The 60,948-nt window shown below is 45.9% G+C and overlaps 3 protein-coding genes across 6 annotated transcripts in view; 2 read left to right on the forward strand and 1 right to left on the reverse strand.

Moving 5' to 3' along the window:
- The window catches only part of LOC120842232, an 11,265-nt gene extending 8,742 nt beyond the window's left edge, over positions 1-2,523 (forward strand). The window contains exon 3 of the mRNA XM_040213260.3: positions 2,227-2,523. Coding sequence (XP_040069194.1) covers positions 2,227-2,368 — 142 coding nt within the window. The 3' untranslated portion in view covers positions 2,369-2,523. The remainder of the gene's footprint in view (positions 1-2,226) is intronic.
- A 16,261-nt stretch (positions 2,524-18,784) lies between these two features.
- On the reverse strand, positions 18,785-38,712 carry LOC120842231 (protein shisa-5). 2 transcript variants are annotated; one of them, XM_040501959.1, is made up of 5 exons: positions 38,480-38,674; positions 36,047-36,194; positions 31,822-31,911; positions 27,461-27,597; positions 18,785-21,594 (listed from the first exon to the last, which is right to left on the reverse strand). In XM_040501959.1, the coding sequence occupies exons 1-5, from the start codon at positions 38,538-38,540 to the stop codon at positions 21,329-21,331; spliced, it is 702 nt and encodes a 233-aa protein (XP_040357893.1). In that variant the 5' UTR covers positions 38,541-38,674; the 3' UTR covers positions 18,785-21,328. The 2 variants fall into 2 exon arrangements, with proteins under 2 accessions (XP_040357893.1, XP_040069193.1); XM_040213259.2 differs by lacking the exon at positions 31,822-31,911 and having other exon boundaries at positions 38,480-38,712.
- Positions 38,713-39,930: 1,218 nt separating this feature from the next.
- On the forward strand, positions 39,931-59,363 carry LOC120842230 (PRA1 family protein 3). 3 transcript variants are annotated; one of them, XM_042291828.1, is made up of 6 exons: positions 39,931-40,155; positions 41,096-41,241; positions 49,671-49,742; positions 51,378-51,513; positions 57,785-57,873; positions 59,195-59,363. In XM_042291828.1, the coding sequence occupies exons 1-6, from the start codon at positions 39,974-39,976 to the stop codon at positions 59,218-59,220; spliced, it is 651 nt and encodes a 216-aa protein (XP_042147762.1). In that variant the 5' UTR covers positions 39,931-39,973; the 3' UTR covers positions 59,221-59,363. The 3 variants fall into 3 exon arrangements, with proteins under 3 accessions (XP_042147762.1, XP_040357892.1, XP_042147761.1); XM_040501958.2 differs by lacking the exon at positions 57,785-57,873 and having other exon boundaries at positions 39,951-40,155; XM_042291827.1 differs by lacking the exons at positions 39,931-40,155; positions 41,096-41,241; positions 49,671-49,742; positions 51,378-51,513; positions 59,195-59,363 and adding an exon at positions 53,946-55,427 and having other exon boundaries at positions 57,785-57,876.
- Positions 59,364-60,948: the final 1,585 nt, after the last annotated feature.

The following is a 60,948-nucleotide window of genomic DNA, read 5'->3' on the forward strand; positions in this document are numbered from 1 at the left end:
CACAGGACACTGTTATTCACGTTTTTTTCGGCTAGTAAAGAAAAAAATATATATATATATAAAGTGTTTTTACGAAAGATTTCAAAAATCCCTAAAAATATGCTGTTCGAGATAAAAGGAAAGGCAGTGTCTATTTCGACGTTCACGTTCAAAATAATTTTAAGTATAAGTATTATTTTCACGTCCGTGATGACACTTTCTGAATACGTGAAGTCGACTGAATTTTTTACCTTTTAAACATTAAGAAATTAAAAAAAAAAGGATCTCAATGTAGTACTGCACACAACCCACACCCTTTCAAAAGTAGCAGACGTATTTGCGCTGCGCATCAAGGCTCTGGTGTGCTAAACATTACAGAATTCGACGCCGCTGCTTTGCGTGATTTATTTCACGCCTTTCGTAAAGACAGGAGCTGAATCTCGTGTCATCAAATCTGCAGTTGATTGGACGACATTTGCTGCCACAGAAATTCGTGTATCTCGTACAACCACGGCGCAGACTGCGCCGTGGTTGTACGCGTCAAAATCTTTGTTGTTCGTTCGCATCGGTCAAGAAACATCAAGAAGACAATGTTTGCAGTCACAACAATCTAGTTAATATCCCGATCTTTTCGTAGTTCACCCGCTCGTTATACACGAACCAAAAGTTAAATCTAAACTGAACAAAAAACTCAGGAAACCCGGCTAAAAACAGGGCGGGAGCCAGATCAAAAGCGAGACTGCAACCATACGACGAAGCGCTCGCACGCTGCTGGAGGCGTGGAGTCACAAAAAGTGTGCCGAACTCTCAGTGTTACCCACTGTACACACTTACATTTGTTACGTGCACTAGAAGGATATTCAGCTCGTCTTTGCTGTGGATTCAATATTTTAAGTGAGGCGCGTGCCGAAACGACCAGCGAGAGCTCAGAACAACGCCACCGGCGTGTCACGTCTGAAAGGATTAACTGTCGAGCCAGTCGTGCACACACACGCATAATAAGACATTTCTAGTGCCAAGTAGGACCGAAACGTCTCAGGCATAGAACACAGCGACACATGACTCCGTCAACACGTCAACGCAACAGCAACAACACCATCAGGCACTGTACAGAACGCAATGGTTACCACTGCGACGGCTGCATTTGACGGGGGACGGGGGGACGTTGAAACAACAAAGTCACTATTTTTACATTTTATGGAAGTGACGTCACAGATGTTAAAATAGTTGTATAAATATTTTGACTGTGGACGTTGAAATAGTCACTATCAAAAGAAACTCATTGCGCGAACAAACTACCAGCCTTGGCGGTTCAATGATTCCAAAAACATACAAATTAGCCAGATAATTAACTAAAAATTACTCATTCCTTTTAATTAGTAGAAGTATACATATGGTTAGAATTAGGAGCTTGCTAAGCGTCATCGAAAACCACTAAATCAACTTGTTTTAGAAGGGCAACATTATACGGCGTACCGTAAAAACTCTCCGTTTGGACGTGTTTCTAGGTTTCGGTTTCTGATCGGAGCGCATCTCTGCGCCCGCGGTCCTGCTCCCCAGTGACTGAGACGCTCCAACACACGTACGCCCTACTTCCCTCCATGCTGCGAGAGATGCGAGGGGGTAGCTTCGCGCCGCGACCACCGGGGAGCAGGACCGCGGGCGCAAATATGCGCTCCGATAAAAAACCGAAACCTAGAAACGCGTCCAAACTAAGCGTGTTTTTTTGTTTTGTTTTGTTTTTGTTTTTAGTACGTTGTAAAATGTTGCCTTTGCCTTGTTTATTTCTATAAAAAGAAAAGTTGATTTAGTGTTTTCGATGATTTTTAGCAATTTTTGTCACTGAAACCATTTTTTTCTCCAATTAAAAAAATGGTAAATTTTAGGAAATTATTGTTGCTAATTGTATGTTTCGGCAATTCTTGACGTCCGCCAAGACTGGTAGGTTGTTCCTGCAAAGGGTTTCTTTTTATCTCGAACAGCATATTTTTAAGGATATTTTAAAGCATTCGCAGAAACACCTTGTACTTATTATTATCATTATTATTATTATTATTAGTAGTAGTAGTAGTAGTATAGTGGGATATTGCTATGCCACTTATTTAATATAATGGGTTGATGATTTACTAGCTCCGGTACCCGAAAGCTTAAAAATCGTCTTGTATTTATAAAAAAAAAAATATATATATTGTTTTATGGCCCCTCGAACCTACTGTGTCTTGACTTCTGCTCTTCGCACTCTTGCAGGGCTCTGGGTATCCCGAAAGAAGCTCTGCTGCCGCCTTTCTTCCCGAAGGACCTACTGCCACCATCGGTGCTCGCGGACAACGGAGGATTCCCGAATAAGAAGAATCAGAAGCCCGTCTTCCCCGAGTACCGGCCCACCTAGGCACACCGACAACCCTCAGTCATACACCATTCCTCATTTAATCTCGCGCCATCAAAATAACGACCAAAAAAAAAAGAAAAATATTTAAAAAAACGTTTCGCGATTTGCCTTGTTCGATACGTCTCTCTGCTCAGTCAATAAATGTTTTGAACATCTATTTGTCTTTGTTGGTTCACCTTATGCGTGTGAATGTCAAGTGATTATATACTACCTATACTGCGCCCACCCTCTCACCCTGCGATGATGGGGGCTTTTAGCAAACTGCTAGCGTGTTCAGCGTACCGCACTACCGGAGCCTTGGATGCATGCTTATAAGCGCGAGCCCCGCGGTCACGGCATCACCCGGGCTCGCGCGTAAAAGCATGCTTCAAAGGCTCCGGTAGTGCGGTACGCGGAACACGATAACGGTTTGCTAAAAGTCCCTAATAGAGTGTTTTCGCAGATCGTTTCTTCCTTTCCGCAACATTCTCCGCAACCCGCTACGAAATTCGAAGCTCTGCAGTCAAGGCCAGCGGCGCGCATTCAGCAGCGGCTCCGTTGCAGAGAGCGTAGCGGAGTAGGGGAAACGATCAAGGAAAACTCCCTAATAGGGAGTTTTCGTAAACCGCGTTTCCCCCTCCACTAAGCCCTCCTCAACAAAGAAGTCGCTACTGCGCCTGCGCGCCAATGTAGCGGGTTGTGAAGAGCGGTGCTTGACGGCGAAAACGATCTACGAAAACTCCCTAATGTAGAGAACACAGATGGGCAAAGAAAAATGGGGCCACACCAGCCGAAATAGCATCAAAATGGGAGGAATTTCAGCAAAGAAATCTGGAGGCTGCAGCATTGATACAGGCCAAAATTGGGAAGGCAGGGGTCCAGTGGATGATAGAGATAAACCAGAAGGATAAAAATGGCGGCAAAAATGTTCTGGGAACACATCAGTGCACAGGGAAAAAAGTCTGAGGAGTACCAGCAGACACTAACCACACAGGAAGGGACAGAGGTACAGGGAGAAGAGGCAAGAAAATACATTGGAGCAGCATTTTTCAAGTTAGAACCAGATCTGGCCGTAGAAACTGCCGTCTACACAACACAAGAGGATGATCATAGTGCAGAAGGGGAAATGACCACAGGGGAATGGGAAAAAGCAGAAGGAAAGTTTCCGGCTGGAACTGCGACACGTCCAGACCAATAAGACTAATAAAAGTTCTAGGCAAAAAAAAAAAAGCAAATTGAAACTGAGGCAGGTGATTGACCAGATAATTATGGGAGGGGAGGTACCCAGTGATTCGAAATTGAGCAGGATGAGATTGGTATATAAGGGCAAGGGAGACAAAGACACTATCAAAGCATACCGACCAATCACAGCAACTTCAGTAATATACGAGTACAGACTAGTTATGCAAATAGTAAAAAGAAGAATGGAAGAATGGGCATTAGAAAAAACAGATTCTGGGGGAGCTTCAAAACGGTTTCAGGGGGACAGACAACTAAATGATAACTTATTCGTAATTTCACTCAGTGCATAGAAATAGCAATGACAAGTCAAAGGCCATTATGGGTAGCATTTTTGGACATCAAAGGGGACTATGACAATGTGAATCAGGAAAAACTCTGGGACCAACAGAAGTGATATGGGCTAGGGGGAACCATGGTTAAATTTCTAGACCTGGTATATACGGAGAATATGGTGGTTAACATGGGAAGCCGAAACTACAAGACCAGCAGCAATAAAAAGAGGACTTTGACGACAGGGTCGCCGATAGTCTCCCCTGCTCTTTATGATATACCTCAGTGAGATGGGAAAAAATAATAGAGCAGTGCAACCTAGGTTTTAACCTCACTTGCATAAAGGAAGGACATAAAGTAAATTTGCCAGAATTAATATATGCAGACGACATTGTCCTCTTATAAGAAAGCAGGGAGACAATACAGGAACTAATTAGGATTTGCAGCAGGGAAGGGGACAGTTTAGGCCTAAACTTCAGTAACGACAAGTCGGGTATAGGCAACCTGCAATGCTATTTGGTTTGGCACCATCTAGCGACTGAAGCTAGAAATATTGGTGTTGTGTTCGTGCCGAGAACAGCCACACCACCGAATAATAACTGGGTTTTATTCGGTGACGGCCATCAGCGACCGCTTGTCCTTTGTTGCCGGATGGTACGGAGCACTGGTGATGTGCTTGGATGGTCGACGATGACGAGGATGGGATCTCGATCCTGGCTAGTCGCTACAAAGCGAGGGGCTGTTCGGCGCCATAAGGACCACATCAGCAACCGGGCTAACCAACAACCAAACCAGCCGGTAGCGGAAGCGTGTCTAGAGGACACGAGTAGAAAGTCAGCTCAAGGCCAAGCGCCCCAGTGGACTATTCCAATCAACTGTGAACCACCAAAAGAAAACGTCGAGCACAATACGCCAGTACCAGTCTCTAGCACACAACTCGACAAAGCATCATCCAGACCGGTACGCATGAGAAGGTTGCCTGAACGATATGGTGACTGTCTCTAAAGGGGGAGAAGTGTCATAATCGATAGCGATAACTAGTGCACCGACGACGACGACGAGCACGACGTGCGTGCACGAGCAGAGAGCGCGTGGAGGTACTTTTGAGCGGCAGCAGGACAAGCGGTCGCTGATGGCCGTCACCGAATAAAACCCAGTTATTATTCGGTGGTGTGGCTGTTGTCGGCACGAACACAACAATTGGGTACCCCTGGGAGTGGCGGTTGCATTGTTCAAACGTGAACTTTTACTCTGGAGGCGCCGCTTAGCCTAGCGTCTGAAGCAAGAAATACTGGGTATCCCAGGAAGCCGTGACCGCGTAACATGACAATACAGCGGAAGCTATGGCCCTGGCGGGCCAATGGGAACGTGACTGCGTATCGCCGGAGCGCGCCTCTATTCCGAAGAAGTATCAGGCTTTTCGCTGCGTCATGCTCCAATATGTGTGGGTTGCGCTCGTATACGTCGCGCATTTCGAAGCCTTCGGCACGCAATGTGGGCGTTCACCCTTTGCCAAGTTACACCGAGGCAGGGTGTAACCGTGGGCTCTCACTCTGCTGGCGCCGCCTGGCTGTTGTCGGCTGGCTATACTAGTTTTCAAAGACGAGAAGGGGGAACCCCTGGAGATACAGGACACAGTGATAGAACACGTAGAAAAGTACAAATATCTGGGTGAATGGTTAAATGAGGGGAAAAAGTATGTAAAAGAGCATAAAGATATTGTAAGGAAACGAGATTCAGCTATTATGAAACAAAGGGCACTCTGGAACTATAATATATAGACGCTTTGCAGCAACTGTGCATGGGCGCTGCCATAACTGACCTTCAGTTTTTGTTTCCCCTTATTTCGTTTATTTCACTTCACCATTACCATAGCAGGCCAGGTTATTGCCACATTAGATTCAACTGTGTCCTTTTCTAAAGCATCGGCTTTTGTAGAGGATCGTCAACTACCGTTTCAGTTGCTCGGCATCTCGGTAAGACAAGAGAAGGTCAGCAATGGCGGCTGTAATTTGGCGCGTGTGTAAAGCGTCTATATGAAGTCGCTAGGAATGTATGGAAGGGAGTCATGGTGCCAGTCAGGCACGTAGCCAGGGGGGTGGCCCATGGGGCCCGGGCCCCCAACCCCCCTGAAATCTTCAATTTTGCTGGGGACTCCTCTCCTCTTTCCCCCTCATACAACATTTTGTCATTATACAGTCTTTGTATAGGCTTTCTAGTAGTTTCATGGTCTCGGTTTCAAATCCAATATGTTCCAATTTCCTCCGCAGTTTGTCATGGGGGACGGCATCATAGGCTTTTTTAAGATCCAGGAATGTCAAGAACAATTTAGTCTTCTCGTGATTTTTCAATTCTATGGCCTGGCTCAGAGTAAATAGGTTGTCGCTAGTTCGTCTGTTGGGTCTGAATCTATTCTGTGCCTTGCTTAGGATGTTTGTCTTTTTGCATACATCTTGCAGTCTTCTGTTAAGTATGCTCGTAAACAGTTTGTAGGCGTTGCTTAGAATTGTTATTGGCCTATACGAGTTTAGGTCCATACGGTCTTTACCTTTTCTTTTGTAAATCAGTTGGATATTTGCCTCTTTCCAGGGCTGTGGTATTACTTTGTTTTCTAATATGTCGTTATAGGAGTCTTAGGTTCTCTAGTGCTTTTGCTTTTAGTGCTTTGAGGAATTCGTTGGTAATGTTGTCCCTGCCTACTGCTTTCTGTTTTTTTTTTTTTTTTTTTTTATTTCCATTTTTGTTATAGGTTCGGTCATAGTTTCCTTCTGGCTTGCCACTTGATTGGGCTTGTCCCTTGGATCTCCTGCTGGTCGTCGCAGTTTATTTAGCTGGTTCCTGAAGTGCTCAGTCAGCCATGCCTCAAATGCCTCTCGTGTCGTGAGAAGTTGTCCTTGCTTCTCCAACATGTGTTCCTGTGTAGAATTCTTTGTCGGTTTCATAGTGCCAATATTTCTTGCTCCACGTTTTCTTGTCTCCCTGGATCTCCATCTCCGTGTGTTTGTGACAACATTCGATTTTTGTTGCCACCAATGTATTTACCCTGTCTCTTTTCTCCTCGTAGCACTCTCAAACGCGATCAATTAGGCTGTGCGGATCTCCTCTCCTCTGGGCCGTGCACCTATGCTGCCGGCTGCATTCTCGTCTTATCCTAATTTCTGTCTTTACCTCCCCATCATACCATGGCCTCCTGTTTTCTCGGTGGAGCAGGCAGCCGCCCGTTACAAAGGATATAGCCATTACCATCCATCCATCCAACCACGCAGTAATGATGCACGACCGCACGCCGGCACGATCCTCATCCAGATCGAAACGGTCAGGCGTGGTGATGGAACCCTCGCTTGTTAACATAGGTTCCTCCTTTTCGCTGTGTATGTACCGATAAGCTCCGAAATGTGACCCCTGAGCCGTTTATAGACCACCGTGTTATAGACCAACTGAACTGCCTGGCTTCACGCCGCTGCGCTGGCGCTGCTGTCGGCACTGCGCGTGAGCAGAGGCCTCGCCTATGGAGAATGTGGTTTTTTCGCACGCGCATTGCCCACACCCATTGTGGCCAAACGCCGGTGCAACTTTTCCAGCAATTTTGAGGTTGCTGGCGGGTTGTTCCCTAGCTTTTTCTAGATTGACACGAATTGCTGAGGTCGGGTCAGGCTCAAAACGGACGAGCAACTCGAACAACTCGGAGACGTTTGAAGCGGCAGAAACCAATCAGGGACACGATGTTTTCACGTGAAATCCCTGTGGTGGTGATTATGACAGCTAAAGACTTGGTTCTGGTTTGAAATGGATCGTTTTTAGGAATAAACTTTTTCGGAAAAATGAGTGTAGTATTCTCAACGCCATTCAAAGATATAATAACACAATTTTAGCGCGTAGCTGTGCGTCTAAATAGTGCAAGAGCAATCAAATTTAATATTGATGATGTCAAGTCGTAGCAATTCGGTTGCTTCATGTAAACCGGGCGGCCCGTGTTGCTGGTGTTGCGACGTTAAGTTGCTGGGCGAAATAGCCCCGTCTGAAGCGGGCCTCAGGTAAAGCAGAGAACCAGTAGATTAAACCGTCCTTGATAAAAAAAAAATTTAAAAAAAAAGAAATAAAGTTTTAGGGAAATAAGTTTTTGTTTAGAGTTTTACTTTGTGCTGACTCGGAACACAGCCCGCACGACCGAACTGTCCACGAGGCTGCCACTTTTCTCGAGAACCGCATATCCCTTACCTCGTTTCCTCCTCATATCGGTACCGGGACAATTTCCAAATCTTTGGGTGACGTGCGTACGTTCCCTGGAAGTCAGAGGATCCGGCGGCCATGTTTTCTAGTTGTTGTTGTTTTTTTTCTTGCAAAAGAAAAATTAAAAAAAAAAAAGTGTTTTTGGGAATATCGGGGTATTACATTAAAACATCGCGTCCCTGATTGGCTGCTGCCGCTTCAAACGTCTCCGAGTTGTCCGAGTTGCTCGTCTGTTTCGAGCCGGACGCGATCCGAGCAATAGACCGATTTCACCAGCCAGTTTGACTACACCACCGCTGCCGCAATGCATCGAGGGAGCTTCAGTCTTTCTGCACGTGCGACAACCTCGCTGGAGCTCTGCGCGTGTGGAGCCTAAGGCGGCACGAGCCGTCTTGTGCACTGCTGCCTGCCTCCTGCGAACTAAAGTTATGGCGGCGTCACGCATGCGCCAAGCGCTTGGTGATATCGGTCTATTCTAGAGTCACTAAATAAAGCTACAATTTCAGAGTACCGAAACTCCCAAACTAAGCGTCTGAAGCGCGTCAGGCGCCGCCATCTTGGGTCCACACGCAGATGGAGGAGTGACTGTAGCTGAGCCAAGCCGAGCTGTAGCCGTCGCCTGCGCCAGCTGCCGTATCCGCAACTGTGGCAGCGAATCAAGGTCGTGTTGTTCGTATCTCGACGTAAGAAGGAAAAAGTGCATGCTTAGCGAAGGACTCCAGCGAGCGCGCGCAGTAAACAGTAAAACCGCAGCAGGCACGCTTCTCTGGACCCAGGATGATGGCGTTGAAAAAACGCGATGATGATGATAGCGACTCACGTGACTGCTGCTGTCCAATGATGCCGCAGCGAACGAGAATATTGTTGGATGGAGCGGCTGTATTGTCGGCAAAACGCCAAAGAAAAGGAATGCGGTACTCTGAAAGCGTAGCGTATTTAGTGACTCTAGTCTATTCGTGTCAGCGCCAGGATCTAGGGAAAGCTAGGGAACAACTCGTCAGCAACACCGAAATTGCTGGGAAAGTTGCCCCGTCTGAAGCGGGCCATACTGAGGATCGCAAACCTCAAAAACAACAAAAATTAAAAAAAAAAACGCTAAAAATTTAATGATCGCTCTGGGAACTCGATACGTCATTCAAAACGTCGTGCAAAACTTTTGGCTTTTTTTTTTTTTTTTTGCTTAGATTTTTTATGAGCAGCGACCTAATCGGAGGAACATAGAAATCCTCTCGCGATACCGCAAATCCAAATTTCAGTAGATCGTTCCGATACCTCCGATAAACCCGATAACGATGCCATGCATGCGCAAAGGTGGCGACGGAGTATCGGGTATCGTTATCGGAATTGTCGGAATGATCTAATAAAACACTGAATTTTGAGTTTTCGTAGCGGAGAGCGTAGCTGCCCTCCGCTACGCAACGAAGGCGCCTCCACTACGCATGCGCGCCGCCAGCCTTGCCCGCAGAGTCCCGCGTCCCGTAGCGGGTTGCGAAGAGTATTGCAGAACTCCGGAAATTATCTACGAAAGAATTGTCAATGACGTGCGTTGCTTGTCAGGACATCAAAGACTAACAAATATTCTTGCATCGCAGTCGCGGTTCGATTTTGAAACTTTTGCTGTGAATTCATACCATTGAGTCCTGCATTTCTTTTATTTCTTCCTTCTTTTTTCTAAAATATTTTATAAGTGCGCCTCAGTGTTTTGTTGTCTTCAAGCACCCGACGGCGCTACAGCGAAACAAGGCACAGAATCGCGGCGTCCACTACGCGGGTGCCGCTTCTCCGCAGTGAAGCAATGCCCGAGGAGAAGCGCACTCAAGGGGGCTAACAGACTCGTCCAAAAGCGGACCGTTAAAAGTTTTCGAGGGAAAGGAGGGCAGGGGAGGAGGAAGCAGACGGAATACTGGAGAAGAGAAGAGGAAGCCACCTCCTCTCGTCAGCATTCCGTCTGCTTCCTCCTCCCCAGCCAGAAAACTTTTCTTAAACTGTCACTGTTACAAGTGGTTACAAGAAGTGCCAGCCAGTGTACGATACAAAGGTGGAATCGAATCGTGCGTTACTGGAATCGAAAGTGCCGTAGCGACTAGGCAGCGGCCCCGGGCGCGTGTTTGAAAAGCTTGTGGGCTAAGGTGGCAGGCCAACTTCGGCGCCCTCGTTGGCACGTTTTCATGGACCTCGCATCGCCTGGCTAACGAGAGAAAGAGAGAGACAGAGATAAAGGGGGTGGGGTTCAGAATGCCGAAATTGATCTGTTGACTTTCTCTATAAGCTTTTTTTTTTTTTTAATACGCAACCGGGGCCTGGGTTATCAGTTTCGGTAATAAAAAAAGTGAAAGCCGCTTACAACTCCCTGTAACGCCGAATTAGAGCGCAGCTCTTGAGGAGGAGGAGGGAAGGGCACTGGGGGGGGTTCAACTAACCAGGGGGGTCACGTGACCTTGGGGGTCACGTGACCCCCAAATGCCGATGATGTCATCACTGACTTCACTGATGACGTCATCAGTGACGATGACGATGCGGGTACCGATGACGTCATTAGTGACGTCACTGATGACTTCACCAGTGACGATGACGATGTGGATGCCGGTGACGACATCAGTGACGTCACTGATGACGTCATCAGTGATGATTACGATGACGATGCGGATGTCGGTAACGTCATCAGTGATGATGACGATGCGGATGCCGGTGACGTCATCAGTGATGATGACGATGACGATGCGGATGCTGGTGACGTCATCAGTGACGATGACGATGACGATGTGGATGCCGGTGACGACATCAGTGACGTCACTGATGACGTCATCAGTGATGACGATGACGATGTGGATGCCGGTGACGTCATCAGTGATGATGACGTCATCAGTGATGATGACGATGACGATGTAGATGCCGGTGACGTCATCAGTGACGATGACGTCATTGGGGGGTCACGCGACATCGGCGGGGGTCACGTGACCTCAGGGGAGTCACGTGACTTCGGGGGGTCACGTGACCTTGGGGGGGGTCACGTGCCCCCCACGAGGTCACGGGACCCCGGTGGGGGGCTCGCGCGGTGCATTATGGGACATTTCCCATGATGCACCGGGGTCACGTGACCTCGGGGGGGTCACGAGCCCCCCCCCCCCCCCCGAGGTCACGTGACCCCGGTGGGGGGCTCGCGCGGTGCATTAGGGACATTTCCCATGATGCACCGCGCGGTTACGCCGACGCCGACGCCGACGCCGACGCCGACGGCGACGGCGACGCCAACGGCGACGCCGACGGCGACGCCGACGCATCTCAAGCCGGAAACGGGCCCCTAAGAGCTGCGCTCTAAAACAGAGATTAACTTTCACGGAATGTCGGCGCAAGTCCCTCATATGTTGTTGAGATGCATAGGAACACAGCAGGGTAAGCACGGAAGTAACATACTCGAGGACGATGACCACCGCAAACGTCATGCGTCGCAAAGTCCTCCTGTTGGACTATCGTCGGGAGTAGGCTACGTACTAGAACCTACGAGCTAGGATGCAGAAATATTCCGAAAGCCAGGAGCCGTGGTAGGGAAAGGGCAAAATATGCTAACTTCACATTAAAAAAAAACAAAAAAAAACAGCGACTTTTATTTTTAAGGTTCTAAAATGAAAGAAATGCAGTACGTAAGCAGCGATCGCTTAAATTTGTTTAGAAGAGACAGGATATAAAGAACTTTGCTTATTATTTTTCTCTCTGAACTTAGCGGAGTACTCGACGTGCCCTGACGTCATGCGACGTTACATTCATTTCTCCGCTAAATTTGGCGGAGAAACTGACGTCACGGTGTCGAGTCGAGGTGTGTCACGTGATACCCGTAACCCTTGCGTGACGTGACGTGAATTTCCCAGATAAATTTAGTGGGGAAATGAACGGACGGACAAATTTGGGAGATAAGAGGGTGATGTAACCATGTTTAAAAAAAAAAATCTTTACACCTTTCGCTTTGCGGGATGTCCCATCGTATACACAGCCAATGTGCGTTACACTAATGGTGTCTCCTGAATCAAAACATACTGAAGTAAGAAAAGACAACGCGAAAACAAAGATAGAAAGAAGAATGGGACAAAGCGCTAACTCGCAACTAAGGTGTTTTTTTTTTTTTTTTTCATCTTTTTCGAAAATGACTTTATTTGCCTTAGAGTAAACATGAAGAGAGAAGCCTATGGAGCATGCTAAGGCGTTTCTTCCATGCACCTTGGAAGTTGTCCACAAGACCCCCCTTCTCGTGCGGCCGTAGCTACATCGGACAAACGGTACTGCTACGAGCGATAGGCTCCGTGAGCACAGCTTCCCTTTAATAGCCGCAGTCGGGAGGAGACCTTCCGATCCACTGTAGAGAATGCCTGCGCCAACCGTGCTTCCGGACGCAACCATCTTGAAAAAGGCACAAGGACGAAAGTGGTACTCGAGGCGTATATACGTCTACATCGGAGGGACAGACGGCATCAGTGAAGCACCAGTGATGTTGTCGAGCGAGGAAATAAATAGATTTCCTGAAGTTGGACAATGGGGCCCTGGCATGTCAAAAGCTGAGCAGCTATAGCTATCTGGGTGCTGGGTGGTGAATGCATGCACGTGCGAGTTTGTGGAATACGGTGGTATCTCGCGAGTTAACGCTCTGCCCTCTCCCGTTAATCTTCCCATCTTTCTTTGCTCTTTTTTTACTTCAGTATCGTGGGCGTCCGGGGGGGCATCTGCAAGGGAGGGGGCGCCTGCCACCCTTTGGGATTCCGGGGATATTGACGACGAGATGTCTCGGGCGTACTGTTAGGCCACGCTCCCACAGCTAATACGAAAGACAGTCTGCAGACGCCGTCTGAGGCCTCTTTGTATGACGTACCTGCCAAATATTGCCCATACAAAAACAGCGTGCAGACATGTGCGAAGCATAAACATGCTTTGAAAACGCTTGAGGCGCGTCCGCAGATACTTCTGTCATTATGTCTGTAGCAAATACCGTGTTTTTAATCCGTTAGCATTATAACAGTCGTTTTGACGAAAACCCTGAGGTGTTTTTCGTTTGTAAGCGCCGGGGAGAGAGGTAAAGGAGGGGGAGAGGGTGACGCGTGCGACACTCCCATTTGCCCGAAGCGCTGACGTCGGCAGGCGTCAACCTCTCCCTCTCCCCCCGGCGCTGACAAACTGACAGACACCGCCGGGTTTCCGTCCAAACGATCTCTTTCGTTTTCGTCAAAGTCACGCACACAGTCGGCGCGGAGGCAGAGAAGAGGAAGCGCCGCGCAACACCTCCTAGATAACAAAGCCGTAGTGATGAATGAGATGGCGTCATCAGAGAAGGCAAACGCTGGACACAGATTGGAAACGAGCAGGGTTGTAAAGTACCTAGGTACAAGTAATAATTAAATCGGTATCTAGGTACTTGTGTTGTACCTGAGGTACAAACCTAGGTACTTTCATTTCTCAGTATCTGTATCTGTATCTTAGGTACATTTTCCAGTAACTAGTAACTAAGTGAAGTTACTTTTTACAGGTACTTTTATATTCACTTCGTCAAAATCGTAGAAACTACAATATGACATATAACTGAAAATAAATTATAATTACAGTCGTAAAGCAATATAACATCACGTAGTGTTTCCACGCAATAAATCGAACTCAAATTTTGAACTTTACAAAACTGAAAATGTTTGTGAAGAAAAAAAAAAAAAAACTGGGAGGACGATTATTTTTCGCCTTTAAGAGTTGACCGCGATAGGGTTATCGGGCCCCGTTCGCATGGCCTTCTCAATTGCTTCTCATGCTCTTGAGTCACACAACGACCCAGTCCTTATGATACAACACTCCCGGCGCGATCGAGGAGCTTTTGCCAGTGCTTTGATGCCATTTTACCCCGCAAGGTTTATTTATGTGTTTTACAGCACGCGCTAACAACACTCAATGCGATAATGCCTTTACCCTGACACAGACAGGCATCGAGGCACTCTAATGACGGCAGGATCGCAGTGCCATTCCCAAGCCCTCCGTTGCCTAGTCGGTAGCATGTCTGGCTCGCAACCGAAGGGTCGTGGGTGCGATCCTGCGTAAATTCTTCAAATTTTTCTTTAAAGGCAAATGAATTAGTTTATCAAGGAGGATCATTTGAAACATGCGGCGACCATTAATTCGTATGTCTTTAACCACCTTCATTCCATGCGTGACGTCACGTTTCACATGAGCGTTGTGGGTTGTTTGAAATTCCCGCGCGAAGTCATGTGGCTGTGACGTCACGACCCTATCGACCATTCAGGAATTTCCCGTCACGCCACCGACGCCACCGACATCCGACGGATTTTCTGTGACACGAGCTCCTAAACGCGCTCGCGTTAAAATATTCTCTTCCTTCCTAAAAACATTGACACCAATAAAGCACGTTTATGAAACTTGTTTTTGTGTACATCCCAGTATAAAACGGGTTTACTTCCAATAATAATGTCACAAATTTGAGAAAAATACTTGACGTGAAAATAAAGAAGTACCTTTGAAATAACTGTACCTGTACCTAGGTACATTTTTAAGCGAGTAGCTAGATACGCACCTAGGTACATTTTCGTATGAGTAACTGTAACTGTATCTTAGGTACATTTTTAAAGTAACTTTTACAACCCTGGAAACGAGTGCTGCGTGGCGCGCAGCTTCGAGTCAAGTTTGAGCCGAACGTTGGCGCAATCGTCGTGTCCAGCATGTGTCCAGTGTTGCACTTCTCTGATGACGCCATCTGAGCACCAGACTCGTATACGTTACTAAAAAAAAGTAGGGAACCCATGGCTAAATTGTAACTAATTACAGTTACAATTACACCTGCAGAAAAGTAAGTGACCGTTACTTTCAATGTTAGGTAAGGCTCAGGTAAGACAAAAAACACAAGTGTTATGGAAGCGGTTATTGTTGCCGCCACTCACACTTTTCTGACCTCGAGAAACATCTGGCTCTCAAAAGTCCCATCGGACATCCTTCCTCCTTTCTATGTGAAGATGTCGTCCGCCGAGCTGAACAACTTTTTAATCGACCTTTTTCCAAATAGGTGCTGTCACCTGGACGCGTGACTGCAGTGGGTTCGAGATTGAGCGGCTAGAAAGCAATCCGCTCGCAAAGTCTCTCCTACCCGTTCGTCGCCCAAATTGTCACCCAGATCCTGTCGGCCCATTGAGACGCTGTGATCTATAGGTACGGCTCTCCCAAACTTCACTTTTCTCTCCAGTGTGAATTGTTTTCGTCAATGAAGTTGATACAAAGAAGTCATTTCTTTCTGAATTAAACAGAAGGAAAAAAACAAAAAAAGACTTAGGTACATTTATGCATTTCTTATGAGTTGTGAATGCGAAAGCATCCACAAAGTTCTTCCGCTCTCTTCTTTCGTCTGCGGCGTACTTGCGTCGACGGTCGAGCGAGCGCGTTGTCCTCGGCGCGCTGACCATGGGCGTGGAGCGGTGGAGCCGCTGCCTCGCGGACACGCAGCACCATGGCGTGGCGGCCGTTGAAACTGACGCGCGGCGGCCGATCGGAGCCTCGTCGGCGCGCGCCAGCCAATGGGACCAAAGTCGAAATCCATCAGCTTTACTCCTCTCCTTTGGGATCGGAGAAACTAGGTGCCGTTTGGCTAGATTTTTCGCGTGGTTTCATAGCTGGAAGCTGGCTTCACTTGGAGAAAGGATTTAAGGTGCCGTTTGGCGCGGCTTCAAAGCTGATGACGTCGGCTCGCTCCATGGAATTCGCATTAAAAAATGAAGAGGTAAAACAAAATCCGCATACTAAAGCGCTGGATATCCTGACTTATAGGCTCCTTGCATTGACGTCACATCGCACACATTTGCACACCAAGTAAAAGGAGGAGAGGGAAGCTGCTTTTGTAAGAATTTTGAGTGACGGGTTAATCTTCTATAATCTTCTGGGAGGAGAATAGCGACGCCTGTGCAAATCCGGAAGGCACAAAGGAGGGTCCTGATAAGAGAGGAGCTCCTTCTCCCCCTCTTCTCTGGAGGGTATCGGAAATGACGTCATGTGCAAGGAGCCTATAGGCTCCTTGCACTGACGTCATATCGCACACTTTTGAACACCAACTAAGAGGAGGAGAGGGAAGCTGCTTTTGTAAGAATTTTGAGTGACAGGCTAATCTTCTATAATCTTCTGGGGGGAGAATAGCGACGCCTGTACAAATCCGGGAGGTACAAAGGAGGGTCCTGATAAGAGGGGAGCTCCTTCTTTCCCTCTTCTTTGGAGGGCAACGGAAATGACGTCCTGTGCAAGGAGCCTATACAAGTACCGCCATCGTTTGATCGTACCGCGGGCGTTCCTATTAGATGCCGGCGACGCGTCGCCATTTGTGGCTCATGGCGCATCCCACACATCCAGACGCGCACTCTCCTATTGGTCTGATGAGGCTGCCGGTGACGCGCCGCCGTTTGCGAGCACGTTTCTATTGGTACTGCAGATGCCGGCGCCACGCCGCAGCGACAAACTAGATTGGCTGGCGGCGACGCTCCACCATTTTTGGCTAAAGTGTGTCTCAGCATGCACCAGCTTCCAGCGCTTTACTGCACACAAATCCGTTACACCAGCTCGTGTGCACCCTTGTCCGTTTTCTTTTTCTTCGTTAAAAAGAAGCTTTGATCTCGGTAGTTTGTCTGATACTGTTTGCACGGAGAGTCCCTTCATTGGTGGGCAAGCAAGCTGACGAGTTACAATAGGTGAGCGGCGTTTGGCAACTCTTAGTTACTTAGAAAATTTTGTTTCACTGTTGACAAATGACAATGAGCTGCAAGCCTGTGGAAGCCTAATTCTGAAACCTCCAGACTGCAGTTTTCAGAACCATGCTTAGATGCAGGCTTGCAGATCATCGTCGTCGTTTGTCAAGAGCAAAACAAAATTTCCTAAGTAACCGGAAGTTGCCAAACGCCGCTCACCTATTTGAAAACCACCAAAAAGCAACAAAAAAAAAACGATCTCTTAGGTGGCATGGAGAAAGGCTTTGAGCATCTGAAGAATGCGACATGTTGCATCGAGCAAGTGCCGATGACAGTGATTAAGGTAGATAAGGTAAAAAATTCCAAGAAAAAACAATTTGCTCCATTATTTACAATTCCCGCTTTTTTCTTTGCGAAAAAGTAACTGATTACGATCATTCTCTTACATAAAAAAGTAAGAAAATTACTTCAAAAATTACGTAATTATCTCCCTACAAAATTACTGATAAATGTAAGGGATGACAAGTAATTTTGTTACTTGTAACGGATTACGTGTAAGTCTGTTCAACACTACGGGTTTCCATCCGTCTCACTAAAACTGTGCAGTGCAGCCAAAACTAGAAGGAAAGAGTGTATCCCGACCTAAAGTCCTTTGAAACTTCTTTTACAAGTAACGACAACCACTAAAATGACAAGACACATTCCGCTGGAACGAAATGGCGGCATTCAGTTCAAACCTCCGCTGTGCGCCGCCATTCGCTTCCTAAAACCTCCACCGTCACGCAGTCGGTGCTTCAAAGAATGTCGCTACTTGTAGGAAGCTCTTATCTAGGGACCTTATCCCCACCTGTTCAAGAAGAGGGAAAGGAGGAACAGGGGAATCTCAGCCCTTTTCACGTTCCTCCTTTTGAACAGGTTGGCATACGCTCTCTCCCCCGTAGCTTTGGCTGTACTGCACGGTTTTAGTAATGTTGCGCCGAGGCGCAGAGGAATGCGGGCGTGCTCAGTTACCGCTCTGCCGTCGCCGGTTGTTCTTCGCTCTGGGTTCCCGTAGTAGCGGTACGCGAGCTGTGATGTCTGTGTAGTTAGTACGATGAATGCGGTTCCCTCCACGAGTGATATGGATATGGTTCCACGTGCGATATGGATGACCGTATCCAGGGGCGTCGACCCCACATTGGATGACCTCACTGGCAGAGTAAAGGGGTAAAAAAGTTGTGGGAAGATCCATTGGTGGTTTCTTAGGGCATCCGTTAGCATGACCCTTGGGAAACGCCACACGTCCCCCTTTGGGAAACGCTAACACTGACCCCTTACCGAGGCCAAAAAGAGGTAGCAAAAAGAGGAAGGAAAAGCAAAAAGTGAAGGGGTCAGTGTTAGCGTTTCCCAAAGGGTCTGTGTGGCATTTCCAAGAGTCATGCCAATGCATTCCCTAAAAATCCACCAATGGATCTTGTAATCTTTTTGTATGCATATATGAACACTGTTGGGGGGGGGGGGGGGGGACTGTGGCTTCATGGCTTCTACTCGCGACGGCTTGACTAGGACTATCAAATGTGAACGACAAGCTTGATGGTATGTGTAACAAGCACGGCGGAAGCTTGAAGCCATAGTGTTCATAAATCTAACACCGTCAAAGTTGGCAATCTGTGCTACTCTTATTTCTGTCGATAAAGCAGAATGCGACAAAACACTCTGATCCTATTGTGTGCATGTTTACACAGCCTGAAGTTATCTGCCTCAACTGGCCACTTGTCTCTCAGCTGTATATGAGTGATTTAGCCAGTGCAGTACAACCGCTAGCCCGGGGGTCTTTAGCATGCACCATGCAGTACTAGTGATACCACACCTATATTTTTGGGCTTTCTAATGTACAGTAAAAAGATGACATTCTGACGCTCTGCTAACTACCACAGACCTCCCTCCCCATGTGCGACCTTTTCTTGAGTTTTTGGCGGGAACCATGCCCAACACCCAGATTTCAGAGCCCAACAAGTCTGACATGTACAGATGTTTATTAAAGCAGTCAAACAGTTTTGCGACTCGTCGTGTGACGGAATAACTAAAACCGAAATGCGATGTACTGGGACGTGCTGAGAACCACAGCCGGTTTCTTAGGTGGGACGTACATCAAACTCAACTGCCGACAAGCCTTGGTAGTCGCGAAAGCATTCGCACCACACTTGAGAACCTTGAGCGACAGCAATGGCACAGGAAATTTGTTTGTTCTGGTTGGTTGGAATTTCATTGACAAAGGTTGTACTTCAGGCAAAGAGGCGGAAAAATTGATGTCGGAACTGCGCAGCCAACTGCCCCTGTACACGAAAGCCCACATAGTAATGAAAGCCTTCTAAACATGAAGGCCAAACAAATACAAGGTTATTCCAAGCTGTGCGGCAATCTATGCAACAGTATGGGTTCTTAACATAGGAACATTCGTCGCTTGTTAAAAAAAAAAAAAGAAAATGTACCGCGACTGTTGAAAGACTGACAAAAACCCAGTGGGACACTTCTGTGACTAGCGGAAATAATGTGGGCATAAGGACGGGAGACGGGAATAACAAGAATCCATACAAAACGTCAACATCACGGAAACGAAATGGGTGAAACATGCACGCAAATCACTCATTTTCCCGTCTTCAATCAGCATTGCCTTGTACAAGGAAAGGAGTCCACTAGGAAAGGAGGAAACCATAATGTAGTTAGTGTGACCCAGACATAGTTACTACCAAATACACATGCCAAATGGAAATGTTTTTGTGTTCCAAACTTGACATGCATGAAGGGGAAGTGTATAAATAATAGTTAGATTTGACAACCGCAGCAAGCTACAGATGACTGAAGTGCTAGGAAGTGCATGAGCACTGACATATAGTTTTGCAAGTCCTTTCGAACCTGAGCATGAAATCCTTGCCCCATGCAATTTCTTTGTGGCCATGGGCAGCATGCATGCAGACAGAGAATCCTCCCGTAAAGACAAAAAAAAAACCAGTAAATTCTAAACTTTTACATAACTCATACATGTGACGAATGCACTACACCTGGGATGGCACCTTTTCTGTATACTGACAAGACCAGTCTGCATGTCTTCCGGAAGGTATGAATTGTGCAGGGGATAATAATTTAAAAAGGTTTGCATGCCAGGCTAAGTTGTAAAAGCCTTTGCAAAGATCTGAGCTGATTCGGTTCCTTTTTAACTGTTTCCCCGACCCTCACGGCTGTTTTACTTATTATTATTTGGGAGTCGTATTCTCACTTTGGCATATGGAGCATGCTGTCTATGAGGCAGAACAGGCACAATTTTCTTAGAGCAGGAACTAGGGAGGCTAAACACATCTGTGCAAAAAGACACACATTCTTTTTTTTCTTCTTTTTTCATAAATACACTGGAGTTGAGACCAAGGGACGAGGGAGGGGCATTAAGTAGGGATCAGATGCAAGCGCATTATCACTCACCACCCGAGATTTCCACAAACAGCCCTCGAGTCTAACCGAAACGAAAAACGCAACCAAGATTCAAGTTTGCCAACTCCCAACCTTCACCCCCTCCCTGAGTTAGTACAATGCCCACAACACACTTCCAAATGCACACGAAAAAAATTAGAAAGAATGCCAGCAGAATGGTTGACATTGTTATGCTGGTGTAAATGTGCAAGACATGTGACAACTTACACGAATTTGCATTGTTTGGCAAAGCTATTTTCTCACAAAATCACAAGTGAGGGTGTCTGTAGGTCACCAACCCACAGCATACTTGTCTTTTTCCATGACCATGCAGATTCACACCAAAAAGAGTCGGGCAACCAGGAGAGAATAAAACGAGACAAGCGACAAAGACATCATCATAGAAACAAACAAAGTATGAAAACGAAAAAGTTGAAAGCAACTCCAATCCAAAGCCCACTCCACGCTTCGTCCGACAAGCAATTCGTTGACAAAAGATGGCACAAACTTTCTAAATGCGGGGGCCAAAAAGCAAGACCTATACACTGGCATGTTGGAAGGTTTGTAATGACACAGCCAGACACTGGAAACGATGAGACACAATGACTTCTCTTGCTTTCCCACACCCAATACATGTCCTTCGCATTCGGCGACAACACAACACCACGTACAGATGGTGCAAGCGCCGTTAAAAGCAGTGAGAGCTGGGGTGTCCAAAAGAAATGCCCCCTTGTCCCCATGCCACTGGTGGCTACCCGCACCGAGTCATCCGAACCATGGCAGAGTCCTCCACCCTCCTTCCAAAATACCATCTCCCAAGATGCTCTTCAAAAAAAAAAAAAGAAAAAAAGAAAAAAGCACCGTTATTTACGGGAACGAAGCCCATCCATCAATTCATAAATGTAATCCGTAAATATGACGGAATTGGTCAGCAACAAGAAAGAGGAAACCCTTGAGCGGAACGACGACAAATGTGTCGTCCGCGGTGCGACCAATGGCACGCAAACCTTTCCCGGAAACATCTATCCTCATGGTAGCGGGGGTACGCGAAAGCACCTTCCCAAACAGTCTCTCCCTTTCACTCAGTGGCGCTCTCTCATTTGGCGGGGTAGCCGGGGTTGTAGGGCGGTTGCTGCATGGGTGGGGGCTGCTGCACGGGCATGGCCGTGTCCGTGTAGGGCGGCGGGTTGCCGTAGGGGGATGCGTAGTAGCCGAATCCGGGGGCGCCCGGCGCTCCCGCGGGAGCCGGGGGCTGTACAGGGTAGCTGACCATCTGCTGCACAGGGTAGGCTTGCTGGGGGTAGGCCCCCGAGGATACCACGGGCTGCGTGCTGGGTGCCGTCGTAGCACCCGTGGGTCCTCCTGCGCACGAGGACGGGAACGGTCACTTTTGAAGGGTCCATAGGGCGACTATAGCTATGGTCCATAGGGGGACCATTGCAAAGAGACTAAAAAAAGAGGGAAGGGCTTTACAGTCAATGTTAAAAGCGGAAAACATGACAACATGAGACACAAGATATACGGCAACGTTTCATTCATACAGACACCTCCATTCCCCCCGAAAAGTGTCCGTAATTCGGGTTGTTCATAACGAGAGAAAAATGCGCCTATCATCCCCGGAAATGTTGCCTAGCGGGGTAGCTACATTAACAGGGTCCTCATAAAAAAGACACCACGGAAGGCACATTTATGCAGTGCAAGTGGTATGGGTACCAATGATAACTGAAAACCTTCACAATTGATGGAGGTCAATCTTGGCTAAAACTTTTTATAGGCGGTATGTAAGTCACAGACAGCTTATTGCCCAGAATTATACTTTGTTCACTCGTAAGCTGGCAGTATGGTCAAAGCTACCTGCTTGTTGGGTGAGTCGTACGCCTATCTTGCACCATATGATCACGCTCCCGCACACACTCACAAGGAGAGAGCATCCCAGACACGCTCGACCGCACGCCAATGCAACGGCCGTGCATCTCGTTACTCTTAACCCTTTGACTATCGTCGCCGTACGTGTACCGCGGCGATTACGCGTTCAAAAGTGCCCACCAAAACGCAAAACCGCACATGCTTTTTGCTATGTCTTTGGTGAACTACAAATGTTGTATTCACACAGTGTTTTGCTTTGCTGGGGCTAATTATAGTTTTGAAATAAGACACTCCGCACATGCCATATGATACATACAAGTGATCTGCACGAGGAGGTGGTTGCTTCACATGTCGGCCTGCTCTGACAGTTGTGGCATTACACCCTATGCATTTTTGGCGCCGCCTATCAGCACCTTAATGGGAATGCCAGGCTGCGAGCCTCAAAGATGGCTGCCTCTTCATCCGAGTTTCGACCCAACTCTGGACAAGAAGTTTCAAAATTGCGGTGACCGTTAATTTAAAAAAAAAAAAAATTTCTCGCAAGCTAACTTTTGACAAGGTCTGTTATGGATCACACTATACAATCATTAAGCATTCGTTGTATCTCTTACTTTCAAACTAACAAAAAGTATTTTTAAACAAAATATGAGCTAAAAGGACACATTCCGCAAATTTCAGAGTTCATTATCCAAACGTGCAGCTTCACGATTCCACCGTACAAGTCGCCAGTGTTCAGCAGGGGTGCATGGGTCAGCACTGACATAACCCTGGCGAGATCGGGACACATTTCGTATCAAACAAAAACCCAAAAGAAGGAATTCCTTTAAGAGATTTGTGCAGATCAGCGAATTTGAGACTCCAAATGTGAGTGCTGCATCAGAGGAGCTTAGATTGACGAGGAACGCTTTGAGTAAATTAATGCGTCACAGCAGTCTAGATGCATCCCATTCCACGGGGCCTCCTATTGAGTCCCAAAACAAGGGTGGCGTGCTGCCATCTTTGAGGCAGTTTGAATCATGTGCTTCCGACCTTCCCGATAGATGGCGCCACAATTATGAATAATGTCTATTGGAGCGCCAACTGTTCCAACTTTTAACGCTCGTCAGAATTGAATTCAGATGATGAGAGCTTACAATCCGATGGAGAAGCTGCGTAAAGTATCTGCGATTCGGAATCTAAAAACGTATGCAATGTCGCGGAAGTGGACGTGCCGAAATGAAACCGGATGGAAGAAAGGTGACAACTTTTTGCCTTCAATATTTCTATTTGGAGCTTCTGAACCGCTTGTGTGCACAGTATGCGCTCCCGCTTGCGCATGTGCATCGACTTGTGCATCCACCCTTTCTGTATACCAGGGGTTCCCAACCATTCATGTTTCGCGGACCCCTTGTGGATCGACCAAGATGATAGAGGACCCCGTTCGTGATTAGGGGAAGTGAAAACTATAGGTTAATTATGATAATTATCAAATAAATTGATATAACTAATGGCTAGTGTGAAGTAGACTTCTCTCATTGACATAAAACTCACCCGAATATGGGAACGTTCCTTCTCAATTTTGAAAAAAGACAACTTCTATTGCCCAGCTTGACTGATGAGGCAGGGCTTTGCAGACCCCTAGAATGCCTTCGCAGACACCAAAAGGTCCGCGGACCCCCATTTGAGAACCACTGCTTTATACTATTCCTCTGGAAACAAAACCCAACCACTGGGAAACATCTTTTGGGGAAAAAGACTACCGTCAAAAAGTCAAGGACTACTTTCTAGATTTAAGAACAAAGCTGCTGAAATAAAAAAAAATTGGGAACTAAAAAAGTGGCCTTCAGCAAGGATGAACACAGCTCGAACTCCTGACAACTGAGCCACATGACCAAAAATGGGTGACTAGGATGTCGAGAGTTTGGCATTCAAAGCTAAGGAATGGAGGTTTTCAGAAGGTAAATAAAAAGCTGTAAATAAAAAAATCAGACTGGAAACAAAAGAAGTTGATAGAAGTGGCATTTGACCTTTTGTAGCAGCTTCTGTGGCAGGCAAAACATTGGTTTGGAGCAATCGCTGATCCTTTTGGAGTAGATGCCAACATCTGTTAGCACATAATTTGAAAATGAAAAAGTGATTGCATCCCTAAATAAGTTCATCTCTGACAATGACTGAGGGTTGCTCTTTGATACTGGAGCATATTACTTTTCACCTTTTGAAATAAGAGATAGGGTGCCAAAGGAACACAGAGCATTCTTTTTAGATATAAGGCACAGTCAGAGAAGGTTCCATTATCACGGTCAGAGAAGGTTGATATGATATGACATAATATATATTTTAGCACAGGGGAGCCCGACTCTCCTGTTTTCCTGCTTTTCATTTACACTGGGTACAAAAAAATTTATGAAAAATGAATCATAGTGCAAGACTTCACTTGGGATAGAGCTTTTCTCCCCTTACACTTTTACAGCTGCTAGTTCATTTAGCCCGTATATACAAGTTCAGGAAAATGCCTGCAAAAACCAGCTCGTCTATCAACAAAAATGCGTCCCCCAAGTTTTAAATACCTACCAAACTTGAGAGTTTAATATTATGAACTGCCAAAACTACCTCTTCCAAATATTATTAAAACCTACACTACTGCAAGTGACACTGCTTCTTAGCAGCGATCGAACCAAAGTGAAGTAAAAGTTGACTGTCCATTTGATCGACAGCTGCCAGGGAACAACCTTGACTACCATATATTCAAATATAGACCCACGTTTTTTTAACTTGGCACAGATTTTTAGAATTGGAAATCAACCTACCTCCCAGACAAAAAAAAATGAAAGCCGTGTACAACTCCCTGTAATGCCGAATTAGAGCACAGTTCTTAAGAAGGAGGATGGAAGGGTACTGAGGGATAGGATGGAAGGGCACTGAGGAATAGGTGACTCCCTGAGGTCACATGACCTCAGGGGGGGGGGGGGGGGGGGGGGGGGGGTCGCTTGACATCGGGGGTTCACGTGACCTCAGGGGGTAACCCTCGTGACCCTTGCGAGGGTAACCCTAGTAACCCTCGTGAGGGTAACCCTCGTGAGGGCAACCCTTTTGAGGGCAACCCTTTTGAGGGTAACCCTTTTGAGGGTAACCCTTTTGAGGGTAACTAACCCTCGTAACCCTCACGAGGGTTACGCTGACGGCGACGCCGCTCAAGCCGGAAACGGGCGCCTAGGAGCTGCGCTCTAAAGTGAAAGACATTTGCAAACCTCTGTAATGTGAAATTAGAGCGCAGCTCTCAAAAAGGAGGGGAGGGTACAAAGGAGAGGGTATGCCCCTCCTCCTCCTCCATACCCTCTCCTCCTCCCCACTTCCCCTGCTCCTCGTCCTCTGCTTCTTTCCTCCTCCTCCATACCTGCCCCTCCTCCTCCACCTGCATACCCTCCCTTCTGCATATCCTCCCATCCTCCTCCTCCTCCCTACCCTCCCCTTCTCCCAGTTTCCCCGCTAAATTTAACTGAAAAATTGACGCCAACAGCGCCAACAGCAAAAAATTGACCTCAACAGCAATTCAATTCCCCGCTAAATTTAGCGGGGAAATGAATTGCTGTTGAAATCACGTGACGTAAATTTTCCCACTAAATTTAGAGGGGAATTGAATAGCTGTTGACCGTCATGCGACGTCAATTTTCCCGATAAATCTAGCGGAGAAACTGAATTTGTTCATAGGTGACGTGACACCAAGTCATGCAACGTCATTTTCCCCGCTAAATTTAGCGGGGAAACTGAATTGGTGTTGAGGTCACGTGATGTCAATTTTGTCGCTAAATTTAGCGCTGTTACGCCTACGACAATGCCGCGAAACACGGAGACAGGTGCCAAAGAACTGCGCTCTAAAAAAATGTTGACCTGGAATAGTACTGAGCATAACTACTGAGCCTATCGCGCAAACCTCGGCGCTCACCCATGTCAGCCACTGCGCCTAACACTCCTGTGCAAAGCAGTGAAGCTCGACATGTGCACTGTTGAGAGGCAGCACGGAGGCATGCGGCAGACGAGCCAAGTGATCTCATCAGGAGTACAAGACCCTGACACTGTCTCATCAGAATAGATGCCATCCTACAATTGGACGTTTTCTCGCAACTTTCAGATTCTCACATTACCGACATCATCTAAAAATTCAGACAATGTCGGCGATCAATCCACCAGTGCATCAATCAACCAGCACGGTTGATGCGCAATATTAATACTTAGCTTCACCTTAATTTAAGGCGCAGTCGCTGCTATGAGCCAATGGGACCGACCAGCGTCAAGGCACAACATCATGGAACTCGTCCTTCCTGTACATGGTCTTTTGTCGACGAAAGAAATCAAGTCCAGCGAATGTCCCGTGACTTGCGCTTTTAGTATGCGTTTGTGGTTGTATCTGTTCTAGCTTTTGACTGTACTCTGACCTAAGATAAAATAAACTATACAACAACTATAGATGCTGTGAAATACACGTGTACCATTTTCCTGGTCTCCTACTTCTTTAAATATTAAAATCGACCAATAATATATTTTTTTTTGCTTTGCCCATTTTGGCACAGGTGTGGCACAATTCTTAGCGAAAACGGCATTTTGGTGCAAGAGGTAGCAGACTTTCAGTCACGGCAGAATTTGGCGCAAATGGCACAGCACTTCTATCACTGCAGGAGGCATAAATTATAATATCATTCCTCTATCCTTTGGAAATTGAAACCCATTACCTCCTTATCTGTTCTGCTGCCTAATTGCCGTGGCCAACAGAGCGATCTAGATCCTAGGTGGGTCCTTGCTTCGTCCGGCGGGACACTATAGGACCAGTGTAGGAGTCTCTTCATGGCCCCCAGCGCTCCCTCCGCGACTGTCAACTTTACAAGCGTCGCACCCGTTCAGCATCGGCGAAGGTTGTGGCGAGCGATCGGGACAAAAGACTGTTCACCACAGAGACGATAGGGAGAGTACCGACAAAGAGGGAATAGTTTGTCAACTTCCCATAGATGGTGCCACGAAAACTAGTGTACTTCCCATGACTTTGCTCCGTGGTTGCCACGTCTGCCAGATGCAGCTGCAGATTGGGAAATAGTAATCCGTTTTTTCCTCCACGATTACACAGTGGAATTGCAGTATTTCGGGGAAAGTAGCGCGTTTTCTTTCACTTGTGCCGAGACAATTCTATATAAAAATTGTACGCTGCAAGTTCTTTCAATGTTAAAATCATTGCACTGGTCCTTTAAGGAGCAGCATTCCAATATAAATTGCACATCCGTGCAGCGAAATAAAAACCTTCTTAATGAAAAGCCGTCGGGTAGCCCAGTGTAGGAAGGAATTCTCCGACTTCAATTGGTGCTACCAAGCGTCAATCTCGGCAGCTGCGACTCACCGTAGAGCACTTGCCCTCGCTGCTGTCTCCTCCTGGCCAGCAGGCAACAGCTACAGCAGAAGCAGGACACAATCACCACCACGACTAGGGTGATGATGATCACTATGATCACTCCAACGACCACGCCAACCGACTTGCTGCAAAAGGGGAGAGAGAGGAACGTTGGAACAACTGTCGATGGTCGTGTTTCAGGACCGTGGTCGCCATTCCCCATCCTCCATTTTTCGACAACAATGGTTTCACTTGTCAAAACCAGTTTCAAATACTACTGTCACAACTAAGTACTGCCTTCGGCATTCTCTTAACGTGGCACAAAGTAGGCACGTCCAGTTTTAGAAGATTTCTGTAGAACAAATTTAGAAGGCACTACTGATCCATATCAAATAAATGAAGTACCAAATTGGAGACAAAGGTTGCACTTTTTGATGGCGTCATTTAGAATCTGAAAGACCATGTACCCTCTCCTCTGTCTGCCCCACTAATTATCGAGAATGCCCGGAACATCCCAATAATAATGCTGCATCGAGAGGGATTTCTAAAATCGATATCCTTTCTATTCTTGTCAGGTACTAAAAAAATTACAACTGAATTTAGAGCTAATAAAAATAAATTGCTTTAATTTTCGTGTGTGTGTGTGTGTGCAGGGGGAGAGGGGGGGGGGGCTTTTTATAGGGTTAGAATTGGTTTTTCACTCACAAGGTCAAAAAGTTAAAGAACTGTAAAACTATTCCAGATTCACCAGTGAAACTCCTCATTACTACTACTGAGGTCAGGTACTTTATTATAAAAAAAAAAACGCAAAAAATTAAATTAAAAAATATTGCAATTTCTAAGATACATGTTCACAAGTGCCTTGTATGCAGGCATTAAACTAAGCTACTGTACAGCATAAAAAGTTAAATAAATCAGATATTCACTCACATATAATCAATATTTATGTGAAATCAATAAAAGTAATATGCACAAACAAGGCATAGAGACTTTTCACAAACAAGATGCTAGAAATGGAAACAAGTTCCAACACCAAAATGATGTTGAATCAAACAGAAACTAACCAACTGAGCAAAGACATTTGACACAAGCTAAGCATAAGCAAAGTTGCAGCAAAAAAAAAGTAAAATAGAGCACATATCAATAAAAAACATTTTTTCTGCATGATAGACCGTATGTAGAAGCAAATAGAAACAAAATAAAGATGCAATATTTGAGGAAAACTACCATTCAACAATGGCCACTCACTATGGCTACCTGTAGGCTGACAAAGGAACAAACATTCAGAACAGCGACAATTCCAAAAAACACAAAAAAGTTAAATATTCACAAACTTTCAAAAAGGTCAACAAGCACACAATAATACCAAACTGCAGCAAGAAAAAGTCCATTCCTCACAAACAAAGCCCCTTAGAAAAGGAAAAAGAAAGCATAGCAAAATAACCAAATATGGAAGCGAAAAATCTTTCAGAAGACAAGACCAGGTGCAACAGTTGTAGAAACGTGAAAAACAAAGAACAATGATGCGGGAACTTCATGATACGCCGACAAAAAAAAAAAAAGGAACTTCCGATGCCGGAAAGGACAGAGGCTATGGCAAAATCTAAAACACCCGGAATCATTGCGGCATCGATCTGTACTTTGAGCTACCAAAGATTAATCATGTTTGTGGACTCTGTTCTCCGATAAAGATAAACACCAAACAGCAGCTGATGCCAGAAAATCTGCAGTTGCGTCCAGCCGATTCAATGGGCTATAAACCAACTGTCTTCTTAACATAACAGTTTCAGTTCAAAACTAATAAGCATACACAGTACACTTCCAAAATGATTCGCCTCACCACAAAATTTACTATCCAAACGACCTAAAGAAAATGCATTTTATCTTTAAACGAACTTATGTATGTGAAGTTGAATTCCATTTCTTTTGACTCGCTCAGGTGTGCATGGCACAGTGAATTAAGAAGGTGCCATGAAGTAAATGAGCCCAGATGCATTGTTTTATCGCCCAATCATGCGGGTGTCGACGTGAGTCTCATTGCCTGTTCTTCCGCACTTCTACGAGTTTATTTCTGCAGTTTCCTACAAACTTCTGTTACTAAGCTTCATCTATTTTCAATAAGGCTTGCTATTGCTAATCACTCATGCGAACATTGCCAGGGGGCCTTGGTGCCCTGCCTCTTAGCTCAGATCCGATCCAGGTTGGCAGCCTTGTATGCAAAACCGAGAGGACTGAGGCATGCGATGCATAACAAAAGAAACATAGAAGAAAAGAAAAAGGTCAAATACATGTGTGAACAAGTTATTCAATAACTGAAGGAAAAAGCCTTGGCAGTAATAGAAGCGGTCATATTCATCCTGCGAGAAAGCTGACGGCATATGTTAGGGTTGGGTGATTCAGGGGCATAATCCAATTTCACCCAAGCTATACTATACCAGTTTTCACCTCAAGAAAAAAAGCAAGTTTTGCGCATTGTTCAATATGCGGCGCGAAGTAGTTCTTACGTGATTTGCTCGTCGAAGAAAACAATGCTTTTGGCGTTTGGAACATGTGCGTCTTGGTAAGATAACATATATCTAATCTAAAATTCACCTACATATATCTTAATTATCCAAGTAAAGGAGGAAATTAGTAATGCTCCGTGAAGAGTCGGACTTTCCTTAATACGGTTCGTGAGGGGAATACGGGTTTAGAGATGAGAATAGTTTTGTTGCATTTGTCACCTGGATCAGCCATTAAGGGGCCAGAAATTGACACAAATTATAAAATTTTGTCCCTCCTCCCAAATAAGAACTAAAACTATCTCGATCTGCATGAACAGTCGAATAGAAAGTATGAATCAAAGATTGCTGTGCTACTTTCATCTTTTGTAGCATAAAAAAGTGAAAGAGTAACTAAAATGGTGGAGTTAAAGTGTTGCATTGCTTTACCATCCACCGCCAACTTCTTATTAAAAGGTCTCCAAAAAGTACTGTAGAGAAGCAGCTTTGAAGAGCCAAGAGTTTTTGCACAACATTCACTCAGTGTTCAAGAAATGCAAACCTCACGCTGAAGTTAGACGAGCAAGAAGCTTCTTTAACCTTTGAATGTTGCGTGCAACTCCTAGGTAGTCTGTAACTGCATTTTTTAGAAAGCAAGCAACAATGACTTCCCACAACACTTGGGGACTTTGTGGCGGACAACTGCGATATCTGCTCCACAGCCGGAGTTAAACACCCTCTGCAACATGGTCCGCACTTGCACAGCGGGAGAAGGCTTTGACTCATATGAACCTATTCAATTCCAACTACAGGGTGTCCCCAAAAACATTTACAGGGCCTTTGTTTATTTATGCATAGTTGAAAGCTCATTTTTTGCCCGAAAATAGTGCTAGAGGTCCGAACCAGATTTTAAAGTTTCAGCACAAACTGATATTTATTTGAAAGTTATAAGCGATTTTCTAAAATTCCGATGGGAAAATGGTGGCCGATGGAGCTCTCAAATATGTGGAGCTCTCAACGCAGAAAAGGAAAACGAGCAAAATGGGCCCCATTTTCCCATTGAAATTTTCAGAAAATCACTTATAACTTATGAACAAAACATTGGTTCGAGCTGAACTTTGGCATCTGGTTCTGGCCTCTAGTGCTACCTTTGGGCGGAGAATGAGCATTCGGCGATGCATAGTTTATTTTTACGGTGGAAAAAACCTGTAAATTTTTTCGGGAATAGATTAGATGGAACAGCGCGGAACATAGGACAGAAAGAACAGGACAACACGAGCACACTGCTCAAGTTTATTTTTTCGGGAACACCTCGTACTATTTTATATTTGTACCTGTGGTTATTAATTCGAAACAAAAGTGAAATAACTGTTTTACGAAAGTACTATAAGCAACGGTGGGTTGTCTGCTTTACACGGCGTCTGACGCCCTTACTGCTGTGGAGGAGCAATATTGCCAACGCAGTACAACTCCTAACCTGGGGCCGTCAACCTGGATTACGCGGTAGCGACAACGCGAATGCACGCAGGCACAACGCCTCATTCATATTGGAACCGGTGGGAGCAGTATTCGAGCTTCTTCTACCCCGATTCAAACGAGAGTTAAAACCGGCAAACGTACAACCTCTACGCACGTTCGACCGCACTCCCATTCACCCGTTCCTTGCAACAGCTCGAGGGATTCCTTCTTCTGGGAAGGCGACATTACAGTCCCGAGGGTGAAACTCATCAGAATGAACAAACTAACGAGAAAAGGGGAGGGGGAATAGCAATGTGCACGCAGTCAGGCTGACCACCAGCAACAAAAACAAATGCTGCAGCCAGGCAGGCGACACGGTGCGGAAGAGCCAGCGGGCAGGTGGGGACAGGCAGTGGCCACAGCTCGAGTCACCTGTTGGTCCGCGGGATGTGAACCGCCTTACGCAGCTTCTTTCGATCCTCATTCAATCCCCAGTGTTTGTTTTTGTGGCCGTGCTTGTAGCTTGGTCACCGGAAAGCACCGAGACAATGAGAGAACCGCAGAGAGGGCGTTGAAGCAGACAAAAGACGACAGAGAGACCAGCTCTTTCCCTTGTCCAGATTAACAAGCCAAAGTGCTACACACTTCAAGCCGCACAAACGGCCCGTAGGTGGCTTCAAATTCAACGGGCGAGTTACGTAAAAGACGCACCAAGCTGTCACTGGTGTCCTGAACGGTTTGCTTTAATTGGAAGTGTTGCCACATCGTAGCATTGCTTCTCCTTTTAAATAGAAATGTATCCATCTTTAATCATAGCTGTCTAGCCTACTTCTTTTCATTACCAAGTTCAATCGAGATTAGTATTAGTAAAAATAGAGCAAATTGGCAAATACATTTTTAAGGTCTGTGGCAATGCGTAAACATTCCCTCCCGTTTGGTTGCACATTTCTTTCCCAAATACCCACTATGATATGATGTGACTGAAATTAAATATCTCCGGCATCTCAACTTTTAGTGTGCAATTTGTAGTTGAAAATTGGGACTGAATGTCTCTGCTTGCTGAAAGCACAGACGAGGTACAATACACCCAACACAGAGTGGACAATGAACCAAGCAATGTAGACTATGGGCAATGAGGACAGGATATGCAGCAAGAAAGTTCCAAAATTCAGGCACAATTGAGCCCTGCTGAGGATATGACTGAAGACACGGTAGACGAACAATCCAGTTAATAACCGAGTCCACACGGGGCCTAAGAAACAAAATGCAAGTTTCATAAATAGAGGAGCTTGAAGTGATTGCAAACAAAGAGCACAAGGCAGGGACAGTGTCAACGAACTGCTTCAGTGGCATAACCAGCATTGCCACATCGGAAAATAGTCGCGACACAAGATTCATTGGAATTTCACCAAATTTCAACAGGCACTAGAGTTAACATAAAAGACTCCTGAAGCATTCTATTTTAATTACATATTTTAGGAAGTGAAATTAACCCAATCAGTTTCAGGTATATTAATTAGCCCAGTGCTCAAAGAAACAAAGCTAAAGTGAAACAAAATGGACCAACAAACCGAAACTGTCATCGTGCTCGTTGCAATGTCACCACGAGAAGAAAAAAAACAAGTTTTTGTGCACCGTTCATGCTCTGTGCACATGAGTTTTTACAAGAATCGGTTCTCGGAAGGAAAAGGCAATATTTCTTGCAGTTGAAACATGCATGTTCTGATAAAATGAAAACTAACTTATCTTAAAAGCACGCACAAAATATTGTCCTCATCATGCTTTTCAGAAAGGTGTACTCCCTGGAAGGCTGCTTTTCTGTAAACTATTTTTTTCTAATCTGCCCTCTTCAATCTGTGGCTCTCAGGCTCTATCTACAGCTCTACTTCAACCCAGCAGCAGCCTGTGGCCCCAAACATTTGCTACTTTGATGCAGATGCGGCAGAAGAAGCACTTTCAGTTACTTTGGGTCAAGAGGCATTATTCCCCACATTTCATCAGATATTGTCTTGTGTGGTGGTTCACTAACCAGGACAGCAAGGAATTTCCCCACATTTCCAAAATCTGGTAGTAAATTTCATTATTTGGCAACACCGGGCATAACCCCACACTTGATACCACTCCACCTACTGAACCACAGGTTGTCACACCTACAGGACTCGAAGCAGAAAGAGCTTGGACTGGGTGCTCAGAGAGCAAATCATTTTATGGGTAGATGCAAGTCGAAAAATGGTGGCAATATTTTGCAAAAAATTTGATCTGGAGTTTTATGATGTTTTATTGTTTTTTAATCTTTATATTTGGTGTATAAAATAATTAGTGCCGGTTTTGATCACGAAATTAGTCAAATACGCATTTGAAGACCTCCAGGCAACCCAAACGGCATGATTTTGGGCCATTTTTCTGTGTGGTTCTTCAGAATTGCGACATCATCCGCCATCACACGTTGGCAAGTAGGCCTAGCCGTCTCCTCTCCATTGCTATCTGCTGTAGCTTCAATTTCTCATGGAAATTTATTAACATAATATTTTCCGCACCGCGAAAGAGTATAGCTACACATGTATGGTAACATTCAAACGCGTTTTCCTTTTTATGTAATTTTGGGGCATCTTCACAGTTGGTGCACGAGAATCTGTTCTTAATATTGTCCTATCACAACCAAACTTGGCATGCATATACTTTAGAATATGCAGAATGTAACTACTTAGATTTAATTAGAATTTTTTTTTTTTATTTATGAAAAATTTAAGGAACGTTTGTTAGCCCTTGAAATGGTGTTTTTGCTATTTTAATTAGGTTAAAATGAAAGAAGCATCACACACATTATTTTTACTGTTCATTGCACTCACTGGTTTAAAATTAGAGAATTTGTTTATTCTACTAGCCTTTTTTAAGTGTGTCGCCATCCCTCACGTGTGCACAAGAACATGACTTTTTCTGCATGTACATTGCCTTGAGAACATAAAAAACAAGCTATATCAAATATAATACCAGATTTATAAAGATTAAGCATAACAAACTGTAAAAATTTTATTTCAATTTGTAAATAATAAAGAAAAATTCCCCTGGCACATGAGTGGTATAACTTTTCATAGCTGTCTTGAGTTGACCTTCATCTCACCGCATATAAACATTCAAATATAAAAGCTGAAACAAAAAATAAAAATAATAATAAGCAGCGGGTGGCTGCTGCAGACTGCAGCAGTCCTGGCCATAAAAAACAAACTTCACGAATTTTGTCCCACCATAAAAACTGAGGTATCAGAAAAAGAAAACCAAACCCTAACTGCATCATTTGGCATGTTGGGCAGCGTGACATTAAACCTTAAAATAATTGAACATCTAACCATACTTTATGTTATTCTCTATATCCATACGCTTGTCCTTATGTCTCACAGTATCTCTAACATAAAGGCATGTTCATTTTCAAACATTTCATCACATATATGTAACCAGTTCATGGAACAATTTGTGCAAATTGGCAGCTTTGTTGCACTTGAATTGCATTCTGTCCAGAAATCATACTAGCTTGCAATCGGATTGCCAGAACTCCGGCAACAACCAGAGAAGAGGGGAGGATGAAATCCCCTCTCACCGGGACTCTCTTTTGTGTGTCCAAGACGTGCCGATTCGTCTAAAGATTATAGAAGATTAACCAGTAATCCACACTTTCCACACTAATACGTCCGAAATTAGAATATGCATCAGCCATTTGGGATCCCGAACCTGCTTACATCATAAACGACATTGAATCACTGCAAAATCGTGCCGCTCGCTTCATATTTTCAGATTATTCTCATCATTCCAGCGTCACAGCACTAAAACGCCGAGCAGAGCTACCCGAACTACTCCATCGTCGCAAACTTTCACGCCTATCTCTTTTTCATAAACTTTACCACCACGCGTCACTTCACGGTGATTTCTTCGAGCCACCTGCCGTTATTTTTCCACGCCGCGATCACCCCTACAAAGTTAAACGCGTAACCTGTAAGTCATCTGCTTTTTCCCGGTCACTCATTCCACGTACCACAATCGATTGGAATAATCTACCATCGCACATTGCCTCAGAAAAAGACACCACGAAGTTTCAAGAACAAATTCAAAATACTGATGCCATCTAACTTTTGCTGTTTTACATTGTTGTTTCCTTTTTTCCGGAACGTGCAGAGCAAATGTGTACTATTTTGTTTTAGCTTGACTTAGCTTTATTGCAGTGTGATGAGTGAGTGTATGTTTTTTATTCGTTTTTGAGTGTATCCTTTATTTTCTTTTTATTATTAAGTGTATTGATTGTTTTCTAGTATTCTCATATGCTGTTCACTGTGCACTAGTTCCTATTGGAACGATTTGTGTACCCCCCCTATGTAATACCCTCTCACGAGGGCCTTTAGGGGTAATATGAATAAATAAATAAATAAATAAACTCAAAATTTTACAAAAGCATCTTCCTCCTTTCACTCTTCCGTAGTGGCGCGAAATGCATAATGTGACGTCGGTACAAAGCATGTATACAAAAGCCGAGTCTAATGCAGAGCACCGACGAAGAGTTGTCAGGTACCAGTTTCATTTGAAGATATCTCGGACAGGACTGCATAAAATATTCCACCTTCACCCAATGCACACACACACACAAAAGAAAAAAATGGGGCATACTTACATGGCTTCAGAATAGTCCTCAAGGTCGCAGCAGAATCTGAGCTTCTTTGAGCCGCAGCAGTACTTTGCCGAGCGTTTGTCCAACGGTCCAGGACATGTGAAGTACTGGGTGATGTCATACACTTCCCTCGTGCATGTTGCCGCAAGCGCTACAATGTGCACACAAAACGCTTTGTCACAACTCTGAATGAACACTAGCAACTGATGAACCGACGGGTAGTGGTGGGAAACCGAATTTGGAGCGTTCACGTTCCCAACAAGCCGACGCCTTTGAGGAGAACAAAAACAAGACTATATTTAAGCCACCCTGAAGCACAGCTGGAACCAACACCAACCTAATAAAAAAACCTCAATTAAATTTGAAAAACAAAAATATATATATACGCAGACAATGAATGGGGACAACCATTCTTCGTTTGTCGTTTACATTGTTTCGAATTTGTCCCTTTTATTTTTTATTTCTTCGAATTTCAGTAATCATGTTTACAGTTCCCTAGAGCTCATAGCAAAATAAACCTCCACCAGCTGGAACTGGTAGGACATATTGTGAATTCCTTCCACAAGATAAAAAAGAAAAATTTGCAAAGGCAGCTAAAGTTGGTAAGATAAACTCGAAAAAGGACTTCCTTTGAGCCTTAGACAGGCTACTGATGTTTCACTAAGGGACTCGGCACCTTCGGGGCTGAAATGTCGCCAAGTCTCTAACCAAAACGTCGTCACTCGCTCCCTCTGAGGAGGCTCCACCAATTCCCATCGATGAAAGATAGCTGCCGTAAATAGAATGTTGATCTTAGTGATGCCAAGGTCAACTTGAAAAGCTGCTGTAGCCTAAGGCAAGGCTAGCTGAGCATGCGTAAACTGGACAAATGTTTGCCTCTCAATTAAATGAAGCATTAAACAGAGCTGGCAGTAGGAAATCGAATGATCCTTCTGTTCCTCTTGAGATTACATGAACGTAACAATGACATGACCAGCTAGAGCTGCAAATGGACGGATGCCGGGCTTCCTTTCTTTTTTCGTAATTTGCTACTTCCGAGTCTCTACAACGGCCGTGTTGTGGCAGCCCCTCTCTTCTGGATCCATTATTTAGCACAAGTGAAAAAAGGTTACCAAGGTATCATCCTGTCTGTGCTTGTTTGAGACATGACTTATCAATGACATTAGACAGACAGCATACGGGTGATCATCTGTTTCAGGCGAAAAAGGAGCTGACGAAGAAAGGAGAATTTAAACGTTGTCTGTGCATTCTGTGTGAAAAGTAGCCTTTTGTGTCCCGAAGTGCACCAGCTGATGAATTTGCAATGATTGTGCTTTCCCCCCCCCCCCTTAAAGGGGCATTAAAGTGGATTTTTAGATTATTTTTATGACGCTAACTGAATCTACACACCCTAAGCATCCTATAAAACCCAAAACTACCATCACAATCTGAGATATCTAAAAAAAAAAAGGGGGGGGGGGGGGCGTGTCGCGGTGTTCGGTCGCGTCTTAAAAGGGGGAGAATGTCAGGCATGAATGTAAATTTTATTTTCTATTATACTTACGGGAGACGCCATAAACATAATATATCAAAATTCACATAAGTGACCCTTCAAACGTCTCCTGCCTACGAATCCGACTGACAGTGCAACACTCGGCCAATGACAACTTCATTCCGAAGCATTCGAATGGCCGTACGTACGAAATGCGATTAACAGCTGATAGCCGTCATTAGCCCGCTCAGGGACCCCCGAATGCACATATTTATCCGATCAATAAATGCCGAGCGTGCTAGTTCGACGCCGCCACAAGCGTTTGCTCGCCTCCCTAAAGCAGAAAACAGGGCGTTGTTGCGGACTGCCGTTTACCCGCCGTGACTGACAATCGCGTTACTGGGGTGTCACGTAACATACCACCACCAGTGTCAGATAAGGATGACAGTCGTCGATAAGCACTGCCGTTATTTTTGTTGATTCTTTTTTAGTCCTCGTGCGCGCGAAATATCGAGATTGTCGAAAGGCCTAACGTCGCTCCGCAGCGTCTCAGATTTCGAGAACGCGCCCGAAGACACAGCCGCCGCCGCCGCAGTCAAAGTTTGTGACTTCGCAACAAAAAAACAGGGGGAAGCAAAACATGCCGGGCAAATATCTTAATTTGACGTAAACCCCCCTCCGGTCGAATGCTTCAAACGTCTGTGGCACCAAAGGGCAAAGGAATCGCCCACTTCTCGACGCAAAACGCGCGAGACACGGCGCGTCCGCTTCTATTACACCGCTTTTTCGTTCGTAAAACGAGCTATGGCTGCGTTCCATTGTCGAGGTATGAATGAAAAGGAATCGTCCATCCGCCCGTCAAAATCTGTTTCCATGCGACGGGCCAGAGAGCCGAGCCGCAACAAGTTCGTGGCTCTTTCGACAAAAGCGGCGTGTTTACAAAACAATGGCATTTTCTTCTTTACCTTCCTCGACAACCGATGACAGGTAGACCGTGGCCACGCTGACGAGCACGAGCAGGTTCATTGTTTGGTCCGTCTAATCACCCGATGTGCCTCGAGATCGGAAACGGACGGAGGCACAACAACCCCCAGAAGCCCGTCGTCGATTCCGCAGTAGTTGACTCACCGCTCACAGGGGCGACCGGTGGCGGCAGCCAACGAATGGAAGGAGAGATAGTGGAGATAGCGTGGGAAGTGTTGTGTGGAATGGGAGCGTCGTGACGTCACTCTGACGTCAGAGTTGGGCCAGATTAGTTTGCGGCGATCGCTGCAACAAGCAACAACCTGTTCAATGCATTGGGTTTCAACGGTTTCGGTCGCTGAGGCAATGCCAGCAATGCCTTGGAGATCCGGGTTTTGCGTTATGTGTGGGGTAGCGTAGAGTGGCCGGGACAGTCCCTTTTAGGGGGTCATTTTTGCCGTTCCGCCATTTGGTATCAGTAAAACTAAATGTTCCGTTTTTGTGGGAACTTGCTCGCAAAATAAGTACCAAGCAAGTGTAAGAAAACAATAAATGCTTGCTTCTGACAGTGTATTAGAATGATTTTGAGCAGTGGCGTACCAAGTTGTTTTTGAGTGTGTGTGTGTGTGGGGGGGGGGGGGGAGGGGGGGGGGGGCGGCAAACCAGACCTCTCCCCAGGGCCCGGTGCCCTTGGTATCCCTTGGGCGCTGCCGGACAGTGTTTGCCATGCCCAGTGGTGGCTGTTTCGGAGGGGGGGGGGGGGGGGGGGGGGTTGTACGCCCCCCCCCCCCCCCGCCGTTTTCAGAGTACCGGTTGGTACGCCCATGATTTTGAGATTTTTCTGTGGCTCCACTTGCCAGTAAGTTTTGTTCGCACAGACGTGTGTACGGGGAACTTTCCTATATTACCAAATTCGGTATGCTTAGGTTTTGCTGAATGGGTAAGAAAGGTGCTTGTTCATTCAGTTACTCGATGAAAAGCCCCGGAAAAGTGTGCATTTTCACGGCTCCCAATCTCCTCCTTTTCCTTGATGTCCCGAGCTTTAGAACGCTAAGTTGAACGTTCGTACAGCAATTGTACAGCTCTCCTACCTACTCGTTCGAATGCGAGTGATTAGAGAGTAGGTATATTGCTGAATTACCCAAGCATCAAGGAGAATGCAAGGATTGGTGTTCACGCGCCACACGCGCACGCCTTCCCCGTATAAAAGATTCGAAGTTAAATAACCAAAATAAAGCGTAGGGGAACACGCGTGCAAGATACAATTTGTTTTAGGTATTTGCTTTACAAAAGTTACTACTGCTGACGCCAGCACGTGCGGCGCGTGGAACACCAATCCCTGTTGATTGCTGTGGTTTCCAACCTCGTCATTACAGTGTACTCGTCATATTCGCCACTCGACATTTTCGCTCACGAGACTAATAACAAATTTGCTAATAACGAAACTGAAACGAGGGGGGCGCCTCCGGCGACGCTGGCGACGCACGCAAAACAAGATGGCGAACGAAGTGGAAGTCGCGCCTCTGCGAAGTCTGGACGATTTTATTCTTGAATCGGCAAGGTTTCAGCTGCCAAACGTAAAAGACGTCGAGAGATGGGGAAATCGAGTCGTCAACAATCTGCTCTACTACCAGTCCAACTATTTCGTCCTGGCCATCTTGGTGTTCCTCGGTGTTGGGTGAGTCGCTCCGAGTCTCCACCCTAAATTTAGACGGGTAAACACTTTGCGCCAGGTTTGCCGTCGTCTGTCGATGACCTGGATGTGCAACGCCTTGGTTGCGATAAATAAAAACAAACAAACAATAACCATGAAAACCAAACTTAGCCCAACAATAATAAAATTGCGGACTGTGTCCTGCGGATATGGGCTTCGAGCTCTACGCGTCAACTGACTTTTTGACGCTCTTGGCAGTAGCAGTAATATGTAAACCCAAACGTCTCGTTAGCACTCACTCGAGCCACGGCGCACACGAGAAGCCTCTTTTGTAAAAGAGCTCCGTGTAAGATGTGTGTATAATTATAGGTCGGATGTCACGTATTACGATAAAGAAAAGCGAAGTGGTTAGGGCGCCTTCGTGTGCGAGTTGCTTAGGGTGATGACATCTGACCATTTTGTTTCGAACGCTAATTTTTCCATTTTTTTTCCGGAGCGCGTGAAACAGCGTCTCTTCCACGCGCTCTTGGCGTTGACTGTACTACAGCAGCATTTTGTTTCCGGCGATTTCTTTTTATTTTCCCCGTAAGCGCGTTCTGTCGACGTCGGGTACCACAACGAACGTCATCATCCCAAACAAAGATATTGAGACACCCTAGGTTGAATAGAAACGTAACTATCTTAAGCGCCGACGTGGCTAGAGTCACTGACGGGATGAGAACGGCAGGGCGTGTCTCTCGGATGCCGGGCCTCTAGCACGCTCTCCTTGCCTTCCGTCGTGCTTTGGCTGCGTGTGCACGATCGAGGCTCACGAGACACCGAAGCCTTATCAAAGGTAGGAAGCTCATGCTGGAGGCGGGGCCACTGAAAGACTGCTGTCGTTCTTATTCTGTCGGAGTCTGTAGAAGATTTCCCCCCTTCAGAAGCAAACCTGTCCCTCAACTGTGTCTCTTTGCTCCCCTAGAATACTCCACCCTTCCAAAATGCTGTGTGGAATGCTGGCTGTCACTGTGGCGTTCGGACTCTTCTATTATGTGACCAACTCCCAGACAGCCGCCATGAATCTTAAGCGAAACCACCCCATACTCAGCGGCTTTGTCATCCTTCTGGGTAAGCTGATTTCATGCTTCACCTGTAGCATGCAAAACTTAGAAATCCATTTTGTTCACCAGCAATAGACTACAGTGAAACCCGTTTAGAACGAACCCACGTACAGCGAATTATTGTCGATATCAAACTCACGGAAAATTTAAATAAAAATGCATGTAAAAAGTGCTTTTTATAAAGAACATCGTATTGGCTATATCAAACTTTTTAGCACCCCGGAAAGGCTTCAGAAAACGTGCCAACAATCGTCTTCTAGCCTGTACCCCCCCCCCCCCCCCCCCCCCCCAAAAAAAAAAAGAGGAGGTAAGAAAGATAATTCCAAAAGCTCAAGCTCGAACAAAAATGAGCGAAAGAAGCGATTCAGAAGGGGAGAAAGCTAAAAAAGCACTCAGCACGCACGCACAGAAAAAGAAAAACTCTTCAACCCAAAGCGGTTGCCCATGAAGAGAAGCGATTCAGAAGGGGAAATAAGCTAATATAACAAACTCTGCACGCATGCAAAAAGAAAAAAACTTTCTAGCGTTTTGTTACAAGGCGGAAGCGAAGAGATGAGAAAGAAAGAGAAGCTCTCGCCTTACAACGAATGCATCGTGGAAGTTCATTGTAAATGGTTTTTTCTATATCGAACTGATCGTAACGTTTCCTGTTGTTCGTTATAAACAGGTTTGACTGTACTTCCATAAATCCCTGCATGCTAAACGGCGCGTGTTGCACTCTGGGAACTAGTTGGCCAGGGAGGAGAGTGGCATGGTTTCGGTTTCGATCGACACGTCGACAAGAGATTATACACTGAGCGTTGACCGTAAACGGACGTTATCTTATGTTTTCTGGTCCCGAGAGCGTCGTTTGTGGTCTCTAAACTAACCGAAATGGCCAGACCTCGAAGCTTTAGCAAAAGCCCGAGACGTATAGCTTGTCTTAACGCATGCTTGTTGTATTTTTGTACTTGAGCCCTTCTGTTAGCGTTTCGAGGTGCGTGGACGAGCCAGCGCTGGGAATCTCGACGCTGCGAAGCTCAGGGATCTTGCCTGTGTACGAATCAATAAGTTGTAGCAACCAATAATACATTAAAGGCGCGAATTCTAATACATAGAGCTCGCGCCTTTACATTAGTGTTGTTGATCAGGAAGTTTGTTTTGTGCGTCCATGGACGTAATATAAATTTTTGCAATTACTGATTTTTCTTAATACACCTGAGTACGCGAGGTAAAACTCGGAGTCGCCATTGAAAAGCTTCATTTGAACACACTTCTCATCTCTTATCTATACTGCCCCGCAGCACTGCACGAAGTGAAGTCCCCACCCGCTAGCATTCTACTAATATTCAACATCGCGTATGCACATAGTTACCCTGCAATCATATAGGCACATTCGCACATACAAACCATTTTAAGAAAGCAAAAGTCTAGCACTTGTGTGAAGAATGCCGCACCGTTTGCTGGAAGTGCGCCAGACGGGCATGAACGTGCGCCACACTAATGAAATTATTCAAAGCGCATTTGACGGTAGCTAATGGCCATAATATTTGTTATGTGTTTGCTTTCCTTCTGACTGAATATGCCGAGATAATTTGAGACACAGCGGTCAGGCACAGATCTTGGGCGTCAGTTAAAGCTCGTCCAAAAAGGCTTAGCGAGGAGTAGGGGACGCTTGTTAGGGCCTCCGTCGTAGCTAGCCGATCTCAGCGTTTGCGAAAACTTAATCTTCTATCAGCATAAAATTTGAGTGTGAGATATGTGAGCATGAGGAAGACATCATAGTAACTTTTGTGCAGTAGAGAGGTCGAATTTATTGCGTTTCCTTAAAAGTTCATGCGCCAACGCTGGGCTTGTCTTCAATACTCCTGTGAGGATGTGACTTGCTTTTCACCCAATGAAGTAACAAGAAGCGGACGTTTGGCAAACAAAATACACGTGTAGGGCTGAAGGTGACCAACTTCAGTTGTAGTAGTTTTCTGGTACTAGATGGGATTACTGACATTGAGCTCAAAGATGCATTCGTGGGGTGAGGTGACTAAGCCACGTTTTACTACGTTTGCATACGCACACACAATATCCGGTGTTTCGGGAAACAGGGAAAGTGCCCCGGTCTTTGTTTTGTATCGCTCAAAAATTAGTGTATTGTGCATTCGTAAAAAGCCAGATAATCCAAGACGCAGGCAGCGCGTTCGGTCGCGGCGTGATAGCATGAGATGAAGCTGCTCAGTCGAAATCGAAACTGAGCGGCCAACTAGTTCCCAGAGTACACTGCGTGGTATTTCGCCACGATGGGGTGCGTCGGTTTCGGAAGAAGTCTATTATTGCAAACGAAAAAGTCGGTGTTGGCAAAAGACAATGTGACAACACCAACGGTGGTTCTGTCGATTCTGGATGGATGGATGAATGTTAACTGCTATACCCTTTGTAATGGGCAGCTAGCTTGCACCACCTAGCCTAAGTCTAAAAAGACAACCGTATGATTCCTCCCGCTCTTCTAAGCCTATTTTCTCCCCCTAACTATCACCAGGCAGTCTGGGGCATCACCAGGATGACCTTTGGGGGATTGGGCAACAAAAAACTAAAAACATTGCCTGTTCCCCCCGGCGATGGGGAGTCGCCAATTTTTTTCTGGTCAAATCTTTTCAGCGTTACCCCAGCACCGGACCCATTGGGGGACAGGGTTGAGACTTTGGGCCGAAGCCACTTGGGAGGGAGTCCCAATTTTGCTCAATCCCGCCTGTCGCCAGCTGTGCTAGTTAGTTGTGCATCACTCAGTTTTCGCTAGATAATTTCCACCAATCTTCTAATTGCCTCTTTGTGACTGTATAGGCTCACTCACACTCTTGCAACCGAGTACGACCGAGAGAGACGAGACCTGCTGAAACCTCTTAAAATTTCTTAGGACGAGAGAACAGACTGGCACTCTGGCGCCATCTATGCGGTGACCCTGGAACTGCATTTTACGAAAGCGAAGGTTTTGGGGGATTTCCGAGGTCAAATGTGCATAATATCTATGAGAAAGGCTCGTTTATAACATTGACAAAAAGTTTTCGAGCCTTAAAAGAAAGGATAATGCGCGAGAGGAATAGAAAATATGCCGGACCACCAAGTTTACACTGCTACCCAATGGATGGTGCCTGTGTGCCCTCTCGTTGTAAGAGGTTTCAAGGGACCCAGTTCTAAGAGGCTGCAAGAGTGTGAACGGGCCTTAACCCTTTTCTCTTCTGTCCTTCCATTGTCATAGGCAAAAACCAGGGCCCCAGCCAAATCTGTTACCCCTTCGGGGAGGGCAGAGTGAAGCCCCGTGCACTTCAAGACCAAGTGCTCTAGTGTCCCACTCTCATTATGTCATGCAGCACATAATCTGTCTGTCTCCTGAAATTTAGCCCTATACGTCCTCGTCCTCAAAACTCCCGTTCTCGCCCGAAACAGTAAAGAACTTCCCACTGAATTGTCAAACACATTTTCTTTTCTTATGTCCTGCTTTTGACACCTGTACATTGTTAGAGCTGATTTTTCCTACTTTCTTACCTCCCACATTTTTCTTTCTGCTTCTTTCACTCCTTTTTCCACTAAAGTAATCTGCTCAGCCGCATCACTAGTGTGTAGGTATTTAAATGTAAGCTTTCGTGTTCACTTTGTCCATTTTCTGTTTAAACTTTTCATGTATGAATACTTAAATTTGGTCAACCTTTGTTCACATTTCAACTTCCTAATTTCCTCCCTACACTCAAAAGGCATCCAGCCCATGTCCCCTGCACACCTTCATTTGGTGTCTTTCCATGTACTCCCAGTGCCAACCTGCTTATGCTTCTTAGTCGATTTTCTAATCCTGATTGAACCTCTGATTTCATGCACACTACCCCATTGCCAAAATACAGTCCCATCACTCCTTTCCATATGCCTCTGACCATTTCATATCTATTATAGTTCCATAGTGGCTTGAGCTTTATAATAGATGAATTTCTTTTCCCTTTTCTCATTGTATTCTCCATTTGTTCCTCTAGATATTTCCTTCCCTCATTGAGCCAGACTCCCAGATATTTGTATTTTTCTACATGGTCTGTTACAATGTCTTGTATTGGTCTGTTACAATGTCTTGTATCCTCAGGGGTTCCCTCTTCCCATTGTTAAACATTATTACTCCAGAATTGTCACTACTAAAACTCATGCCCAAGGTTTGTTCCCTTCCTCTCCACATATTCCAGCTAGTTCCTATAATGTATCCTGGTTATCCGTCATAAGAACTATGTTGTCCGCATACATCAGTCCTGGTATTATCTGTACTACATTTCTCCCTCCTTCCATATAACTCGCATCAAAACCTAAGTTGCACTGCTCTAATTTCTTTTCCATTTCACTGAGATATATCATGAAAAGCAGAGGTGGCAGTGGACAGCCCTGCCTGAGCCATCTTTTTATTGCTGCGCGTTGTGTAGTTTTTGCGTCCAATGTTATAACTACCTCATTGTCTGTGTACACCTGCTGTAGAAACCTAACCAAATTGGCATCTAAGTTAAACTCCTTCAGCTGACTCCAGTGTTTTTCATGGCTCACATTATCGTATGCTGCATTGATGTCCAAAAAAGCTAACAATAAATGACTGGTTCTTCATTGCTATTTCTAGAGCCCTGCACGAATAACAGTTTGATCATCCGCAAAATTTGAACCCGCATCCGCCCCTCATTCCGCGCATTCATTTGACATCATGAAATCAAGCATGAATGAAAATTAAAAAAAAAAAAGATAATTTGGATGGTATCTTATGAGCCGTCTACTTACCTTTGTACAACAAACTCTTCATGTCAGAATACGATGAAAATCATTTTATCCTATTCTGTTTTATCATATTTATAAAATAAGCAATCATCCTTTCAGAGGCACTTCACATCTCTGGAAAGATGATTGCAGTTATGAGATCGTCTTGGGAGTCCGTGACACTGACACTCTCTCCAGAAGAGGCGCTCAAAAGGAAGGAAATTTATATTTAGTTTACTTTTTTCTCTGTAAAATCCACTCAAGCAGACACATATTTTATAATCATAAAAATTCAAAGGACAGACTAATAACATTATGTTATTTTAATTAGGCCAAACAATAAAAAAGTGGGAGAGGAAAGGCGCTCACTAGCCGCAACAAAACATTCGTGTATATGTGGTAAGGCGTGAGTACACCACTGGGAAAACATCACGATATTCAATACTGGCAACAATGCCGGTTTTAGTTTTAAACACGAACCCTCAACTGCATGCTCGGAATCATATACTTAAAAACAACTCGGTGCCAACTGTCGAAAAAAGAAAACGCAAACACACGCAACGAAGAACCAACAAGCAAGCCTATCTTATCGCTACTTTAAAAACTGTTTTCTACTACCCCATAAACACACCTGCATCTAAACTAAATACACCAAAAATCACTTAGCTTCGCAGGAGCTCTGGAAAACACATCCTCTTTGTCAGCTGACGAGTCGGATGGATGGATGGATGGATGGATGGATGGATGGATGTTAATGGCTATACCCTTCAAAACGAGTTGCAGCTTGCGCCACCTAGCCTAAGTCTAAAAAGACAAAAACGCGATTCCTCCTGCCCTTTTAGGACCAATTTTTCTCCCCCTAACTATCACCAGGCAGTGTGGGATATCACCAGGATAACCTTTGGGAGATGAGGCAAAAAAAACAAAAAAAAAAAAAAACTAAAAACATCACCCCCCTGCCTCTTCCCCCCGGCGAGGGAGTCGCCAATTTTTGCTCTGGTCAACCTTGTCGGCGTTACCTCAGCACCGGACCCACTAGGAGACAGGGTAGAGACTTTGGGCCGGAGCCACGCGGGAGGGAGTCCCAATTTTCCTCTGTCCCGCCTGTCCCCAGCTGTTCTAGTTAGTTGTACATCATTTAATTTTCCCTAGATAATTTCCACCAATCTTCTAATCGTCTCTTTTTCACTGTAATCCTTTTCTCTTCCGTCCTTCCATCGTCGCCAGTAAAACCCAGGGCCCCAACCAAATCCGTTACCCCCTCAGGGAGAGCAGGGCAAAGCCCCGTGGGCTTCAGAACCAAGTGCTCTAGTTTCTCGCTATCATTATGGCAGGCCGCACATAATGTGTCCATCTCCTGAGATTTTGCCCTATACGTCCTCAAAACTCCTGTTCTTGCCTCGAACAGCAAAGCACTTCCCTGTGAATTGTCAAACAGCTTTTCCTTTCTTATGTCCTGCTTTTGTGGCCTGTACTATCGGGGAAAAATGAAATGCGAACAGAGGAGCGCGTGGCTCGCGGTACAGGCTGCGCCGCCTGGAAGTGAACCTAGGGGCGAGGGTGCGTGGCCTACTTCGATCTGTTCACGCCCCTCGATTGGCGCTTCCCCAGCTTCGCCAGTGCGCCGCTCTGTGCGCTGAAAGCTGTCACCGCTATCTTTGCGTGCTCGGTGAGTGCGGCGAGCTTCTTTGCACCGCACGCGCTGAGCCAGCAAAGATAGCGGTGATAGCTTTCAGCGCACTAAGAGGCACACTGCTGAAGCTTGGGGAGCGCAGAGGGAGGGGCGTGAACACGTCGGAGTAGGCCACGCACCCTCGCTCCTTGGCTCACTTCCAGGCGGCGCAGCGTGTACCGCGAGCCACGCGCTCCTCTGTTCGCATTTCATTTTTCCCCGATAGTACACTGTTAAAGCTGATTTCTCCTGCATTCTCCCCTCCCACATTTTCCTCTCTGCCTCTTTCACCCCCTTTTTCACTGAGGTACTCTGTTCAGCCCCATCACCAGTGTGTAGGTATTTAAATGTAAGCTTTCGGGTTTGGTTTGTCCATTTTGTGTTTAAACTTTTCATGTATAAATACTTGAATACCTTCCGTGCCCACCGCATATCATCCATTTCGGTCAACCTTTGTTCAAATTTCAACTTACTAAATGCCTCCCTGCTCTCAAAAGACGACCATCCCATGTCCCCCTGTACTCATTTGGTGTTTTTCCATGTGCTCCCAGCGCCAATCTGCCTACGCTTCTTTGTCGAATTTCTAGTCCTGATTGAACCTCAGATTTCATGCACAGTACTGCATTGCCAAAAGACAGTCCTGGAACTATCACTCCTTTCCATATACCTCTGACCACCTTATCTCTGTTATAGTTCCATAGTGCCTTGAGCTTCATAATAGATGAATTTCTTTTCCCTTTTCTAATTATATTCTCTTCGTGTTCCTCTAGATATTTCCTTTCCTCATTGAGCCAGACTCCCAGATATTTGTATTTTCCTACATTGTCTATTACAATGTCTTGAATCCTCAGTGGTTCCCTCTTTTCATCGTTAAACACCATTACTCCAGACTTGTCACTACTAAAACTCATGCCCAAGGTGTCCCCTTCCTCTCCACATATTCCAGCGAGTTCCTGTAATGTATCCTGGTTATCTGCCATGAGTGCTATGTCATCTGCATACATCAGTCCTGGTATTACCTGTACTACATTTCTCCCTCCTTCCATATAACTCACATCAAAACCTAAGTTGCACTGCTCTAATTTCTTTTGCATTTTACTGAGATATATAATGAAGAGCAGAGGTGACAGTGGACGGCCCTGCCTGAGTCCTCTTTTTATTGCTGCGGGTTGTGTAGTTTCTGCTTCCCATGTTATCACTACCTTATTTATTGTCTGTGTACACCTGCTGAAGAAACCTAACCAAATTTTTATCTAAATTATACTCCTTCAGCTGACCCCAGAGTTTTTCCTGGTTCACATTATCGTATGCCCGCTTGATGTCAAAATAAGCTAACCATAAGGGAGTTTGGTTCTTCATTGCTATTTCTATACGTTGAGTGGTGACGAACAAGTTATCTTCCAGTCTTCTATCTCTCCGGAGTCCATTTTGGAGCTCGCCCAGTATTTGCATATCTTCTGTCCATTGCTCCATTGTACACTTTACTATCTGCATAACTGATCTGTATAGAATTGAATTGAAGTTGCATTGCAACTCGGGGTTGCCAGCTTAAAATCGGTTTAAAAGAACGCGTGCAACCAAGTTGTAATACAGACATGTCTATCGGCAGAAAACAGAGGAAACTTAAAAGCCCTGGAAATGTTCGGGTATTGTAGGTTGCAGAACGCCGTGAGTGGAAAATTGTGATGCAATGTTACTTTCTTGCTTGCGTTCGTTAACTCGTGTGCTCATAAGGTCCGCACATTTGGCTATATCGGTATCTGTATTGATGATAAGTGAGTAACCAACAAACTGAGGCAGCAAAGACGTGGTTGTAGTGAAACTAAGATTTTCTTAGAGGTGCTGCATTACCCACCTGTCATTGATCTTGGTGGTTTTAGATCTTTCATAGTCGTTCTCTAAATCAGTCTCGGAATTTCCGTACAAAGAAAGTTAAATTCCTCGAAATATTCGAGGAATTTAAGGCCGTAATACCGGTCGAACACCTTTCCGTCGCCCGACGAAAGCTTCTCCGGTTTCTCCAGGCGGATACTTCATAGTTTACATGCTGGGATCCGTCATGGTCTTCCTCTTCGGAATACTGCTGCCCATCATGCGTAAGTAATACTCGTCTTTCTACGGCTACAAATGTCGGCGATGGCGTACGTGACGCGGGCGGGCCGTCGATCAGGAACGTTGGCCTCGTAAATCCACTTTCAACAAACACTAGCTCGTGTAAGCAAAAACTGATTCCTGTTTTACGTTTTATGTAAGCGTAAAGTGTTTATTCGAAACACTAATTAGTAGCCAAAGTAAACAATAAAAAAAAACAATTGCACCTCATTTTTTTAGCTTAAGGCTAATTCACACATCTGTGCTTGAGTGGGCACGAGTGCGTTGCGTTTCCTTCTACTAACCGCTTTTGAGAGATCACACGGACGCACAACCTATTTCAGATCCTCTGATCAGCATATAACTAGACTGAAGGTTTTGCAGTACTATTTGCTAGATCAAAGTTATAACATGTCATATTTAGTCCCATGGCGCAATAATGATGCGCAAAAAAACATACAAGTACAAAAGGCGTACGCGGATCAGGACTGCTCTAGGGATATGCGATATATGGCTCTGGTATACCAGCACCTTCTCTCGTCCTAAGCGGTTGGCAGGAAATGCGAAATTGGCTCGAGCCAACTTCGATAAACAGCCTTTACATTTTTGGAATTGTAAAGCTCATTTTCGAACGAAAATGAGCTTTAATTGCTCATTTTCGAACGAAAGTTCGAAAATGAGTTTGCAGAAACGAGCTATAAACCCGTAAAATGAGAGAAGGAAAAAATATATAAAAGACGTTTACAAATTACTGTAACGCGAAATTAGAGCGCAGCTCTTGAGGAGGAGGAAGAGGGGAGGGTATGCCCTGTCTCTCCCCTCATCCTCCTCCCACAGTTTCCTCCTCTAAATGTAGCTGAAAAATTGACGCCACGTGACCCCAACACCATTTCACTTTCCCCGCTGAATTTAGCGGGGAAAATGGCGTCAGATGACTCGGTGTCACGTCACCTGTAAAGAAATTCAGTTTCTCCGCTAGATTTAGCGAAAGAATTGACGTCACGTGACCTCAACACCAATTCGATTTTCCGCTAAATTTAGCGGGTCGCGTGGCGTCAATAGGGAGTTTTCGTAGACCGCGCTGCCCCCTCCGCTAAGCGTTCCGCAACGAAGAAGTTGCTACTGCGCCTGCGCGCCGATAGCCTTGACTGTGGAGTTCCCGCTATCGTAGCGGTTGCGGAGGGCCTTGCGGGACGACGAAAACGATCTACGAAAACTCCCTAATAGGGAGTTTTCGTAGACCGCGTTAACCGCGTTTCCCCCTCCGCTAAGCCCTCCGCAATGAAGAAGCCGCTACTGCGCCTGCGCGCCGATGGCCTTGACTGTAGAGCTCCGGGTGCCGTAGCGGGTTGCAAAGAGCGTTGCGGGACGGCGAAAACGATCTACGATAACTCCCTAACTTTCCCGCTGAATTTAGCGGAGAAACTGAATTTGTCCGCTAAATCTAGCGGAGAAACTGAATTTCCCAGCTAAACTTAGCGGGGAATTCAATTGTTGAGGTCAAATGACGTACATTTTTCCGCTAAATTTAGCGCGGTTACGCCGACGCCGCGAAACACAAAAACGGGCGCCTAAAAACTGCGCTTAAAAAAAAAAAAAAAAAAAAAAAAAAAACACCGACGAGTTGATTACTTTTGCAGTGGTGTTCATCCACTCCTCGATGAGACTGCGCAACATCAAGAACAAACTGACCAACAAGATTGAGACCATCGGGCTCAAGAGGACCCCCATGGGCCTGTTTTTCGAAGCGCTGGGCCAGGAGCAGGAAGTGGGATCGTAAGTGTTCGTCCCGCCGGTCGCCCCCTCGGTGGGACCGCAGGAAGCCGCCGCCCCCCCTCCCCGACGGACCGCTAACATCACGAGATGTTGCCGAGGCCAGGACCCCGGCCTCCCGAGCCCGCGAGCCCTCCCCCGGGCGGAGCCGTAGTCGTAGTGCGGCCAAAACCTGGTTGGTGTCGAGAACTCTGGGGTCCTGCAGAGGGCGGATACGGAACTGAGGAAGGAAGGCTCGAACGGGGATGCTCTGCGAGTTAACTTACCTGGGGCTCCAAACTCGTCAAACACAAGGTTGGAACAGAAAGTTCGCGGAGCGCGAAGTCATCGTCGTGATGGTCCAGTCGGAGCGCTCCGTCAACCTCGGCCCCAACTTTGTGTTTGACGAGTTTAGAGCCGTCCGACGCGAAGGGAAAGGCAGACATTTTTAGCTGTTTGGAAGGGAACATTCCGATCCCCTTTACTGATTTCGAAGGATTTTGTTTCAGTCGAACTTCTTGGCTTTCAGGCATTTTGGGATAAACGTAACTTTTACTTTTTTTTTGTTTCCTCTTTTTGTTTTTGTTTTTCTTGGCAGACAACAAAATTTTGGTCAAGAAATTATTGACGGGTTTCTGATTTAGGTTTAATGGGCTCTGTGTGTGTACATTTAACCTATTGTTGGTGACGGGTAAAGTGTTCAGGGTGAGGGAACAGAAGGCTGGGTAGGAGGAAGCAGGTGGAATTCTGGAGAGAGGGGGGAGGTTTCCTCCTCTCCAGCAATCTATCTGCTTCCTCCTCCCCAGCCTTCCTTTTCCTTGCCCTGGACTCTTAACCTGTCGCCGACTATAGTTGATTCTTTTCATATTTATTTAATTTATCCTTTTTCTTTCTTCCTGTCACCTTGCTTCGCATATTTCGAAGAAATGTAGTATGTGAATTTTTCACAAAACTTGGATTCCTTAGCGAAGAGACGTTGGAATTTATGGCTCCTCATTGGTGCAGGGAGAAAAGATTATTTTTTTAGGTATTATTATTTTTTTTTAATTAATCCGGCTGGATTAGATAATCACAATCAAAGTGACATGTCATGGAGATGTGCGAAAACTGTGGCCACTGGTCATCAGCTGGGATAATGCTAGATTACTTGGAGGGAAAACAGTGAAGTGTACTTTTTGTTCCTTATTTATTTATGTTGCTGAGAATATTTGCTCATCTCTGTGTCAGTAATGCTGCGGTCAGCTCCGCACCGTGAACCAGTAGTACTGGTTGATGGAGCTTGAATGTTTGTGAGAGCTTGAATATTTGCAACATCATTTGTACCGAAGAGCAAAATGAGCCCCAATTTATTTTATTTTTGAGGTCGTTATGTTTTCTCAATCAGTTAAGATATTATAATAATAGTTTGCAACTTGTTACTTCTTCAGACTTAGCTTTATTGTTGTTGTCATTTGCCTCATGTCTCTTTGGAGTCTTCCACATTGTCTGGACCTCCAACACATCCAGTTAAATATGCGGTACCTACGTACATTGCACATCTCTAAAGTTGGGCAATCTTGTAGAGGACCTTGCAGTATTCATTAAAAGTTGTGTCACACAACTCGTTTTCGTGATTCGTTTTGGAGAAATCTGCGGGATCAGCCTTTTTAAGATATTTGCCATTTAAAACTTTCTAAATATATTTTTTTTATTTTTTTATTGGGACTTTGATTGTGTGTGTGCACGTTTGCTTCAGTCTAAACGCATGCTTGCTTACCCAGAGCTTTTTTTCTTTTTCCTAAGCCGAGAGGTGAAGCGATGGTTCGGCGAACGTTAGTAGTAACTAGGTACAGATGGTCGCATCTCGCCGACTAATTTGTCTGTCAAGACGAACAACGCCGCTGCACAGCTTGCGCTGCCTGCTTTTTGTCGCACTCACGGCGCTGGAAATTGCATTTTCGGACAATCGGTCCGTGTCTCCCGAACACGACGCTGAGGAGAGACGTCGAAACGCCAGCTTGCGTACGGAAACACCGCAAGCCATACCTTCGCGTGCATCGCCGAACCTGAATTACGTTAGGCGACGGTGCAAGCAGGGTCCACATCTGTGACTGTTCTTACAAGTCCCCGCGGGATCCTTAGTCCCCCTCATAACTACAACAACAACAACAAATGGATTTTGTCTCGGTGGCGACAAAAAACACCCAGCCGTTCGCGGTGTTTTGTGCCAGGAAAGCACGGGCGAGTATGGATTGTAACGATTGTGGCGCCGAAGGCTGGGAGGTCTCCGTTTTCTATTTCTTGTAGCGTTCGAGACGACGTTCAAAAAGAATACGAAGGTAGAGATAATGGTTTCCGACTGTCACCCGAAGATGTTTGCCTGCCGGCGAGCGGAGCATGTGGCATCAGTTTACCGTGCTTTTACGGTTCTTGGCAGGCCACCTTTTTTTTTTTTTTTTTACGGTTCTTGGCAGGCCACCTTTTTTTTTTTTTTTTTCGTGAGCCGGGCGAGCAGACGACACGCGCGACGACGTAGGCACGTGTTTCGTCGCTGATTGGCTAGCTTTTTCGAACTCTCGCCCAATGGCGCTAGCTCAGCGAGCTACATTTGTTCGGCGAGGGGAAATGGCGGCTCTTTTTCAAATCTGTACTTTTTTTTTTTATTTTATTATTATTTTTCCGCTGGTGAGGCTGCTTTGGCGTTGTTGGTGGAATGAAGAAACGCTCGCGCGCGCGCTCTCTCTTCAAAGTCCGTCTGCTGCAATTGATGCGTTGGAAGCTACACGAACTTTTTTGTTGTTGGAGAGACCGCGGGCAGACCCCCTTTCTCCTCTTTTTGCCGCCACGGAAGAGCTACAGCGAAGCTGGGGCACGTCCGTCCAATAAGCAACTCCAGCCAAACATTTCTTCTTCCGAGAGGCGCAGACTTTATAATTAGATACCCTCCCCCCTTCCACTTCCACCCCTCCCCAAAAGCCCCAAAAGTAAGCAACCCGTGCCCCCCTCCCCCTACACTCCTTTTGCATAGCTCCAGAGGGACAAAGTTCAATTCGGCTTTTCTTCGCATCGTTATTTCTTTTGCTCTCTCTTGTCGTCGGCGTATTTGTTCACGCCTACTCGTCCGGCTATGCGAGAGAAAACACGCTCGCGTAAAGTACAAAAACACAACAAAAAACAGCGGAAGATCGGAGGATGCTCTAGCATCCAGACTAGCTGCGAAGCGAGCGGTGGAGCAAGCAGATCTCATCCGTCCTGGGCATCACGTGCCATGTTCTCCGAGTCGGACCTCCACAACCCTAGCCTGGACGCTCAAGTCGCGGCGGCCGTGGCCTACCAGAACATCCGCGACCACGGCCTGATGCGGCGCCCTCCGTACCACCTTCACCATCACCACGACGTGGCCAACCCGCCCTTCTACCAATTTGAAGACGTCCCGTTGCCCTGCTCCGCTGGAGTGTACGAACACTGCGGCATCGTCGAGCCGGCGACTGCTGCGGCGGCGGCCTACCTGTACAACCCGACGTCGATGGTGTACGACTACGGCAGCAGCTGTCCCGACTGCTGTGACCGGGAACTGGCCCTGTCGGACGCCGCCAAGTCGTCCGGAGACGACGCTACCTGTCCTGGCCGCAGACCGACGCGCAAGCGTAGCCTGTCCCAGGCCGAGCTGGAGCGTCGGAGGTCGCTGGCGAACCACCAGGAGAGGCGACGGATGCATCGACTCAACTCTGCCCTGGATCGGCTGAGGAGTGCCATCCCGTTGAGACTTCAGAGCGGCGGCGGCGGTGCTTCTAACTCGAGCAGTCCAAGTTCCAGGAGACTTTCGAAGATAAAGACTCTGAAGATGGCCATCAGCTACATCGGGGAGTTGCAGACGGTGCTGGGAGTCGCCGCCGCGGGTTCGGGACGGTGTTGGAACTGACGACGTGTGCTTCGGCGCAGGTCGATTGAGTCGATACGTGAGTCGAATCATCGCGCTGTGTTTGGACTCTGGAACACCAGCTTCTGGGCTGATGGCGATTTCGCTTTAGTAAGTTGGCTGCGGCAGTGTCGCGTCTGCAAACCTCAGCTTAAAAAAAAAAAAAAAAAAAAAAAACTATAGTAACTTTTTTTTTTTTTTTTTTTTCTGCTTTAGATTTTGTTCAAGACTATAGACGAGGTTTTCGGGACGTTCGGTGCACGCGTTGACGTTGAGAGTGAAAGGAGGAAGGGTTAGGTAATTTAATGCTTCGCGCATTTTGTTTCGTTTTGGAACTCGAACTTTACCTTATGGAAAAGAATACTCCCTTGTACGACCGAACAGAGTTGTCTTCGGTAGTGCTTTTAAACACCAATAAACGATTTTTATTATTATTGGAAGGTTCGTCTGCTTGCGTTTCATTTAATCGCCGCGCCAGTGCAGTGTGCCTATTTTCGGGGCTTTTCGTGTACACCTTTGGTCGATTTTAGAATAATCGACGCTGGTCTTGGAACGACCTCAACGTTAGCGTGCGACGCACGTTTCGTGTCATACAGCACGCCATGCATGTTGCCTCCAATACTACAACTCGTGCTTGGCTGCGCTTTTAGGGGTGTATCGGCGACTTATCTTTGATTTGACGGCGGCTGCCCACCATCTGTCAAAAATTGATCGCGGCTTGAATGCTTAGATGTTGGCTTTTGTTAGCTCGGAACTGTGGTGTTTATCTGGGGAATTCGAACTTGAAGCGAATTTCTTCATTCTAACACAATATAGAACAGGGGTTTTCAAACCCTTGCCCGAGAGTCTTTGTGCCTTTATTGTCCTTGTTTTGTTTGCGCTTTTTAACCTTTTAAATTAGAAAAAGAAAAAGCGATTGGCTACATTAATTAAAGGGGGAATTGTAATTCGGATGACCAGACGTCTCGGTATGGCCAAGACAATCCAAGCCTCGTGACCCGTTTCCGTGCAGAGTCGCGAGATCAGTGCTAAGCGAGTGAAGGAAACCAAAAAGAATGTTTACTTGTTACACAGGCGTACTTTTCTAAAAAAATAAAGATATACTATGAAGTCACTACCCCATAGAGTACAATCCTGAGCTCTTTTTGTGGTTACATGTGCCAATAGATTTTGTTCGCACAGACGTGTGGGCGGGAGACTTTCTTTTATTACTGAAGTTGGCACCTTTTGAACTCCGGAAAAGGTGCGTTTTTACGTTGAAGTTGGCGGAGCTTTTCTCTCTGCCTCGCTTGCCCGCTCACCGATGTCCCGTTTTTTTTATCTGAGGATTAATATGGTCACCCGAGTTAAAATAGAACAGGGGTTTTCAAACCGTTGCCCGAGGGTACTTGAACAGGGCGTAGGGATGCACTCAACTTTATTTTCGTAATAACGGCTAATCCGTTTCTCTTTTCTTTTCCTTTAATTATTGATATTACGTAGTACCTTTGCTAATCAGTCGCCTTCGTTGTTGCAGCGTTGGACAAGGCCCCCAATCGCGGGCTTGCACATTCCCTCAGCCCGTTTTGTTAGCTACATGTTGGGTCACTCACGCACGTCAAATGTAGGCTTTTATTTTTTGTTTGCAATGCAACTTATTAAAATGAAATACCAAGAAAATGTTTTTTTTTTATTGCACGTTTCATATTTTAGTTTTTAACGGGTGTGAGCTGATTATTTTGGATGCCCTACACACGTCGCGAAGGAGGTCTCCCCTCTGGCATATCGGTCGTAGCGCTCATTTGGACCGGCTAGCGGTATGCCTTGCCCCCATGAATGTACGGTAAGCAGAGAACGTAAAAGGCACCGTAAAGCGGTTAGAGTCAGTGGCGTAGCCAGAAATGTTTTTCGGAGGTGGGGGGCTGAAGTGGCTAGGATGTCCATTACTTGGGGTGCAGAGAGGGGGGGGAGCCCCCCCCCCCCCCCCCCCCCCCCCCTTCAATCCTTCTTGGCTACTCCCCTGGTTAGAGTATACACTGCAGTGCTTGTTTTAATTATGAAGGTTGATTGGACAAATTGATACGCTCGGCAGCGAGTTTTAGCAGACCACTTTGCAAGCAGTTGATTGTCCGCAATCCGTTTTGCAGACACTCGATCGTCTGCAATCTGCGTTGCAGACATTTGATTGTGCGTAGTCCGCTTCGCTGACATTCGTTCGTCTGCAGTCCGATTCGCAGACGGTCGATCGTATGCAAAAATGGTTGCGTCTTCGAGTCTCCCGACTTGCAAGAATGATAAATAATACAGCCTGTCGCCGAAGCGTCGTCCAGGCTGTTGCTGGGCTTCGCCGAGGACGTCTGTGGGAAAGGTTCCCGCTGCTCTAACCCCTGCCTTCTCCTCCCATGACCGCCGTTTCAGTCGCAGTGCCGGATTCGTTTCGTCGGCGGCACAGGCCAGCGGAGAGCTGGCAGACAAGCTCGAAGACAAGATCAACCAAATCGGACAGCGTAGGTCAAGAAAACAAGTTTAGAACGGGCAGTCAGGAAAATGGTCGGCCACGTCTGGCCTGGGCGCCTATTTCCCCTTCGCGGTGTGAATGAGTTTGAACAACCGTTGTCGCTAGCAGACGACAACTAACGTATCTGCCGACTCCGCGCCATAACCGCAGCATGCCAGTTTGTACTTTGCGTTAATGGTATGCAGCACGGGCACCCAGCACTATGCGCACTAACGGAATCTTCGTGCGCGGGCTTCGTTCCCCCCAGAACCACTAATCGAAGCAACGCTTTTGAGTGACGACACGTCAGCCTTTGGGGTGATTAAAATCATAGTTGCCAATTATTGTAAACATATTTTTTTATTATTTTCAACTCCGCCCGCTTTGCACTAAGCACCAGAATGGCGGCGTCCTCAAGATAGTCGGGGAACGAAGTGGCGATTACTGTACGCGTAGTTATATTTAGTGGCCTTAGTTTCCACGTATGGGTCAACTCGTTATCGATCGCGCTGACCGGGGTTACGTATGGCTAGATTTAACCCGCTTGATATAAATCGCGAAGGTCAGCTTTGCACGCGCTGTAATTTACCATGAAAGTGGGGCTAAGTGGTAGATTTGTTTTGGGAAAATATCGAAGGAGACATCGATCTGCCTCAATCAGGAGCAAACGTCCTCGTGGTTAACATACTTTTATTTTTTTTTTTTTTGAAGGGTTAGCGCTTTATTGAAGCATTGGGAACTCTTGATTTTTGGTCTGTAACCTCTACAATAAATTTTTACATAAAAAAAGCAAAGGAATTCACTAGCTTTCGTGGTCGATTACAGTCCTTGTGGCATATTTTATCGATTTATATAAAGTGGGTTAGATATATTGACCCACTTCATACCTTCGTTGCAAAACGAACTTTCAGCAATCTTTTTTTTTTTTTTTTGTGGACTGGAGATTGCGGGAGAAAAACTATGAATAGCTAGGCCATTGTTATGGGGCATTCCCTTTTGGAGCGATCTTCAAGCGCTCCATTCTCGCGCCTTTAGTGCGGTCTAATTCGAGCGCTTGAACGCGCAAGAAGATTCCAACAACAACAAAAAAAAAAAAAAGAATTCTCCATTAGTAGCACGTCGTTTACATGCGAACGTAGACGCTATAACACGAGCTCACGGCTTTCAGCATCCTAGCCAAGCACGCGCGCTCGTGCTTACATTGTGCGCGTCACGCACACGTCGGGTGTATCGCGCATGTATTTCCGGGAGATAGAAGAGAATGGTCGATAGTTACATTGGTGTTTCGGTGTTGGTTTGTGCGTGAAAGCGTCTTTTCTTTCTCTTCCAAGGTATGAGGATTAGCCGAAACCGGTGACACGGTTAATGGCGCCTCTGCGTCTTCCACCGGCCGAGCGGATGCAGCCTCCCGCAAGTTCTCTCAGAGATCTGACTCCCGCGCTTTTTTCAATAACGATTCTTGTACACGAGCAACGAATAAAACACGTAGAATGTGCGAAAGTTGCGGTCTTTCGTCTTCGTTCCGAGACCCCGTGGGGTACACTCACGCGGAGTTGATTGTACCCTTGCAGGACCCAGGGAATTTGGGCTTAGCCTCACCTCTGCCCGTTTCCATCTGGGTGAGCCTTGTGCCGGCGAGCGGTCTCGTGGAACACGACCCCTGCTGTAGCGGTCGTACTGCACTGGCTGAATTTCTCGGCGCGTAACAATGTCGCCATACTCTTGCAAACTAAACTCGCATTGTCTGAGCACCAAACGATTAATTTGTTGTTGAGTGTACCCTTTTCAAATTCAACAATTTTGGAAATATAAAAAAAAAAAAACGATTTTGTTTCATTTAGGCGCGGTTCTTGGAACTATACTTATATGTGATAGCGCGAAAAAAACGAAGTGTTTAGCGTTACGTCCGACGTAACCCAAGTTACGTCCAAATATCCGCCTTCCCTAGGTTTACGGGGGAGAGAGAGGAGGGCCGGGGGGGGGGGGGGGGAGGGTTAGGTATACGCGTTTCAGTACTCCGTCCGGACGTAACGCTAGCCACAGCGTATAAAAGATGCTGACGACAATTTGGGGGGTCACTTTCAAAGTGCTGTGCCCCTCGGATGTCGTCTCTGCGAGGAGTTTTATTTAGGCGGATCACTATGGACAGTGACTATTTAATTATAAAATGGAACGTCTTTGCAATGAGACATTCCCTTATCGTAGACGCATTACCTTATCGCCTGCTCCCTCTCCCTTTTTTTCTTTTGTTTTTCTTCTGTTTTGACCATTTTCTCCGCTTTTCTAAGCCCTTAAATTGCAACCCTGTTGATTCTTGTTTGTTGTTGTTTAGCTCACAATTACAAAAAATTCGAACGCACAGGAACTTTCAGACCTCACACGATGTGACTCGGTCACTTGCGGTTCCCTCCAGTCTAGGAGAAAGACATCGGCAGCGACCTTCGTTTATTTAATAGTATTATTTAATATACCACAAAGTGCCCTGACGGCATTGTATTGGGGGGGGGGGGGGGGGGAAGAGAGAGAGAGATACAAATATTGCAACAAAAAAAAAAAAAGGGCAAAGAAGCATTTGACGCACGTAGCGTAATATACATATTAAAAAAAAAAAAAAAAGTTGTGCTTATGCGCAAAAAGTCGCCTATATTATATAACACTCCTAAAAATATCCTATTTCCACATACAGCATTGAGAAAAAAAATAATAATGGTAGCGTCAAGAGACATAAATATAACAATTCACAAGCTGATTTGAATTTTATTTTATCCGGATCTTCCACATTCGGGGGCAATGCGTTCCAGTCTGAAATGGCAAGCTATAGCGGGGAGTTGCGGAATTGACTACTAGTACGACTGCTGGATAAGCGAATGTTACGAGAATGATCGTATCTAATCGTATCTAAGAAAGATTCAATCAGCGGCAAGTAGTAACCGCTCTTTTTTTTTTTTTTTTGGGGGGGGGGGGGGGGGGGGGGGTGCGGGTGCGCGCGCTCATTAAAATAATAAAGGTTACGAATTAATGCGAGACGGAAACTTTTACGGCTAGTGTCTAATGAAGGTAAGTTAGCTGTCAGCATTATAGTGCT

This window comes from Ixodes scapularis, unplaced genomic scaffold (assembly GCF_016920785.2).
Source record: "Ixodes scapularis isolate PalLabHiFi unplaced genomic scaffold, ASM1692078v2 PGA_scaffold2__306_contigs__length_199485367, whole genome shotgun sequence".
Taxonomy (NCBI): domain Eukaryota; kingdom Metazoa; phylum Arthropoda; class Arachnida; order Ixodida; family Ixodidae; genus Ixodes; species Ixodes scapularis.

Bases quoted from the DNA above. Each gene is read 5' to 3' on its own strand.
- LOC120842231 (XM_040501959.1), bottom strand. From the start codon at position 38,540: ATGAACCTGCTCGTGCTCGTCAGCGTGGCCACGGTCTACCTGTCATCG. The intron at 31,912-36,046 runs GTAAGTATGCCC...CCGGTGACCAAG, and splicing joins GAGGACTATTCTGAAGCCAT to CTACAAGCACGGCCACAAAA. The intron at 27,598-31,821 runs GTGACTCGAGCT...CCCCTTTTGCAG, and splicing joins CACATCCCGCGGACCAACAG to CAAGTCGGTTGGCGTGGTCG.
- LOC120842230 (XM_042291827.1), top strand. From the start codon at position 54,596: ATGCGAGAGAAAACACGCTCGCGTAAAGTACAAAAACACAACAAAAAA.